The 67,002-nt window shown below is 45.3% G+C and overlaps 3 protein-coding genes across 7 annotated transcripts; 2 read left to right on the top strand and 1 right to left on the bottom strand.

The window, feature by feature from the left end:
• The first annotated feature begins 2,954 nt into the window (after positions 1–2,954).
• LOC6497872 (UDP-glucosyltransferase 2) lies at positions 2,955–6,477 on the top strand. 2 transcript variants are annotated; one of them, XM_001961581.4, is made up of 4 exons: positions 2,955–3,142; positions 4,624–4,876; positions 4,942–5,388; positions 5,451–6,477. In XM_001961581.4, the coding sequence occupies exons 2-4, from the start codon at positions 4,624–4,626 to the stop codon at positions 6,338–6,340; spliced, it is 1,590 nt and encodes a 529-aa protein (XP_001961617.2). In that variant the 5' UTR covers positions 2,955–3,142; the 3' UTR covers positions 6,341–6,477. The 2 variants fall into 2 exon arrangements, with proteins under 2 accessions (XP_001961617.2, XP_044572054.1); XM_044716119.1 differs by having other exon boundaries at positions 4,474–4,876.
• A 3,601-nt stretch (positions 6,478–10,078) lies between these two features.
• Positions 10,079–24,183, top strand: LOC6497873. Its single transcript, XM_001961582.4, has 9 exons — positions 10,079–10,835; positions 19,230–19,810; positions 19,869–20,601; positions 20,669–20,944; positions 21,003–21,220; positions 21,287–22,819; positions 22,878–23,286; positions 23,345–23,498; positions 23,557–24,183. Exons 1-9 carry the CDS (start codon positions 10,798–10,800, stop codon positions 23,794–23,796), a joined length of 4,182 nt encoding a protein of 1,393 aa, XP_001961618.1. The 5' UTR covers positions 10,079–10,797; the 3' UTR covers positions 23,797–24,183.
• Positions 24,184–24,965: 782 nt separating this feature from the next.
• On the bottom strand, positions 24,966–59,327 carry LOC6497659 (dual 3',5'-cyclic-AMP and -GMP phosphodiesterase 11). Of its 4 annotated transcripts, XM_044716400.1 has the most exons (18): positions 50,962–51,573; positions 38,401–38,956; positions 35,034–35,493; positions 33,703–33,849; positions 33,185–33,578; positions 32,734–32,873; positions 31,771–31,921; positions 30,600–30,755; positions 29,688–30,209; positions 29,447–29,623; positions 28,442–28,528; positions 28,217–28,384; positions 28,051–28,160; positions 27,806–27,994; positions 27,528–27,744; positions 27,389–27,472; positions 27,097–27,333; positions 24,966–27,025 (listed from the first exon to the last, which is right to left on the bottom strand). In XM_044716400.1, the coding sequence occupies exons 2-18, from the start codon at positions 38,573–38,575 to the stop codon at positions 27,002–27,004; spliced, it is 3,438 nt and encodes a 1,145-aa protein (XP_044572335.1). In that variant the 5' UTR covers positions 38,576–38,956; positions 50,962–51,573; the 3' UTR covers positions 24,966–27,001. The 4 variants fall into 4 exon arrangements, with proteins under 4 accessions (XP_044572335.1, XP_032307721.1, XP_001961619.3 ...); XM_032451830.2 differs by lacking the exons at positions 38,401–38,956; positions 50,962–51,573 and adding exons at positions 53,686–53,763; positions 58,213–59,327 and having other exon boundaries at positions 24,966–27,333; XM_001961583.4 differs by having other exon boundaries at positions 24,966–27,333; positions 50,962–51,572.
• Between the last annotated feature and the right edge of the window lie 7,675 nt (positions 59,328–67,002).

Below are 67,002 nucleotides of genomic sequence, written 5' to 3'. Positions count from 1 at the left end.
CGAGACGGCGACTACATTTGACTATCTAGGTTAGGCCACACAGCTGTGGCATATGTAAAAATAAACACATAAAACTGCACTCTTACTAATTGCTCCAGGGAAGCACGGAGCCACCACCGAGTCCAAAACGGAGCGCTGCAATCCCAAAAAACATTCCAAATAAAATCGTCGATAAAGCCTCCAGCGATATAGACAAGAGTATTTGATATGGTTTTGTTTGAACAGAAGTTTGAGGACCTTGTATATTAGAAGGAAGTTCATATTTATTTATTATTTAATAAAGACTTTAACTAGTGATACAATTCTTATTCGCCTTACAATGTTACTAAAGGCATAATAATTTTTATAAATTACTTGCTTTTAAAAAAGCATAAACTATATCTAGAGGATTATCTTGAATAGTTCCACTTGAACCTTTTTAAAAAGTCCCTTTTCTCAAAGGTCAAAAGGTCATGTGAATTAGAGAAAGCCACCGGAAAACCATCCATTTCCATGAATATCATATCTCGAACCGATAAGTCCACCCTAGACAGGAGATCCTTTTACGCCTCAACAGTTTTTATAGTTGTTTGCCTATCTCGAACAGAAATGCCTAAAATTCTTACCAGAAATGGGGGAGTGATTCACTTTTAAGGGCGTGTTTGGAGTTCTGGTTTTGTGTTTCTGTCAAGGTAATGAACCTGGAAAATATATGCAAAGACCATGTAATTTGCTCATTAACAAATTGTTCGAGGTTAAGGCGGTTTGAGAGGCAGGCCCTGGGGGTTGGTTGGCTTTTCTGGGCCTCTAGCCACTTGAGATGAGTCTACCACCCCGGGCCCAATTTCGGGCCCATCTCTCGTGTCACATTATAACTCAATTTGAAATTGTGCTGAATTCTGCTTTCGACATATTGAATTAATATTGACACATTGACAGCTGCCAAAACACGATTCTCTCCCCGAAAAGCCTCTGCCATCGTCGGCACTTGGACCACCAGCTGACTGAAACCTATTTCACGATGCGGGTTCTGATCGAACTCTCAAATTCGTCGACTAATCATGCGCAACGTCTCTGCTATTTGGGTGAAATTTTTAATTGCTCCGATGAACGAAGTGGAAACTGTGTACATAGTTCCGTGGAAATCGACAGTGTCATCGTGGGGTTTGGTTCTATTCGGTTGGGTTTCCTTTATCTAAACGCGCCTGGGAAAACGCACGTTGTTCGCCTAATTGATTGATAGATGGGAACTAATGGATCCATGAGATACAAAGGTCTCGCTTCTATGCGTATCCGTTTGATTTAGCCTAATTTGGCTCTTGGGCTGAAGTGCAAAGTAAACATTAAATTGGCGCAATCTAACAAACGGTGTTCTTGTCATTCAATTCCCATTTTTGTTCAGGGAGGGGCTTCTGATCATTGTATTTGCTATATAGGCGTATATGGGCTTTAACTTTATGGGCAATTTGTCGTTTGCACCTCGTAAATGGCAGAGAGTGAATCATTAGAAGAATGGAAAAGGATTTCCGAAACAGATATTTTTGGCTTCTAAAAGAAACCAATATCCAGTTATTATTAAAAGCAAGTATGTTCTAAGACCTGAAAGAGAGACTCTTTAGTTTTATTTTCTTCCGATTAAATGAGCTGTTTCTCTTCGCATTTTTTGTTCCGGGCAATTCATTTTCATTGCCGCATGCCCCCTTTTTTGTCTGTCTTGTCTTTGGCTTATGAATGAACACATTTTTGGTTCCTTGGTGGCCTTTCCTGGCGATCGCTTGCATCAAAAGTGCCGTTCTTGGCCATGTCTGGAGTTGCCTTCAAACCAGCGCCCGGGGCAGGGTCGTCCATCATCGTTCTCGCCCACGCCCTTGGCCGCTGCCTGCCACGCCCTCCTCCCGACTCCCAACTCCCAGTTTCCAGTCCCAGTTCCAGTTTCAGTTTCTGTGGCTTCGCTTCAATGAAGCGTGCCAATTTTCAATGAAATGTTTCGGCGTCTTGTGTTGTGTATGGTTATGCCCTTTTGAGTTCAGTTTCCTCCTTATTCTTTAATTTGTTGCATGTTCATTGATGGTTTTATGACATTTGTGACATATTCTTTTATTCGCTCAACCCCGATCCCCGATCCGAATTAATTGTTATTTAATGCGCCTTTCTTATCAGAACAAGTGAACCTGACCGCTGCCAAGGTGAATGAACAAAGTGAATTAATACTTGTTTTACTCAAATTAAATTCCCCTAAAAATGTCGGGATTACTTTCCGTTTGCCAATGAAACAAGCTTATGCAACTCTCGGGGCATTGTTTGATTTCCAACGAACAAGGAAATTATTTAAATAAATAAAGGTGCTTAGGAAATCCCAAGAAATTTGAAGTGTTCTTGGAGTCGGATCTCTACATCCTGTAAGGTTTTCAAGTGAAAGTGTAAGCTATTGTTAAGATACTGCTTAGAAATTGTTGGTTATTTTTACATGTATGACAAATACTTTATTTAGACACTTTTATTTTTTGTTTACCTGACTTGTTCGATAACAAAACATTCGTATCTTGTTGTTTATTCCGAAATGCGCGTTCTAATTAATGTAGGTATGATCTTTGTTTGGCAAAAGTTCAATGGACAAGCTATTTCGCAGTGGGAATACACCAGTGGAATTCTGATCTATTGGCTAACACGTGAGTGGAGAGGGGTTCTCCAGACTCCAGGGAAAAGTGCCATTGACAGCCAATAATTATTTTGGCAACACATGCAATCATTTGTAACAATATTCCAATTATCGCGGCACACAAACATAAAAAATCAAACAATGAGATTAAGGCAAACAATGAGTGTCTCGGTTCATGCCAGGGCTACCTCAATCCGGCAGATACAGCTAAGCTTTTTGTATCTGTGAGTGCGCGCTTGTGACTGTGTGGCAGCGACGGCGGCAGCGGCCGAGACTTTGCCTCGGCTGAGGCTAATGCTGATTAAGTTGAGGTGTTCGCCGCCTTGCGGCTTGAGTTTAGTGATAACTGCACTTTGGTGCCCGGCGGTCGTGTTGCGCGCTTTATTTGAATTTGGATTTTATTCCGAAATGTGCTAATTTAACACCAGAGCCCAGGAGAAACAATTGTGTAAATAAAAATAAAAACACATTACTGTGAGAAACAAGACAGTAAAGAAAATAAAGGTTAATTATATTATACTTCTCAGCCTTACTAATCAGAAACATGAAGAAAGTGGTTTCAGAAATGGCAAATCGAGAAATGATAATTTTCAATAGTCCTAAGCCTAAAAATACAAGTATTGGGTAACCAATTGGGAAGTGCTTTCACATCCAGCCTAAAACTACTTTTACTTTTGACACAAACAGCTTTGTGCCTCAACCCACAAGCCACAACCTACAATACACAAAATCTTTTCCACACACACTCTGTACACTCCCCAAAGTCATTGTAATAAAATAATTTTAATTTGACCAACTAAACAATTAGTTGGCCTACAAGCTGCGAGGCAATTATGCTCTTACAACTCTGAGTTTCCCAACCAACCTTGGCCGCAGCTCATAAAAGCCATCGTTTGTATTGCACTTTGCCTGAAACTGCATTAGCCAGCAACAGTCGTTAAAAAGATACAACTGCTGGAATTAAAACAGTTAGCTTGTGAGAAAATGTCATTTGAAATGCGAAATGCGAGCTGCGCGGGCAAATTACTTCCACATGCGATTTATCAGCACGTCTCAATGATGACAAGTAGCAGGTTTTATTTATATTTCAGTTAGTTTTACTTTGTGGAGCGTCAACCCAAACAAACGGTAATCAGGAAATAAATCGAATGAAAACAATGCGCAGTTCTCGATACCCTCCACCAAAAGTAAATAATAAATTAATCAAATGAGCCCGAATACATTTTATTGCCATTAGTCGCGGCTTAAAGCCATCAAGCTCAATGCAAATGCAATTCAAATTAAACTCCCAAGTTCAGAGCAACAAAAGAAATCTCTTTACAATTCGAGTGTCTTAGCCTACATAAAAAGGTGATAAGAAAGCGTTCGATAAGAAAGTGTCTAGATAGCCTTGAGGCTAATTCAGTGATAAACTTGGCACTTGTTATGTCCGATAAACAACATAAAGACTGCAAAAGATTATTGCAACCTGGCGTAGGAGATCAGCCGTAGAAGGCGTGTAGATCGACTAGAATGCCGTCCCGTCCACCTGGAACGTACAACTGAAATATTAATTGCTAATTACTAAATGATGAAATTATCTGGCTGCATTTCAATCACATCCAATTGGCAGTCTGGGCCAAAGGTGTGTTTGCCCTGAAATACCTTGGGGATTAAGACACCGAAACAGATCGAAGTAGATACGATTCCTATTTAGTTTAATATTTATTTATGCAGAGCGAACAAAGAACGGAAGAAAAGGCGTCGATTTGCCATATATTATGACTCCACTTCAATCATGTGTAGCCCGAGCCCACCGTCTCATTAATAACAAAATCATTTGCACTGTCCCATAGCACTTTTATGCAAATAACAAATCAAACACCGAACATAAACTAAAGCTAACGTTAATCAAGCGCTAATAACGCGGCTTTTACCCTCGCCGCCCGATAGTCTGACAATTTAATTGACGTTGTTTAATTGTCCATGCTGATTTCTGAAACCAGATGGAGATGCAGCTGCAGTGGAAGTGCTGGCTGATGTTCCTTATTGGACTGTCGAGCTATAGCTCTGCCTATCGGATTCTCTTCATGGGCCCCTTCCCGGCGCCCAGTCACTGGCTCTGGCTGGAGCACTTCCAGAGGGATCTCCTCCGCCAGGGCCACCACGTGACCAGCGTGAACAACCACCCCACCAAGCAGCCCCACGAGAACCTGACGGAAATCATCATCAGTCCCTCCTTTGACATTCCCAAGCATTGTGAGTCGAAAGTAAAGCACTCCTAAGGAGTAGTGGAGTTTATCTGTTATGTTTCATGACTTCAGTTCCCAAGAAGAACATCTTCACCATGCAGTTCGCAAGCGACTTCCAGAACTTGCAGCTCTGGTGGACCATTGGACTGATGACCACCGAGCACGCTTTCAAGGACCCCAAAGTTCAGAAGCTGATTGCCAGCCAGGACGACCATTATGATCTGGTTATCCTGGAGCAGTTTTTCCACGAGGCCTTCCTCATGTTCGGCAAGAAGTTTAATTGTCCCGTGGTGACAATCGGAACAATGGGTTACGCGGACAACATGGACCATGCCATGGGCATCCTCACCCCCTGGTCTGTCATCCCTCATCTGCTGCTCTCCCACACGGATCAAATGACCTTCAGCCAGCGGGCCTACAACGCCTACATATCCTTGTACGATGCAGTGATGCGGCGTTGGTTCTATTTGCCGAAAATGCAGGAGTTGGCGGAAAAGTATTTCCAGGGTGTCATAGCAGGTTAACTCTAAACACCTCCAGCACCTTGCTCACATTGCTATTAAAAATATTGCAACTCCTAGGTCCTCTACCCCACGTCCACGATCTGGAGCGCAACATCTCCCTGATGCTGATCAACAGCCACCGCAGCGTGGACCTGCCGCGACCCAGTATGCCGGGACTCATAGACGTGGGAGGAGCCCACATTCAGCCTGCCAAGCAGTTGCCTGATGACCTACAAGCTTTCCTGGACAAGGCCACACACGGCGTGGTGTACTTCAGCCTGGGCTCCTACATGAAGAGCACTGACATGCCGCCCGAGAAGACCGCCCTGATCCTGAAGGCCTTCGGGCAGCTGAAGCAGCAAGTCATCTGGAAGTATGAGAACGACTCTGTCGGGGAGCTGCCCCCGAACGTCCTGATTCGGAAGTGGATGCCCCAGAACGACATACTGGCCCATCCGAACGTGAAGCTCTTCATCACCCACGGCGGCATTTTCGGCACCCAGGAGGGCATATACTGGGGCGTGCCGATGCTGTGCATTCCCCTGTACGGGGATCAGCACCGGAACACCATTAAGTCGGTGAGGGAGGGCTACGCCCGGTCCCTGGTCTTCTCGAAACTCACCGTCGACGACTTGGTGAGGAACATTGAGACTCTGATCTATGAGCCGCAGTACAAGAAGAGTGCCCTGGAGGTCTCGCAACGCTTCCGCGATAATCCCATGCATCCACTGACGGAAGCCACCTTCTGGATCGAGTACATAATGCGGCATCGAGGGGCCCGGCATCTGAAGTCGCAGGGCGCCTTCCTGCCCCTCTACCAGTACCTTCTGCTCGACATCCTCGGATGTGTTCTTCTGGGCGCTTTTCTCGCCATCTGGTTGCCCTGGAAGATGCTCAAGAGGGCCCACAGGTGGTGGATCAAAGGAGAAGCCAGCTCCAAACTGAATGAGTCCAAGAAGCGTCTGTAGAAGCCCGAACCACCTGTTGATAATGCCAGTTAGTTGTTAAGATTGTGCCGGATGAACTAAATAATGTTAAATAAATTGTGATATAAGTTTAGATCGCAACTTGTTCAGAAATATATATATGTAGATTTTAAAACCAAGATACCAGTTTTGTTTAAAATGGTTGCCTGCTTTTAGGAATTTGTTAAAACAAAATAATGCCAACTCAAATAGTGGCATACTTTTCGGGTGACTACCGAGACTGTCTTTACGTGATTGTGTAGAAAATAATATTTATTTTAAAATTATATTCGCATTTATTCATGTTTTTTTTATCTTATTTAATGAAATAAATGATTAAAAGGAAATAAATAGCTACAAAGCTAAAAAATTCAAAGCAAATATTTGCCAATAAAGTGCTTTGCTGGAAGCCGGCTCCATCAACAATCACGAAGTGTTGGACATTCTTGGCGCTGAGGAAACACCCACACAGAGCACGTTTTTGTTTTCTTAACTGAAATGAAAACAAACTCGAAATAATTCAGTAGTTGAATTAGAGAACAAAGACATCAAAATCGTTAGGATGGAATGCATACTTCATAAAAATAAAATAAACTTCGTAGTATCTTGTATCAGATAGTGTTTTATAGAGATTTGAAATATTTTTATTGCCGATAATGCCGATGAAGTATCTTTCAAGTCCCCACAAGAACACACATAACTTGAAACAAAATTGATTGCTTCAAGACTTTCACTGCGTGGTGTTTTTAATGAGAAAACCTGTTGAACTAAGACTCCCTATGGGTGGGCATCCTCAATTGCCGTCTGGTGTGCTGGCTGGAGTCTTTTGCTCGCCGATTTTAAATTGTAAATTTTAATTTAAACGATACATAAATTACTGATCGACTGATCAACTGGCAGCCACCGACCCTTTCGCCTCATCTCGCTGTCATTGAAATGTGTTTGGCACAACAATGTCCAAATCCAAAGCACTTGAGCGGGTTTTCGGAGGCAGCTCTTTATAATTTTTTCGTATATTATTACTTTTGGATAACGGAATTTGGATTTTTGCTCGAGTTGGAGGGTATATTGTTTTCAAATATCATTAAAACGACATTTATTTATATTTCTGTGCGCGTCTCTTTTACGTAATGCGATAAACCGGACCTCGACTTGGCCCGGCAGATCTTGACGCCATTTGAAGAGCCATAAAGAAATCGATTTGGTGCCAGGCGCACGATATTCTCGAGGCTGAAGACTGGCCAACGGCCGTTGAGAGGCACTTCTGATACCGAGACCCCCAAACAGCCACAAACTGTCAAAAATCCCAGTTCAGAGTTCCTAGTGATCTTTGGCGCCACAAACCGCGTCATAGAACCGGCTCTGAAATTCCCCCCTTAACTTGAAATTATCAAAGCTACAGATTGGGGATCTGTTTGGGGGTCAAGTCCCCAGATCCGCATTGACAATTAGCAAGTGTTTGGCCGAAAAAACTGAAAGTAATATAATATCAAGTATGCACTTACTAATTGTCGTTAACCAAAAACAACGTCCCAGATCACAGGGCTCTAACCAAATGCAAAACAGACAGTTTTGGGGCTTGGTTCCTGTTGCGGCCATACTTCGTGGTATGTGGTAGTCATGGATAGTCACAAAGCCGAAAAAGAAGCTGAAATCAAAATGGAGATTAGCATTAAGCACGTGATGCCATCTTGTGATTGCCATTTATTTTTTCCTATTTCGTTTTTTAGAGAAACATCTCAGTGGCTATTTCAATGGCAATTTGCTGGAGGTTTGATGTTTAAGTTTTTGAGCCCGACTGTGTGTGTGTGTGCTCGGTGGGCACATCTATTGTAATTAAGCGAGCGGCAGCTGAAATGGTCGTTTAAATGTAATTTAAGCTCACTTTTTGTTTTGGTCAACTGAGGTGACAAATTAAGGCCCCCACGCAAGGTCATGTGAGGGGCGTCCATTAGCCATGAAGACCCGGCATTTGCAACAACAAGCCACAAGGAAAACAGCAGCCAGTCGGCAGCAAGACATAAAAAAAAAAAAAAAAAAAAAAAATGACACCGGCTGCAGGTCTCTGTGAGGCTGAAATGTAAAATGTCGTGGCATTTGTGTGCACTCTTCTGCCGTGCGTTGATTGATTGGAAAGTTAAGGCTGCTGTCTATCATCATCATCGAAATGAGGAAAACATAATGTCAGCTAATGTGAGATTATGCAAATCAAAATGCGCATCTCGCAGCTCACAGCTCTCGATAAATACATTGACCTGCATGCCAGCCAGGGGGCATGAGCAAAATCAACACAGAAATCAGAAATGTTGAAAATATTCCGAAATTTAACACAGAAAGGTGGAGACTGAACACGCATGTCAGAATTCACTTTCTACAAAGGAAAGATGTTTTCGAGTTGTTGTCGGAGATGTAAATGGGTTGGGAAGGAGTTATTACTGAAGTTTATAGTATTTATTTTAGGTTTTTTTCACTATATTGTTTTTACAGAACTTTCCAAATCTTATAAAGATTTAAATGCTCCATATCCTTGAATTAACTTGCAAATTTCTTTGCACTGAACACTTTACTCTTAATATCTTTTGGATGACTTCAATTAGCAATTCAAGTGTCTGATACGTGTAGCCGTTTATTTGCTTTCGGGTTTATGGCCTCCAGAGCCTCCTTTTTGATGACATTTCGGTGCCCAATTTGTGGCGGTGAGACATGCGCCACCTGTCTGGGCTGTTGGCTTGGCATTTTAGCACCCGTCCACTAACCGAACTGTTTGGCCAAACAATTAACTTGGCCGAATGAGTTAGGCGGTGTTTCCTTCTTTTTCGGGGATGCCCTATGGCTGATGGATTGCATTCGACTTCGATTTCTAATTTGCTGAGACCTGAGACTTGGGACTGGGAAACGGTGAAAGAGTTGCCCAATGTGGGTGAGGAGGAGACCTTTGCAGCTGGGTCTGAATCTAAATTTGGGACTGGGTCTGGGCATAGGAATGGGAATGGGAATGGGTATGGGTAATGGGGTTTTTGGATGCTTACATCACAGCAGGAGACCAGACTCGACTCGAGACTCGTCTCGTCTCACAATAAGATGAAACTTGTTTCCTCTCGACTCTTGCCTTTGCCAGCAATAAATATTTGCCTCCTCTGACTCTGACTCGGGTTTATTTCTTCTGACTTTTTCGTCTTCTTTTTGGGAATTTTTTGGACTTTTATTTTCTGTTTCTTGTGCAAATTACAAAAATAATAAGAGAGACACAAAGCGCGTGACTCCTTTCACAAGATGCGATTTGAAATCAAAAGTGCAGACAAAAGGTGTTAAAATAAAAAATATCCGAGCCGGAATGAGCGAGTATGTGTGCCAAGTGAAGTTGGCCAAAAAATAAAAATTGCCTCTGACCGCAAACGAAACAAAAGCGTGAATTTTTGGCCTTATTTTTGTTTTTGCCCGGTTTCGGCCCCGTCTTGGCCAGGCCAGGCTAATGCTCACAGGGCTCCAAGCTGCAAGCTCCATGCTGTGTAGTTGATTGTATGCCGCCGAGTCGTATCAGTTTTTTACTTTCTCCCAAACACACACGACTATTGACTTAGACTCCGGGTCCGGACCCGAGCCCGAGCCCAGGCCCAGAGTGAGACTGAGAGGTGTTCCGAGAGCGACAGAGAGAGAGCTTCGGGGAGCGTTTTGTGACCGGTTTTATTTTCGGGGTGAAGCTCGGCTTACAGCAGATCCGTTTTGGTGTTTGTGTGCCTTGCCTTTTAAGCCCGGCCACCGGGGCTGGCAGCTTTCAGATACGTTTTTGCTTCTGCCGCGCTTAGAGCCAGAGTCGTCGGATTTTCACAGTCTGAGGTCTGGGTCTGAGACATAGACATAGATCTTGGATCTTGGTTTCGGTTTCAATTTCGGTTTCGGTTTCGATTTCGTTTGGACAGCGACGCGGCTTCAGTTCGTTGGCGCATTCCTACCGATCGAGTCGTGTTATCGGTCCCCGTCCCCGTCGTTAGAGTTCTGGTGGCCAAGATAGGCTCGTCCTCGCCTCTGTATTCGGTTCAATGCTGTGCTCTGCATTGTCAACGTTATGCTAATTACCGAAAGGATCCAAATCATAGCATACATCATCGGTTACAATCTCTTTGGCAAGACTCCGTCGCACCCCTGGTGACAAATTAATCGCCAAGTGCCTCGCTAAAACCAACCGTTCGATAAAGAGATCAAAGGCCAGGAGTTAATCCCCAAGAAGATATATTTATTTAAGTTGGTTCCAATACCATAATAACACAAGAAAATCAATCAATCGAAAAAGATTTGCAAAACGTGCCAAATATAATTTAAACCTATTTATTTTGTTTAACAAACAGCTAATAAGTCTAGCTATATAAATTAGTAAGTCGTTTAATTTAACAACAAACAAGTTAATCCTCATAAACACAAAGCACCAAGAAGTTGCCGCAGGAGCAGCCATCTGCTTCAGCATGAAGAAGCAACCAATGCTGTTTAGTTTAATTTTATGGTGAGTTTAAAGTTCCTAATTAACAATTAAGGAATAAGCTTTTGTCTTAGTCCTTGACTGCCGACGCAACACACTTACATGTCTTTGTTCTCCCCCCTCCACCAGTTGTTTATTTCAATTTCAAGAATATGTAAATCTTGGCTAAAATATTTGACCTCAGAAACTAGTTTTTTTGGCATATATTTTGAAGGCGGATTTCAAGTTGCATTTATGGCTTTATTTATGCATTAGCTCGGAGCATTATGGCCCAAGTCAGATGGGCAGCAGCCTACTAAGCAACGAGAAAAAAACCCAGATGGCTATTAAAACAAATTATAGTTTGTAAGGCTCGCAAGACAATTCGGCAGCTTTGGCCGGCTGGGGCTCTCAGGCCCGAGCATCATTAATCATGAATTTTCTACTCGACTCGAGTTCAACAAGAAGCGTCAACGGAAGTCAGAGATTGACAGAGTCAGCTTATCATTTGACTTCCCCATTCAAGTCATCCTTGAGGCAGAGGCATTTCATTAACAATAAAAGCGAAAATCGAAAACTGTTTTCAAGAATTGGCATTATGACAAAGATGGACACACTCGCGAGTGGCGACTCATCTGATTATGAAGAGGAATGTATCTGAATATTAATGGGCATGAATATTTATTGATCGAGACAGCGACAGCGGCGTGGTCCGGTGGTCATGTAATATCGATCCGAGTTGGATTTCTTTGCTCAGTGATGAAAAATCAATTTGGAAGCTAAAAAGTTTCACTTTCATTTTTCACTCTCTGGCACTGAAACTGGGACTTTGTCTGAGTCTGAGACTGAGACTGAGACTGGGAATGGGAAGATGCCAAAGCAAATCGAAGAGAAAAAGTTGTCAGCGCCGCTACCAAGCAGCGGCAACAAAAGACTCTTTTCGCTTTTTATGTTTGTGTGTCGTGCCAGGTGGTTTTTGGAACGCTTACATAATCATGACTTTATTTTCGTTTTCAGTCCGCGCTTTTCGCTGTGTTAACCGCATTGACATAATTTCCAGCGTAGGCATCCCAAATAAAAAGATACAAAAAGAAAAGAAATGAAGCCACAGCTAGGCATAAAAACTTTACATAATTTGCAGGCGTATCCGATTTTTAGGCCTGCAATTAATTTGATTTTATTGATGATGGACGGAGGTGGCCTGGCCGGCCGCAGCCTGTGCGAGCCTAGTTTTAATTAACAGATTTTGTGAATCAAATTTTTAACAGCCGGCCGCTAAGTGTAGAAAGTTTTCTCCTATCTGGTATCTGCTATCACTGCTGCTCGCATTAATTTGACGCTTTTGTGTTAATCGGTGTGTGTGTAAGTTATGCAAATTGGAACTCGGAGTGCCGCCGCGTTATGCAAGCCATTAGATAATCCTCCGATCTGATCAGGCCCAGCTAGCTGTGGCTATGGCAGGAGCTAGCATCTCATTTGGAGGCTTTGGCCTTGGTCAGCCAACAGCTTGGATAGAGACTTCTTTGGCTTAGTCATGCGGCGAGGCTCAGAATGCAGCCGAGCAGCTTGATTGCTCAGGCAAATTAAGCACAAGTGCCGTCGACTGCCGACTGCTGATTGCCGATTACCCACTGCCGCTGACATTGTCTATTTGACACACTTAAGTCACTTAAATCCGACTCGGCGTCGTTGTCGCCGCAGAATTCTTGCTAAAAGTTTTCTCGAGTGTTTTACAGCATTAACGCACTTCGGGCAGCAGCAGCAGCATTCGCTAGATAACAGGCATATTTTTAACACTTTTTGGAATTTGTTGTCAAGGCAAGATGTCACCGGACTTGGCCACGAGCAACTATTTATGGATTGTTAAAATTATGATTTTTGCAAGTCAAGTATGTTGTTGCGAATTGGAGCACAGGCGTAGGTTTGCCGGCTGATGAAACGAAAGACTTAGGCAACGAACTTGAATCTTTGAACGAGTAAGTAGGAGTCCAACGCGGATGTAAGTGGCAGTGATGCTACAAAACAGATAAAATAAAATAATTATAGGTGACCGGTTAGGAATATGTGTGCTGTTTTTTGCAACCAATTAATTATTGAGAGCACTATTTATCATAGTTTTTGGAACATGTTCTTGTTGCGGCGAACCTCTTCCTGCATTCTTCGCAAACAACACATCTGCCCCAATCACTGCGATTAATCTATTTCGGACACATCCATTAGCACCAAGCAGAAGTTTAAACTAAAATTTAAATTAACGCCGGCGCCGCCTCCTTATCCTCAGAAATATAGGTATGGGTGTCTGGAATTGGTCGAGATATCGCTTTTATTTTTTGTGTGTTTAGAACTGCTTAAAAATCAATTAGCTTGTGTGTATATGATAAATAAGTAATTAACAGACCAAACAGAACGACGAGTTCAAGGCTGAAACTGAAACCAAATTCTAAATTCTCTTGGTCGAGAATTGGTTGGTTTTTTATGTGTTTTTGTAATTTAATTTGCAAGTTTCGCCCGTCGTTCGGCCGTCCGTCATTTATCATATTTATTTCTATCTTATTTCTGCCAGACCGAGACACGTTTTTTATTTATGCATGATCCTAATATATTGACTAATTAATCATCATTTGTCCGACTAGCAGAGAGGTCGAAACGGACCGAAAGTTGGTCTAGTGAAAAGTTGAATAAACTTCTTGGCAAGTGGGCCGTGGGCCGTGACATGTGGCCTGGTGGGAGAATTCCTTTTCTTCCTCGCCGGTGGTTTCCTGGTGAAAGGCAGTCACTCCTATGCAGATCCGTAGTGGTTGACCCTGAGGAGAGCATGCATAACTCTGTCGTTGGCCAATTCCAAGCTATTCCATAAATCAAGAAGCCGTTGCTCAACTTGTTTTGCCCCGCCGAGAATAATTCGATTCGCACAAATGTTTCTGCGAGTGTCCAACTGTAGCAGTGCCTGTCTGACCACTTCGTGTGTATCTACATACCTGTGCCCCAAAAAACGGGTTACCCCCGAAAACAAAACGAAACTGAATCGAGAGGACATGGCTAAGAAAAAAAAAAGCCAATCAATTGTTTGCCTGCCTCTCTCTAGAAATATATTGCCATAAACACCAGTGCCCATTTTTCAGACTTCTTTATTTTTTGGCTAAAAAGAAAACATGCCTGGAGGGGCCCTCCCTTGAAAGCATAACGGTAAAGAGCATCCATGAATACCCCAAAAAGCTGAAGTACAAAAACTAAAGCAAAACGCCGAGCTGTCGAGAGTGAAATTGTGTTTTTGTGGCCGCTGACGAAGACGTAATCAACTTCAGGATGAAGTGGCCAACAGGCTTGACTGGGCCTCGTTTTTTGTCGGTTTTTTGAGTAATTTTTTCGAACCACGGAACCAAATATTTGTTAATGTGCCTAGCTCTTCATATGAAGTTTTAAAGAGCCTTTTGAGGTTTTTTTTTGACACTTGCTTACGGATAACAGCTGGCGGCTTCCGCCATTTCAAGGTGCTCGAACAGGTTGCATTTATATTTTTACATAAGTCCCGTGAAGATGACACTAAGGATGATTACGAGAAATCATAGTTGGCATCCGTAGAGTCCATAAGCACACCCTCATTTGAATTTTTATATGAATCCCCATACCCTTTTCACTTTCTCACATTTTATGTTAAACGGTCCGTGAAAATTTCACAGATTTCGGTTGCCTACAGGGCAACTTGAAAATTTTCTCCACTCGCAGCTGGGTGTGGAGCCAATTTTCGGGGTTATTAGTCGACTATGAGTGGGTCTTTTGTCGCATTCATATGGTGCTTAGAGAGCCAGAAATTGGCCGATTAGCTGCCGTGGCCTTTGCTGTTTGCCAAATGGGGCGCCGGTTGCCTAACTCTGCCGCTGCGACCTTGGTGGCAGTAACCGACTGGCACTCGCACGTAAACCAAATGAAAATCGCACTCTATCGCCTTCGATTTGCATGCAGCAGGCAACACCCTGTAGAAAACAAAACACAGAAAACAACAAATCAACAAAAACACCACAACACCAAAAGCTGCTCCCCGAATTGTTGACCAATATCGGGTTGTATGCACTTTCGCAATGAAAACGAAAGTTACGCCCGCTTTTCGTACCCAGTCCATGTGTTGAGTGTGTTGGTGTTGTCTTGGGAATGTTTTCTTGTTTTTTTTCGTTGAGTGTATGCTGCTGTGGCGCGTGACTTTGCCAGCGTTTACACTTTCTTGCCATAAAAAGCAACGGCCCCTCTGGGGACACACACTTGCATAGAATTATGATCTTCACGCCTCTTGGACGACGCTCACCTGCAACAGATGCACAAAGAAAAATAAACATTTCAAAGTTTTTAAAAATAAAAGCAAAGAAAATAGAGTTTATTTATTAAAGGTGCCAGTTTGTTGAAGGCAACTGGCATTTCCCAGTGCATCTAACCACATCAGACTTGGCAATGTAACAAATATTTGAAGCCACATCGATGAACGTCACTGGAAAAGAAGCAAACATGAAAATTGCATCATGACTGCCTGCATTCGATGTTGCTGCTGCCACTGCTCTTCGTGGCAATGATCATTATTGTAATGAAATGCACTTGAAAATTTTCTGTTTGCTTATCTAGAGCCATCTTCGTTCGCTATCCGAAAATAAAAAATGGTGGATGGGCCCTTTACTATATTCAATCAGTAGGTAGATATTTCCCTGGCTCTCCTTCCAATTGTGCAACTGGCAGAGCCCAGAAACCGACGTTGCAATGTAGCGCCAAAGAAACCAAAACGATGACTGGGCGATAAACCTAAGTTTGTGGGAGTGTAGGTGGCTGATCACATGACCAGACCAGCTTGTTTTTGGGGGTTTTGACTTCTTTAAGCCTCTGTCTTGACTTATTCTTTGTTTATATTTTGAATGGTTTTGATTTTATGTTCCTTTAAATAGCTCTGCCTTTAAAGTTGCTATTGCCATTTTTAATCTATAGTTCCTTAGAAGAGTATTCAAAAGTCTCACTTCTTGTAAGATACTTTCGCTTTCTTGTTTTGTTTCATACGATTGTGGAAGTGAGTAGTATTGGCGTAGCCACTCTTTTCTGCCGGTGGTGGTGAGTGATGATGATGGTAGGAGGTAGGAAATCATGTGCAAAGTCACATGACGATGACGCTACGTGCCTTTGGAGTAATTGCAGCAAGACATGGGTGCCAATGGGTGTTGCCAGACATACACTGTACACTATACACAAGATATATGAACACGGAGGGAAGCATGTATAAATATACATATGTCTGCATATTTGGCCAGGCTGTGAGGCGGCTGCGAATTGTTGATAATGAAAATGCGACGTCAAACGACCGTTCGTCAGTGGTTTTTAGTGGCGGAATGAGTAATGCGCATGCCAAGCACTCCGCAGTAGCTTCCGCAATTGGGTGTTATTCAGTTTTCGGCTCTATGTTAAGCGGCTTGGGCGCCACAGTAACCCATTTGTGTAGGGGCCTTCTTCGGAGCCATAAATAATTTTCCAACGGTTTCGATCAACTGCTACAACTGCTCTGAACGCCGCTGCATGATTTGGCAATTGAGTCCGCGAGTCAAGTTTGTTGCCTAAGTCTTTTGTTTGCCAGCTGATTGCGCAAACGCGATTGCGGGTGATCGGATGGAAGCCATTCCCGCTCCCGAGGAGATTTCTCATTGCAAAGCCGCTTATGCTCTGTGATCTGTGATCTGTGTGTGGGTAGTGCCTTATCTAAGGCCACTTAACTCATGAATTGCACAGACAATTAATTCGTGACTCTTAACTGCGCACTGCTACCGAACTCTCGGCACTTGCAAATTAAACATAAATCGCTTATCGGCAAGTGGCGAAGTGGCGAGGAATTTATGCAAATCGAATAGCAAAACAGCATAATTGCCTGGCATCCCAGTTATCTGTGCAATATAATTGTCTTTATTGAATAATTCCTATTAGCGATGATAAATTATAGGCTTATGCAAGCAGACTCTTGATTGTCAGACAAAAGTCAACTATTTTAGGATTGGCACGCGTTCATCAGAATCATCGGCGTCTATCGGCTAAATGTTCTTTTCCCCAACTGGTTTGACTTGTTACATGTGCAATTGGTATTTTTGCTATCTTACTCACGTGTTTTGTAATTGCCAGCACAGTGACTAACTAATCAACTAGTGAGTGTGAAGCACAGTAAACAAAATGCAAATTGCCTCTGGTATCTTAACCCCGAAGCTTCTGATTCGACCGATAATGAAGTTTGATTTTTACGGGGAATTTGACTCAATCGAAATTCTTGAAAATTTCAAGACTCTGTTATTACCATACTTGTTGCTGTTTCCGTTTGCCAACCAACCAGTCAGCTGAGTCCAGCCAGTCACATAAATGTCAAGCAAAACAAATAAATTTCGCTAAACAAGTTCAGGCAACCGCCTCACTCATCATCCCAAATCCGAAAAAAAAAAATTCCCCACCCAAATCACGCCAGGCATCTCTTCAAATCTCAGGTCGGACGGCTAGCTCTTGCTTCCGTTTGATAAGTCCAACATCAACTTTCATTTTCAATATTTGATTTATTTAATTTGTTCGCCCATTTGGACTACAACAAACAGCACTTAATATAAAAATAAAAATAAATGCAAACTAGTGATGTCATAATGCTGTTAAATAACGCATACGCCGCGTGTGCCTTGCATTTCTATTTGCGGTTTCTGTTCGGCCGCTGGTGCTGGTTTGTTGCTTTGTATTTGTTTGTTTAATGGGTGCCATCAGCGGCGAAGGCATGACACACATTTTTGCATTTCAGCTTGCCCGGCTGTGACATAAATACCAGGCTCAGACTACCCGCTCCGTGCCGCATAAAGAGTCATAAACAAACAAATGTAAATTGCCAGCACTTGTCCGGGCTTCTGCTTTCGCTTTCAAGCTCAGCTTCGGGCTAGTCTGTTTCTTTATTTTATTTATTTAGTTTTCGAACGACGTGACGGCAGTCAAGTTCTGCAAAAGTACAGCGAAGGGGGCCCGTGCCCGTACCTGGCAATAAATATATTAAGTTTTTTGTGCCAATTGCCGGGCGAGCGAGTGCCTGGATATTGGCGAATGGGTAATCGCATTATGAATTATTTTTGGTAATTGTTACGAGGCATTTCTTTTGAGCAAGAATAGTTGGTTAACAATTGAGTAATGAAGCTTGGCTTGGAGTCTCTGCTATTCATTTATTAGCTAAACATTTCCTGAAATGTTTTTCAAGAATAACTGATTTATGAGGCTCTTTAACATAGTCGTCTATGATCTCTAGAGTGTCGGGAATCTCTAAAGCTGAAACACCTTCGAGCGGCTACTTTATAGTGTCTGGCCAACACATCAAAAGTAGCCTTGAACATATTGTCTAAACACCCCGAACGAAATACCACAAATTACGTTCAACTCTTAAATGAGTGTTGAACGAAATATATATGTATTTATAACTCAATAAAATGAGCCAAAATAAAACTAATTAAACAGAAACCAGAAAAGTGACTCGGTATGAATACATTTGGCAGCGGCCCGTTCTCGAGCTAAAAAATGTATGTAGGGGAAGGTGAGGACGTTTACCCATTAGGCGGGTTCTAAAGCGGATCTTCTACGCCCACATCCACATCCACGTTCTGGCAGATTGCAGATCGTTGCATAATCTTCGCCGGTCTTGACGTCAAGACCATAAATAAATTGCATACTGTGGCTGATGACAAAAGACTTTAATTTTAAAGCCAAAAATAATGTCAATGCGCAACAAAAGAAACTCCGTCACGTGAGCCGCCTCGGCTGGCCGAAATCAATAGAACATAATGACAGGCCGACAAAGTGCGGCTTAATAAGCCACTCAAGCAGTCATTCATTCAGTCAGTTAGGCAGTAAGTCAATCAGTCAGCCAGCCAAAGCCTTTTTGGGGCAGTTGAACACTGCCTGCCTTCAGACAGACGCCGTCATTGTTCATAATTCGAAATTGATTAGTTCGACAGACGTTTCTCATATCCGGTTAGCCAGAAAAGCTTACGCCTCCTCCGCGCTCACGTCTATTCATATTTGTGATTACCATGCATTCAAAGTTTTCAGTTTGCAGTCTGAGTTTTCCCTGCCTCGTTTAATTAACGGTGTGAGCAAACAACGGCGGTGTGAAAAAACTTGTAATTAAATGCCGGAAAATGCAACGAGAGCCGATGAATGAACGAAACTGAGACGACTCCGTGCAAATTAATGACACGTGGTCATTGGGCTTTGGGGGTAAACCTGATAATGATACGAAAATATGAGGAAAACCCGCCAGAAAGTCTTCGGGCAATGCCAGTGGACAGCGGGAATGACTAATAGTTTGTGGAACTGGACATGGCTTCCGTGTTATACTATTGTATTCTCTATCTTCCTTGTTAGAAATCTATTCTTTACTAACCTAAGACCTATCCTTGTTATTTCCAGGTGCCTCTGTGCTCCCAGTCTGACCCTTCGCATTCCCGAGGACCTGGAAAATGCCGCCATCAACGCCCTGCGGTCCGAGCGTGCCCGCTCGCTGACCCAATGCGGCACTTCCGCTGACGGCGAGGGCCGTGTGACTGACGAGTACGACGTCTGCCCGCCGAGCAAGTACCGCCAGCCGACCGCCGAGTGCAACAATGTGTCCCACCGCAAGTGGGGCGCCCGCGGCGACATCTTCCAGCGCCTGCTGCAGGCCGACTACGCCGACGGAGTGAGCCAGCCCAGGAGCTCCAAGGGCACCCACGCCCTGCCCGACGCCGAGCTGGTGATTGAGCAGCTGCAACGCCATGTGGAGGGCGAGCTGCGGCACCAGCACATCACTGCCATGCTGCCCGCCTGGGGCCAGCTTCTGGCCAACGACCTGGTCGAGGTGGCCCAGCTCCCGATCTCCGGAAGGTGCTGTGAGCGCGAATCGGCCGTCAAGGATCCCAGCGAGCTGCAGCAGTGCTTTGTCCGCGCCGGACCTGACTGCAAGGAGTACAAGCGCTCCGCTCCCGGATTCGATGCTGAGGCTTGTCAAAAACGTGAGTATTTCAGAGCGGTTTGCCATAATCTTTACTAACCTTTACTTTCCTTTTGTAGACACTCGGGAGCAGATGAACGTCGCTTCCGCCTTCATCGATGGCTCCGGACTCTATGGATCAACCCGTCATGAATTCGACCAACTGCGCACCTACATCAGCGGTGGCGTCAAGGTGGAGTCCTGCAAGTACTGCCAGGTGGCCGGAGCCACGGGCGCCCTGCATCGCGCTCTGCTCCAACAGCACAACAACATTGGCGAGCGCCTGGCGCACATCAATCCCGATTGGTCCGAGGAGGACGTGTTCCTGGAGGCCCGACGCATCATCACGGCCACCATCCAGCACATCACCTACAACGAGTTCTTGCCCCTGGTCCTGGGCCAGGAAACCACTGCTAAGGAGGGTCTCCGGCTGACCGCCGAAAAGCATTCAAGCAACTACTCCAGCTCTGTGCGAGGAGGAATCTACAACGAGTTTGCCACCGCCGCCATGCCCGCCTTCTGGAGCATGTACCCACCCGAGATGTTGGCCAAGAAAATGTCCGCCCACGAGCTACTCTCAATCGCCGCCCTGCAAAAGTCCCTGGTGCCCAGCCAGACCAACGCCGAGGGCTGGTCCGAGTTGGCACTGGCCGTCCACCGGGGTCGCGATCATGGCGTGGCCTCCTATGTACATGCCCTCGATCTTTGCGACCGTCGATTCCCCGAACAGGCCGTCAATGTTACCTTCGACACCATAGCGCAGGTGACCAACATCCCCGAGGAGTTCATCACCAATCTGCGTGAAATTTACCAGTGAGTATCCGCATATCTTCCAAAAAAGTTAGGGGATAATTTTAATAAAAATCACGTTCTATTTCAGAAATGCCGAAGACATTGACCTTCTGGTGGGTGCCCTGCTGGAAGAGCCCGCTGTCGGTGCCCTGTTTGGGCCCACCATCAGTTGCCTTCTAACTCTGCAGTTCGAGCAACTCAAGCAAACCGACCGCTTCTGGTACGAAAACGAGATTCCGCCTTCTTCCTTCACTCTGGAGCAGCTGAAGAGCATCCGCCAGACATCGCTGTCAGGCTTGCTATGCGGCTCCCATCAAGTGAGCACTGCCCAGTCCAAGGCCTTCATTCTGGAGGACAACTACCTGTAAGTTACCATTAATATCCTCTCTGAAATTGAAACCTGATGAAGAATTTTTAAATAGGAACTCTGTTTTGGACTGCGCCCAACTGCCGCAATTCGACTTGAAGCCCTGGCAGGTGAATCCCGAGGATGAGGTCCATGTTGAACACGTGGAGGTGGAACCAGACACCAAGGAGGCTATCGCAGAGCTGAGTCCCGAGCTTATTGAGGCGGCGGTTGAGCGTGCCAAGCAGGAGCTGGAAGAACGCAAGCGATTCGAATACGAAGTGTGGCGGACACGTAAGTTGAAAACTAATTAAAGAAATGTTTAAATAAATAATCTTTACATATCTTTCGTTGCTTTAGAGGGTGGCATCAGCGCCAAATCGCCCGATGGCACCGCCGCCTCCTTCAGCAAGGCCAACATGGCCGCCTTGAACTTGGCCAACTCCTCGCTCATCTTCGAGCTGACTTCCAACGAAATTGTCAAGACCCTGAACCACATCTCCAGGCGCAAGCGTCAGATCTTCAATCCCAACCAGAACGCCTTCAACCGCAACGAGCTGACTGAAACCCTGCAAACAGTGGACATCAGCGGACTGCTGGGTGGCGCCCAAAAGCACATCGATGAATGCCCGGAGCCCCAGACGGCATGTGATGCCAATACCCCATTCCGAACACTGTCGGGAAGGTGCAATAATCTGCGCAACCCCAACTGGGGCAAGTCCCTCACCACTTTCTCCCGCCTGTTGCCGGCTCAGTATGAGGATGGAATCTCGGCACCCAGGATCACTGGAGTGTCAGGAACTCCACTGCCAAATCCCAGAACTATTTCCACTACGATTCACCCGGACATTTCCAACCTGCACACCCGCTACTCCCTAATGGTGATGCAGTTTGCCCAATTCGTGGATCACGATCTGACTCTCACGCCAATTCACAAAGGCTTCCACGAGTCGATTCCCAGCTGCCGGTCCTGCAACTCCCGCCAGACAGTTCATCCCGAGTGCAACCCCTTCCCGGTGCCAGCCGGAGACTTCTATTACCCCGAGGTGAATGTAACGAGTGGCGAGCGCTTCTGCTTCCCCTCTATGAGGTCGCTGCCGGGCCAGCAGTCCCTGGGTCCTCGTGACCAGATCAACCAGAACACCCACTTCCTTGACGCCTCAATGGTGTACGGAGAGACCAACTGCTTGGCCAACAAGCTGCGAGGATTCTCTGGTCGGATGAACAGCACCCAGCTGAGGGGTAAGGAGCTCCTGCCCTTGGGCCCTCATCCGGAGTGCAAGTCCCGCAACGGCCTCTGCTTCCTGGGCGGTGATGACCGCGCCTCCGAGCAGCCAGGTCTGACCGCCATCCACACCGCCTTCTTGCGCGAACACAACCGAATTGTCGAGGGCCTGCGCGGAGTAAACCCCCACTGGAACGGCGAGCAGTTGTACCATCACGCCCGTCGGATTGTCAGCGCCCAGGTGCAGCACATCGTGTTCAACGAGTTCCTGCCCCGTATCCTCAGCTGGAACGCAGTGAACCTATACGGATTGAAGTTACTGCCTCAGGGCTACTACAAGGATTACAACCCATCCTGTTCTCCAATTGTCTTCAATGAGTTTGCCGCCGCTGCCTTCCGAATTGGTCATTCCCTGCTGCGTCCCCATATTCCGCGTTTAAGTGTCCAGCACCAGCCTGTGGAGCCACCACTATTGCTTCGTGACGGATTCTTCCGCATGGACGCTCTACTGCAGCCCGGAATCATTGATGAAATCCTGCGTGGATTAGTGGCTACCCCCATGGAAACCCTCGACCAGTTCATTACCGGTGAGGTGACCAACCATCTGTTCGAGGACCGCAAGATTCCCTTCTCCGGCATCGATTTGATTGCCCTTAACATCCAGAGAGGTGAGTCTGTTTATTTATAATTCTTGATATTGTAAACTTAATGTCCTTCTTCCCTTAGCTCGTGATCATGGTGTTCCTTCTTACAACAACTATCGCGCCCTTTGCAATCTGAAACGCGCCACCAACTGGAACGATCTAAGCCGTGAAATCCCCACCGAGGTCATTAACCGCTTCCAAAAGGTCTACGCCAGTGTGGATGATATTGATCTATTCCCTGGAGCCATGACGGAGCGTCCTCTGCAAGGTGGTCTAGTCGGCCCCACCCTGGCCTGTATCATTGGCATCCAGTTCAGGCAGCTGCGCAAGTGCGATCGCTTCTGGTACGAAAATCAAAACCCGGAGGTGAAGTTTACGGAAGCTCAGCTGGCTGAGATCCGCAAGGTGACTCTGGCCAAGATCGTGTGTGAAAATCTGGAGGTTACCGGAGACATGCAGCGTGCTGCCTTTGACTTACCAAGCAATTTCTTGTAAGATTTTTGAGAGTGCTTGTTTATCATCTTTTAACAATTTAATCCATTGTTTTAGGAATCCGCGAGTGCCTTGTGCTTCAATGCCCCAAATCGATCTTAACGCCTGGCGCGAAAACGTTCAGGGCTGCCAAATTGGTAACCGCAACGTGCGTGTTGGAGAGTCCGCCTTCCCATCGCCCTGCACCAGTTGCGTGTGCTCAGCGGAGGGGGTAAGAAAATATATTTGAACTAAAGGAATAAAATCTACAATAACTATTTCCACTTTAGGCTCAGTGCGCCTCCCTGCGAATCACCGACTGCGGCCAGCTGATCCGCCAGTGGCCCAAGGATGCCATTCTGCGTGATGAGGTGTGTAACTCTCAGTGCGGAATTTATCTGACCGGCCAGCAGGCTAGTGGATTCAACGCCCAGCAGCGTCAGGGTCAGGCTCAGCCCAGAGTAACCCGTTCCCGCAACCAAAACCTCTTCAAGTTTCCCGATCTGACCCCCTTCATTGCCTCCCTTTAAACGGACCAAATGGACCATGAACTTATCGGCGGAGCACACAAAACCATTATTATTAACGCATTTTGTAAAAACGTAGTGCGTTTGTACATAAGTTTCTTTAATGTTTTGCTTACCTAAAGACTTTTCGACTGCCCAAACAGAATGTGAGAAACTGTCGCGGAAACACAAACACTCGGCTTCATCATGAAGTGGTTACCACCGGTAATTGCTGTCTAGTTAAATTCTTATTTAGGTTTTCAAGTTACTTTTGTAAATCGTAAATTAAGCAAGCCAGAAAACTAATTCACGAGCATGTCTACGATGCTATATTATAACTAAACATATCAATGCATATCGATTTATGTAAGGCTAATAAACAAAACTGTAAAAAAAGTATATGTATACAAATTGATTTACTATATTTACTAAATTGATTATCAGGATAGAAGGATACTGATGTCCTGAATCCAAAATGGTATTCCGTTCGTAAATCGGTTAAGAAATGGCTTAGTTATTTGCTATCAAATGTATGAATATTTAGGCCAAAACCAAATTGGCCAACATACAGTTTTCCCATCTTGTTAACTTGGCCAAGATTTTGCTTCAAAAATATCAACCATTAAACATGTCGTTCAAAGGATCTTGGCAAAACAACATCGCAAATGGCGCAAGTGAACTTCATGTTTTCACCGTAGGCGTTATAATTCCCAACCCGTTCAAGCGCGGAAAAGTATAAATAGAGGGCTGCTGCAGGAATTTTTTCTTTTAAATCTCTTAATACTCGGCCATTTACCGTCCGATTTCGATGAGGAATGTTTTAAACGACTCGTGCGAACCGACTTAAGCGATCTTTGCAAAAAAAATTTGTAAAAATCATACAAAAATTTTTTTTTGAAGAATTTCAAAATTTTTTTTTCAAAGATCGATTAAGTTGGTTCACACGAGTCGTTTAAAACATCCCTCATCGAAATCGGACGGTAAATGGCCGAGTATTAATGCATTTTAAGGAAAAAATTCCTGTAGAAGCCCTCTATTTATACTTTTACGCGCTTGACCCGGTTGGGAATTATAAAACCGACGGCGACAAGACTTCGTTCGAAATTCAGATTTTTTCAACGGCGGTGATAGAAATCCCAGAAAAATCTTAAAAATTCAGTAAAATCGTGGAAATTTAGTAGAAATAAGGAAAATTCGATTTCCCAAAGAGAGACATTTTCTTGCTTTATTTAGTTTTGCCTTTTTGGATAGGTTTCATTATAACGCTGACAATAAATAACAAAACTCACAAAGTACATTTTAATTTAATAAAGGATTATATGTATTGCATATAGATGCATCTGCTGAATATGTACGAGCAGTTAGCCCAAGCTAGACACAGAACGTTTAACGTGCTGATAATAGGCCCAGGATGCGCAGGATGCTCAGGGTTTTGCTTAGTTTGCCAGCCCAGTGGGCCATCGAGAACGTACACAGATACAAATATATATATATTCATTATTATCGCATAACATTACAATTATTTAAATTCGAATAGAGCGCAGAGTGGAACAAGTCAAAGCGCTTAGTGTTTGTTTTCTTTTCGGGTGTTTATAAGGATGGTTATGGTTATATATGTACTCTTATCTAGGTTCGCGTTTCGGTTCGTTTTATCGTTACTCGACAGCTAACATCATCACTAAGCGGTTGGTTTATGTTTATGCTACTAAAGTTAGACTTTTGGTACCCATAGAGATAATTCAACTAACGATTACAAGTTATACAGTGTTATCGTATTCATATATGTATGTGTCTCGGGGATATTACAATACTTTCATTTGATGTATTTTTAATTTTTAATTTAAGCCATTTTTGGTAAAATTTTAAGTTACTTCTTGCTTTCATGCATGGTGCTTAAACATCTAGAGAATTTGACTTCTTTGCTTTATCATTAATCATTTAACTAACGCTGACGGTAAGAACTAAACTCGAAGTTACAAATAAACAGACACGCACAGATCAAAATCTACACATACATAAGTATATATACGATTTACATAGTTTTATAGGAATCTTTTCTAAATAGTTTTAGTTTGTGGGCTATTGCGGTGCCACAGTTTACTTATGGTATGTTTTGCTCCACACAATCAGTGTTTACTGGACTGCGATACTGCTTCTCGAAATATAGTAGATGCTATGTACAATATGAGAGTTTTGTGGTTGTGTGGTTTCGATGAAGGTTATAGAACTATGTACATATTGAAGATAAGCTTATGTGGTCCTGAAAGGTTTTTGTGGTTGTGACATAGTGTCTAAATCACTGGAATTTGTAAGACAATGCTCTTGCGGTATTCTGTATGCTTTTGCCAATCATCTCGATGCATAAATGCATACACTTTGACCTTTAAACTAAAGTCTTCAAACCGCAAACGAGTTCAAATTCTAGTTGCTCCTTCCTTCTTGCTTTTGGACGCACAACAGATTGGTATGCATTTACTTTTCGGCTGCCACTGCAGTGGCCCCGTTGCTGTTTGTCTCAGAATGACGACGTGTCAGCAGGTGATGGTGATGATGATGAATCTGATGCTGATGCTGATAGGTGCCGAAGGGCAGCCCATGGCCGTTTTGGGCACTTCCAATGCCGTTGGCGAACGGCAGACCGTCGAGATTTCCGATTTTACCCACAATTTTTGGTATCCTATCACTTTCCGTCGCAGCTAGCAGCGGTGTGGCCAGGCTAATTAGCCCACTGCCTCCGATGCTGGCACTGCCAATCCCGACCCCGTGCTGCCCGTGGGTGTGATGCGAGTGATGATGATGATGGTGGTGGTGGTGATTGTGATGACTATGACTCTGGTGATGGATCACCGGTGTGCTTTTGCAGAGAGCAGCAGCGGTGTCATTCCTGGCCTTGCTGTCCAGACCGTCCATTTCCAGGGCTCCGCGCAGGGAACTCGTCTTTCTCACCTGAAGTCCGCTGCGGGATTGATCGCAGCTCTTGCAGCGCTGCTTCTGGGCTGCCTGCCCAACGGATGTCTGCCGCTGGAGAGCGTTCACCACCAATTTGGCCTGCAACGTTTTTGAGGGCGACACGGGAGTGCTGTCATCCTCGCCGGTTGGCGGGGGCGTGGAGAGGCGACTCGATGCGGTGGATGAGCTGCAGCTACTGTTGGACAGGTGACACTCCACTTCCGAATCCTCGTGCCCGTTCCGTTGCTCCGGCTGCTGCTGCTGCTTCGCATCATCATCATCACTGGGCTGCTGGGTGCTGGTGCTGGTGGGACGAGAAGCGACGGCAATGTTGTTATTAGTGGTGCAGCTGTTGGCTACGTTGAGGCCATTTACGCTTATTTGCTCGGCCGGTTCCGGTTCCACTGCCACATCATCATCACTCATTGCCCTGCAGTCCCCGTTCGATATCACATTTTGCTGATCCTGTATCCGCTCCTCGGCCTGATCCTGTGGCTCTTGATCCTGACTAGTTTTGGTTTTTACAACGTCGGCCAGATCGATCCAATGGCCCCGGTTGTCTCGCACACCCTCGACAAGAGGCTCTAGCTTGTCGGAGAGAGTGGCAAAGGCCTGGAAACAGGGATTGTGAAGTATTAAGATCGCACCATAAACCAATCGCACATACCTCATAGATGGGCAAGCAAATGGAATCGATAAAGTTCACTTGCATCATGGGCAGCTCATCCTCCTTCTCTCGATTCATTATGTCCTGAAAGAAGTAGAGTTAGTGCATATGCCTTCTCCTGCTTAAAGGAAAATCTCACAATGGGAGTAATGTTGAGCTCCTGCTTCTCCATGTCGCCCTGCTCGAAGAACTCCGAGCTAACCAGGTCGGCCACCCGTTTCTCGATCTCCCAGGGCTTTGTGATGGCCGACAAATCACAGACAGTCATGCTCATGGCCCGCAGAAGAGCTCGTGGCTCCTCGGCCACCCAGTGGCTCAGCGGTTGCTGCACACTCTCCAGGAACGGACCTCGTTTTCTGATCATTTCCAAGTGCAAAATGGTTAAAAGATTCGACACGGAAAGTAGTTTAAACTTACTTGAAATAGACCGCCAAATCTGTGGACAAAATGGCATCTTCCAGCACCCTGATCACCCGGCAGTAGTCGTCGGAGGAGAGGTTGGCCAGAATCTGGTTGCCGGGACTGTTCAAGATCATCAGGCATTGATCGAAGTGATGGTGCTCCATGGTGGAGGTTGAGTACAGTTGGGCCAGCGGCGAAGAGGCTCTGAGAGAGACAAATGTCAGTTTTTCCATCCATCTTATCTTATTTTCTCAACTTACTTTATCTGGAAGGAGTTGTTGGTTCCGCGGTGATCGAGATCATGGCACAGGCAGCCAATAATCAGAGCCAAGCACTCTATTTCGCCAAAGATCTTCCACCATTGTGTGGTCTACAGGGGCCACAAATATTAGCAATAAAACTCTGATATTCTTCCGACCTGCTTACCGTAAGAATGGCAAACATCATCTGGGCCACATTGAAGGCATGCCGCCAGTTGTGGTAGGTAACATTGCGGTAGTTCTTTTTGACGCTCAGCAGCCAGCGGCACAACACTTCGTAGTCGATGTGGAAGCGTTCCACAAAGTCGAGATCCAGGAACATGCGGAGGCAGGCCTAAGGTGGGTAAAGGACATTATTTTGTATATTTTCTAAGAAGAACATAACTCTTACCTTCAATGTATCGTCGTCCTCAAAGTGAATATCATCGAACTTGAAGTCGTGCAATCGAAAATGAACAGCCGAGGGTACTCGCAGACGCTGCAAATAATTTAAGATTTCGTTTAACATTATTTATTATTTAATTAGGAAGTGAATCCTAAAAGAAGGTGCACGTGTTGGGTCTCAAGATGCTGCCCAGTAATGAAAAGCTCTTAGTCACCCGCCAGACCTTCATCTGCTGGCTGTCAGTGACTGGAAATGGCGCAATATCAGCCACCAAAGCCGAGAAGTTTATCAAAATTTTTGACACTTTCCGCCATTGCACCCACAAAGGATGCCTGTCCGGAAAAAGGGTTTGCTTCGTCCCGGGTGAAACAAAGCCTAGTGTGGCATAATTTTAATTAAAATTAATAACCCGACATCTTTGTCTGGCTGACAACTCGACAGGCGGTCATAATTTTCCCAGCATAATTACAGAGTGTCCGGCGGAGAGACTCACGCTTCTGCATCCCCCACTCACAGTCTCAGTCTCAGTCTCAGTCCCAGCTTCAGGTTCAGCACAACGCACAGCGAAGAGCCAACAGTGAGGAGAAAAGTTTCTTTTTGTCATACTTGTGCGAACAAACTAATTACAACTGTCAACACGCTGGAACAGCCCGAGGGGGCGTCGCAAGGGGCGCCGCTAAAAGCGACAGCTTGTTGCTGCTGTTTCTGTCACACAGAAATAATAGAGGAATAAAAGGCATGAGGGCCCGGGACAAGCGACAATGCAACCCGCTCCAGGTCCAGTTCCAGCTCCAGGACCCATTAATTTATGGCTGCGCATAAAAATTAACACAGAGAGAGAGCACGAGCAGTGGACGACCTCTTGGTCTGCAAATTAAGTGAGCGCAAATAAAATTAGGCATTACAGTTGGCCCCCAAAACAACGACACCCGCGAGGGCAATTTAACTGGCAACCTGGAAGTAGTGGGACTCTGGGAAGTGGCCTGCAAGCCGGCAGTGGCATTAACTTACCCGCAGCCGGTGGGCCTCGTCCATGGTGGCGGAGGCGTGATAGCTGAGCACCTCCAGGGTGACACTCTGCTTGGCCATGGCCACGATGGCCTTCTCGTACATGTGGGTGTTGTGGATGCCCATGCCACAGAAGATGGCGAACGCCTCCACAAAGTTCTCGTCGTTCTTGGTAAAGTCCTGCAGGGAAACAGGGACACGGTGTTTAAAATAAGGGACATTAGGGTATTAAAGGATAACTTACCAACTCATTGAACTTGTTGATCAGCTGGATGACGCCGATAATCTGGCCCAGGGAGTTCTTGATGGCCATGCACAGGATGGAGCGGTGCTTGAAGCACGAGTTCTCGTCCACACTGGCGTCGAATCGGTCGTCCTCGTAGGCATTTGGAACGTTCACCGTCTCCCCGGTGGTGGCCACGTGTCCGGTGATGCCGATGTTGATGGGGAACCGCGACTCGTAGGGGCTGGTGCGCGATGTGGCCTCCTCCTCGCTCAGATCGTTCGCCTCGAAGTCAAAGACCCGCGAGAAGCTGCCCTTGTCCGCCTCGTGGACGAGCAGGATCTGGACGCGCTGGCACTGGATGAGACTCTGCATGTGGGTGAGGATGCGGAAGACCATGTGCTCGATGGTGCTCTGCTCCTCGAAGATCATCCGGGCCAGGTCGAGGAGCACCTGGTTCCGCTTTATTTCCAGTTGAGATTTCTCGTACAGCTGGGCATTCCGCAGCCCGATGCCGCAGAACTGCAGGTACGAGGCAAAGACCTGCCGGGGATAACGCAAAGCCGAAAGGATTAAGAACATTACTCAACCATAACGGCAAAAAGGCAGCACAATGGCAGGAAGCCAGAAATAGAGGTTGAAAAATTTCATAAAATTATGAGAGAGTCGCTCGAGCAGGCACGCACACACATGGATTTGTGTGTCAGGAGGGGATAATCCCTGATGGCATTTTGTCTGACATTCTGCTAAGCTTTCTTAACAAGTTTTCCCCTTTGTTGAATAATGAATGCAATTTGCCCGTCGAGGGGGGTGCAGCTCTTATGCGGCTTTCAGAACATTCAGAACAAAAGAACCCATCGGACTGCCCCGTCATGCGATCTCCACATGGCCCCAATTCCACCCACTTCCGTATGGCCCTCCCCATCCACTCACCTTTTCATCGATTTCGGAGAAGCACTCGCCATTCATTTTGTTGATGACCTGCGCCACGCCAATCACATCCCCGGATGAATCCTTGATGGGCATGCAGAGCAGGGCCTTCGTCCGGTAGCCGGTCAGCGAATCAATTTCACAATTGAATCGTTCATCCTGTTGGAGCAAGTCGGTTGGAATCGGATTAATTTGTTTTTCAAATTAGTGGAGGGGGACTAACATAGGTTTCTAGCTTATAACTCTTACTGTTACTACTATAGAGTCTACTTTCCCACTTCCTACTACAAGAAGTTCTATTTTAGTCTCGCTGGTCTGTGGGCCTTTAGAGCCCAACCCATTTTTGGGTTGTCCGCGTCTGTCTCCGACTTGTTTGGCCAGCTACTTAGGCGAGTCAAAAGTCCAATCGCACTGGGACCTGGCCAAAAGATCTGCACTCGAGCGTGACTCTTGCCGTCTAACCACAATGCGACTCATTCGCACCGCAAATCGCAAACCGGGCCGAGATGGGGCTGGCCGGGGCCCGACTTATCTGTTGGTCGCGCTGTCTGGTACCGGCAAGTGTCAAATTTTTGGCCGCCTTGATTAATTGTGCCAACAATCAGGAGATCTACACACGGGGAAGAGCGATCTGCCGCTGTGCGTCACTTATTTGCGGTGTTTAGCTCTGTTTTTTTGGGCAGCCGTATTATCTACAAGCCCCTTGGCTTAATATGACTTGGGAAAACATGTCGGGTGGCCGCAATTGTTATCGTTAGCCAGCCAGCTTAAAGCCATAACAGAGAGCAGCCGGCAGAGACCTTTGGACTCCATATCTTGGTGATATAACATGCTGCCCCCTAACACGGCCTTGTCTTCTGGCGTAAGATTAATTACGCTCCAATTGGCAGACAGGCAGAAGAAAAACTGCCGAAAAAGAAGCCCAGGGAGTGGGGAGGAAAATGTGAAAAGTCTCTACTGCTACTGCTACTGGCTGCTGGCTGCTGGTGCCGGGTTCACTGAGCAATATTGAAAACTTAAAGAGCAGCTAAGGCAAAGGCACACATCGCCATAAATCCTGAAATCGAATGAATTCCATCTCTCCTCCAACTGAGGTTGATTTATGGCCATGTTGGCATTCAAATTTGTCAATTTTGTGGCAGTAGATCGCACTGGCACTGGCACTTGTACTGACCTGGTAAGCATCTGGTATGTTGACGGGCTCTCCGCTCTCGGCCACATGCCCCGCGATTCCGGTGCCCCATGCCACGCGCACCTCTTCCTGCTGCTCCATTTCCTCCACCGTGCTCCGGGGGCACACGTCGAACAGCTTCGAGACGAGGCATCTGCAATTGGAGAGGGGATGGGTGAGAAGAGACGGGAATGAGAATCCAAAGTTGCAGAATTATAAATTGTGTTGCAGGCGACGGCGTCTATTGTCACTGGGCACAATGGAAAGTTTTTGCTTCGCACTGAGAGGCAGGATGGTGGGAAGATTGCTCTTGAATTTATAAATTTTTAAAGCTTAGGAGCCAAAGGACAATGCAGGAAGATATCTGAACAATGGCAACAGCTCATTTAATCCTGAGCTATTGAATACTTTCGACAATTGTCCTGTTTTGCCAAATATTTATGGCCCAGTGTCCTGATACTCTTCCTATATTCCCCGCTGGCTTCTGAAACTTTTTAGCCAGAAGTATGCATTTGGCAAGCGCGTGCAGACAATTGCAATTAGCGTTGGCAGCAGAATGGCGTCATACGATGCATACAAAATGGCAGCCAGTGCCCTCTCCCCTTTCCTCGGGTTATGGCATTTATGTCAGAGTAGCAAGAGCGGGAGCAGGAGCAGGAGCAGGAGCAGAAGCTGGAGATGGGGAAGTCGCATCTACGCACTGCTCTCATAAAATGCCAAAAATAAACGCCATAAAAATGTTGCCAAGACAAAGTTGAAGCTGAGCTCCTGCTCCTCCTCCTGCTCCTGATCCCTTTGTGGCACAAGCACATCCACATTGTCCGCAGAAATGCTGCGGCTAAATGAAGTCATCAACAAATTGCTGAAAATAGTGCATGACCTTTCGGGGCAACATGATTGCAAAATTCGTGAAAGCAGGACTTTAAAGAGATAAAGATTAATCTTATCCTTTATCCATAAACTTACTTCTTTAAGCCATCGGGTCCATTGCAGCGTCCCTGCACCAGGAACAGCGATCCACGATCCGCATTCAGCAAGATGGACACGTTCTGGAGTATTTTGTGGCACAGAGTGCGCACCTCGAGCTCGTTGCAGATGTCCTTTACCTGGAGGGGCGAGAGCAGTTCAATTGTAGTTAGCACCTGATAGCCTGATAGATTGTTAAACAATTGCAGTTTTCGCAACTTAGTTGGTGACGTCTGTGGCGTGTTTGCCGACAACCACGTCAATGGGCGGAACAACAGAGCCAAACAAACATCGACTGTTTACCGAACTCTATCAACACGACGATCGAGATTCGCGGAAACAATCTATTTGATATCTAATGGGTTGGGTTTTCAGTCTTGAATGGCTTGTAGAGTCCACTTATAAGGAATATCACTTCCTGGGAATAATGGTTCGTCCCAACTCCACTCACCAGCTCGAATATCAACTCCTTCTCGTCGAGCTGCTTGAGCTCGTTGCGGGACAGTCGCTGTGGTCTCTGGTGGCAATGGTAGTACTGATACTGGTGGCCGTTCCCGCTGCCACTGCTGCCACCCACTCCCGGGGCGCCTCCCATTCCGCCACTGCCGGCGCTGCTGCTGCCCGCGGCTCCGCCCGCCAAATAGTGGCTGTTGTGGTTGTGGTGGTGCTGCTGGTGGTGATACTGATACTGGCCCACGCCGACGGTCTGCAGGTTGCCGCAGCTGCCCCCCACGCCGCCGTTGTCCATCGGGGGCGCGATGCTGAGGAAGGTGGGCGTGCCGTCGATGGTGTTCACAATCGGCTTCAGCAGGCCGCCGCGCTCGAACTCGTGAGCGGAGATTTTTCTGTTGGCGGGAATAGAGAGTCTAAATTAAGAGTCTAACATGATCTGGCAATTCGCAAGCCAACACAAGACGCTGTTTGGCAACAGAACGTGTGTAATTAGCAGTAGTAGCCTCCCAAACTTACCGCACTGGCGTGGTTGCTCCGGAACCGCCCCGCGAGGAGCTGGTCTGGCCATTGGGATGCGTGGGGGAGGTGCTGCTGACCACGTCGTTGCCGGCCGAGGTGGCGTGTGAGACCAGCCAGGCGTCCACCGTTTGGCGCGTGGCTTTCCTGCGGGCGATATAAAGGGGGTAGAAGGGGAATCAGTTTAGGGGGTAAACACATTAAAATCTGATTAAAAATCGCAAATGAATCGCCGCAGAGACTCTCTATATGCATGTGTCGCATAAAATTGTGTCGAATAAAGCGCCAAACTCATAAATATTCAGGCGGCGAGCCACACCCACTTCAGAGTCCACCCACAGCCACTCCCACAGCATGTGGTGTCCTTATGGGCACGCGTTTTTGGCATAAAATCCTGACCGAAAAACCCCAAACATGGGGCAACGGCAATCACAGCAGACAACTCTTTTTGGAGTTTAGATTTGGGGAGGAATTCTTCCTCGGAAGGAAAGAGATCTGTGGATACTCTTTAATCTATCATGTGCCAGATATTAGTCCTTTTTTAATATTTGCGATGAAAGAGAGTTAAAAGGACACACTATATCCCTACAGATTCTAATAAAAATATTCAATTGGAAAACGAAATGCCCTCTGCAAGGGCATAAAATGAGGCCTGCCAAGTGATGGGGGAGGGAAGTGGTTTAAGGACATGCGACAGGCATATTCTTATGCAAAGTACACAGCCTCCAAAGCACACACACACACTCAGACACAAGCCTTTCCAGCCCCGTTTAATGACCGCCCCCCAGGGCCCAGGGCTGGCCAGAGACAAGGCATGACAAGAGCCCAGCAGAGCACCAGGATGGAATGCGGACGTTGGCCTGCTCGACCATGAAAATAAAGCCCAATTTATGCTTTTAGTTGTTAGTGATTTTTATTATGTGTCATAGACAACTGCCGCAGACGTCCCTTGGACCCTTGCCGTCTGCCTGGCGGTGATGTCCTGCTGTGGCAAAGGCAATTTCCGGTTTATAGCGGAAACGAGCTACCCCAGCCATGGCCCCTGCCCATCGCCCATAAATATGACAGGGTCAACTGACAATGCAGTTTCGAATTTAAGAATTTATCAGGACACGATGGGGCGAATAGATTACTCGGTCGATGGGTTCATCGCAGGCCTGCCGGCAGTTGCAATATATTGCTCTATAGAGAGCAATATATCCTTCTCTAATCGATTGGGGGGCTCATGGGTGGGTCTTTTGTGTGCTGGTTCTGGCCGAGAAGTGAGCCTTCTGACCTTGAAAAGTGCCTGAAAAGAAAGAGTTTCTGGCCAAAGGATGTCTGGCACTCACCTTATAAAATAATCCTGTACAAATTCCTGATTCTCGTCCAGCCACGCCTCCATCCGCGCATGTTCCGGGTCGTAGGGCCGGCTGTGGTGCGGCGATGTGGGCTGGTGGTGATAGTGGTGCTGGTACTGGTACTGGTACGGGTGGTGCGGCTGCTGTAACGCGTACTGCTGCTGTTGGGGCGGCAGCGGATAGACCGACTGGTGGTGCTGCTGCTGCTGGGAGCAGGAGGAGGGTCCGTTGGCGGAGGTGGAGGGCGGAGCAGGCTGATAGTGGGCGGGGAGTGGCTGCTGCTGGGCGAGGGGCAGGGGGACACCGGCGTGGCGTGTGGCAATGAGCAGCGAGTGCTCGCTGGTCCCGTAGCCCCCGTACCCCCCCGTGCCCCCCTGCTCCGCGCTCATCCTGCCCGCCGCCAACTGGAGCGGCGTCGACGCAGGCTCCTCGATGCTCCGCAAATGCAGGCCTGCAAAGGACACCAAGAAACAGGAACATGAATACTTGATCCTTGTTTGAATTTTTTTGCTATTTTCTCCCCTTCAATCGCGAAAATTATACACGGAAACTCAAATACTTATAATGTATTGTGCGAATAATATTTTCCAAATATTATATGTATAATAAAATAATTCATTTAAATTTAAAAGAGATATCTATATCCCTATTATATAGGGTCTATAATCTTCCATATATAATATGTATAATCTATGTATGTGCTCTACAAACATACAGAACCAAGACTTCCCATTGATATATCTTTGACAATTTTTATCCGATTCTTGACAGGAATATCTTAATCTATTCCTACATTAATTCCCCATCAATCTGCATTGAAACCCTGAAGTCGAAATATTTCTAAATTTTTTGTTCATTTTCCTGAGGAGACTCCTTTGAAAATGGGGGAATGTAAGGGTAGCACTCATTTGGCCCACAGCAATGTCTATATCTTTGCCAGTGTTCATCCGATCCTTGAGCGGAATACCTCGAACGATTTCTAAATAAATTCTCCACCAATTTCTATAAAAATCTGGGAATTAATTTTTTGATAATTTTTTTGTCAAAACTTTCTGATGGACTCCCGTGGAAAAATGCTGTATTGCCCTATAAGGTCCACAGACGTGAACACAATTCCGCTTGTACTTAACCGGTCCTAAAGCGGAAAACCTTTTATAAATCGTAGTTTAATTATCTTTTAATCTAAATCTATAAATATTAATTTCTGTAGATTTTTTAAACATTTTTCGGATGAAGCCAAGACCAATTCTTGGCCAACCTATTTCCAAAGAAAGAGCGAAATATTTTGCTCCCCAATATGCGTCATAATCAGTATCAACCCCTAATAAAATTTTGTTGCAGTGCATAATTTGCCAGCTGCATGTGTCGACAGTTTTATGAGCCCTTTGTTCGTCCTGCCTCGTACCCTTTCCGCCTGCCGCTTGCCGCCTTCTGCCGTCCCTCTCGCTTGACGCAACATTTGCATTGCAAATGGGACATATCCTTTGGGGGAAAGTCACACTTGGCACGTGACTGCGGCCACGCCTCTATGATCCGCCCTTTGGCTCTTGGTTCTATTAGAAGCTTTTCCGCTGTTTTCCTTTTCAATTTCCAAAAAATTTCGGTTTGCGAGGCAAATCACATAAATTTGTTCAATTGCTTTTTCAGCTCATCAATTTTGCGCCAACCGCCGCCCCTGCCGCTCTGTCCTCTGTCCTTTGCCAACCTTGAGCAATTAAGTGTCAAGGAGCGACTTAAAGGGAAGGCTCCGGCACACACATGCCACTCTGGCGCTGGCTCGCGCTGTGTCTCTGGCACGGAGCGAGTGTACGTGGCGTATACGTAACGTCGCCATGAATAACATTGACAGTTGGGGCTCCCAAAGTGTTTCAGTTAACATTAACCGGAAATATTGGCAATTTCCTTGAAATATTGACTCTGGGGGTGTGCTTGAGTGTCTGTGTGAGAGTGTGTGTGTCTGGAGTCTGTAATGGCAGCATTGAGGGCCTGATTAAGTGCTAAAAATAGATATAAATACGACAACCAGTAACCCACTGATGAATGTCTCGGGAATGCCAAGGAAGTCCTTTACCCTTTCAGCACTCGCCCTTCCTGCCTCGTTGTTTATTTATTGTATAGAAAATATGATTTATGTGCTACTTTTCGACTCGCAGACAAACAAAGGTAGAACAGACCACTTGCTCTGCTCCTGACTTGACAATTTGGCTTTCGGGTTGAGCTCGAAACTCAAGGGTATTTGCTGCTAAAATATGTAGAAACCGTCTATTTTCGGAATACTTTGCAGGGGGAATATTTTCAGCTTGAATTCCAGCTAGAAATTTTCAGTAAATACTTGCTCTGATAGAGTTAAATAAGCAAAGATAGCAAGTCTAGTTGTACTTCTGATATCCTGTCGTGTACTCCCTTTGGCATCAAGAACATCTATTCCCTAAACCATCTCCTCGGAAGGCATAAATTTCCATGTGGCCGATTGTAGTTCTGGTCCCTTCTAAGGTCTCCAATACGTTGCAACTTGCAGGCTACTTAGTGTGATTCACTGAACATGCCACATGCTACACAGTCATCCCATTCGGGGGCTGGGAATTTAATCTTTTAAGCTGCACTTGCCTCGCACCATCACCCGCAACATGCAACATGCTTAAGCTGCTGCAAAACATTTGGCACAGAGCGCAGGGCACACATGCCACACGGCACATGGCACTTCCCCCGGCGCCACCCGGCTCCTGAATTCCTTTGGCCATTTCCTGTACTCGAAGTCAAATGACGAGTCGACAGTGTCGGAGGTGTTTTGTGGGACGGGAAGCCCACACTTTGGTGTGGTTTGATGCGTCAACTTTATGTAAGACATTCCTAGACCAGCCCGCTGCTGCCCGCCCGGGTCTGGCAAATGGCAAAATTTTTATACAACACTTGCAATGGAATTTTGCTTTTAGGGGGTAACCACTGGCAGCAGTGGAAGCTGAATAGCGAGCACCCTTTTTGGGCCAATAGTGAAATTTCCCTGCTGACTTTCTGGCAGTTGTAGTGTTATGGAGATTCTATAAATGCAATTGCTGGAATTATGGAATATCTATAGTTCGAGAGGGTATCCAGATGTCTGTAGTACTGTCCGTGGAGTGTCAGGACTCACATATGCCCTGGCATGGGATGATGTTCGTTGCGAGTGCAGTCAAATGCAAATTGAAAGTTTCCAAAGAGAACCATTTTTCCAGCGTCAGAAGAAGAAAGAATAAAAAGAAGGGGGAGCTCTATAAGCTCTTTGGGGGAAGCAACCGCACTGTTGTTCTTTCCCAAGTTATGTGACAAAATATTTATGCAAATTCGAAGCATGACCGAGTAGTACTCTCGCCCCTCTCACCTGTTGTGGCTGGGATTATCTCAGAATGATGCTGAAACTGGGGACTATGGGTAGGTGTTTCATTCTGTTGCTGTTGTTGCTGCTGCTGTTGCTGTTGCTGATGTTGTTTGTTGCTCTTGTTCTTGTTTTTGTAGCGACAACCACGAAATCGACACATACTTGCCGCTTGGCCCATGGGGCCCGCCAGCAATGCGAATGTTAAACCCTCCGTCTTAATGAATTGAATTTTGTCAAACTTGAGCAATCCAGCCGCGTAACGTAAACTGTATTTCTTGGTCGAGGAGGCTGTTGTCGAGGCTGCTGGGCACTTGGAGTTGTGTTTTGAATCAATTTTGTTGGCTTGGCTGCCGCCGATTGGCCGCAGAACGCTGCTATCGGATGCAAATTGTCGAATTTTCGCGTAATTTGTTGACTTTTTTCACTGTTTTGCTTCTGATCACTGTTCTTCGGCGTACTTTTGTTTTTCTTGGCAACTTTGGGGCTCTCGTTTACACTCTGTTTCACTCGCATAATCATAATAGCTGGCAGGCAAAGTTTCTCGCGACCTGTTGGAGTTCTGTTTCGGAATAAACACAACACATAACTTTCCAGACTTTCCCGACAGATGCTAAAAGTTTTCCCTCAACTATTTCGCAGAGTTTCCCTGACTGGTATGTATTTTTTAAAGCCCAGTGCTGCTGCCAAGAGAGAGGGGCTATTCAATTAACGCTTTCGGGGTCGCCAGCAGTCAACTGGCCGAGACATCTGGCCCAGGCGGGGGGTGGGCCCACAGACAGGCCGCCAATTGATAAACAAACAAGAGTCCGGGGGAGGGCGCTGTGACAGACACGGCCGCACACGTAGGCCATACTAAAATGGCAGTTAAGTAAAATAAACACGGCCACAGGGCCTCACTGGAACGTCAACAATGCTCCAAAAGCCAACGGCAAACAATGGAGGACAGCAGGGAGCGGGTAGCGGGTGGCCATCCAGGGACAATGGATGGGGATCCTCTGAAAGGATTGATGTGGTTTGCGGTCGAACGGAGTTTAATTGAAAATACAAAGTGCGTCGATGATATTGAAAAGCTCGTTAAGTAAACTGTTTGCACAGAGCGCCTGTCAACAGAGTGCCTCCGAATGCGAATTATTTTTCAAATAAATAAGATGTGGCTCTAAAAGACCATTGCTAGAGGAGGCATGACAGCGGAAATGATTTAATTTCCGTTCTCCAACAATGCCATTGCGTTTGGCAGGCTGAAGTTGCAACTGCAACTGTTTTTTTTTCGCCTTTGTGGCACGTTTGAATGGACAATGAGTGGCACGTGTGAGTGAATGGCTGTCGGGCTGCCACAAGGGCTTTAAAAGCTACAGTTTAACAAACACTACTCATACGCAGTGGTGTCCGGGCATCAACACCCATACGCATCGTGGGCCCCTGGGCGCGGGTATCCTTTCTGAAATTCTATCTTTGAACACCTAGCAACTGGTGGCACAAAAAATAGAGAGAACGAACTATTTTTACGCCGGAAAGCGGATGAGGATGAGGCAGATATCGGTGGCTTACATTATGTCAATAGCAGAGGGGGGCTGCAGGGTGGCCAGTCTGGATAAGCAAACGATGTTCATTAATGGCGCACGCCATGCACTGACAAAAAAATATGACTAGGTCTTGAAGACTATTCCTAAAAGGCTCATGAAAGCTGAAGACTAAGCCATTCTTGTTTAGATTTAAATAATTTCTTCTATAATTTATCTCTAACTCATATCAATTTTCTCTCAGTGCTTTATTGTGCTCTACTCGATTCGTTTTGGCTGACACCGTTGATAGTGGCACAAAAGGCGGGCCAGATAACAGATAACAAAGCCATATACCTTATACGTATGTATTGGCCCCGAGTATATACATATCTACGCGATATCTGTATCTGTATCTGTGGCTAGTCCGAGCATTTGCCGCAAAGGCAAACAAGAATGGGGCAAGATGGCGTAAGCCAGGAGCGCAAAATCGGGATAAAATGGGTGGAAAGCCGTCATTAGGCGGCGGCGATGGCGTCGATTAGTGGAGGGGCAGGAGCCACTAGCCACTAGCCAGTAGCCAGTAGCCAGGAGCTAGCCAGGAGTGCTATTTGCATTCTGGGAATGTTGAAATTGTCGCCTTGGATCAATAACCTGTAGCTGGTGACTGTGACAAGTCACTTTCTGGGAATAGTGCTGTTAAAAAGAGTGTATGTAGAGCTATATTGTAGTTCCATGAAGTCACTATCGCAAGGGGCTTACGTATTTAGTTATAAGCCAGAATGAGACCAAGTAGCAGCTACCCGATGGACTCTATCGAACAGAGATACTGCATGGGAACATGCGCCCATTATTGCTCACTTTTATTATTGGCAGTCAATATTTTAATATATCCCAGCACACACACACACTGTATGCATATTGTAACTACGCGTACTCGTGCATGGGGGCCCCAAGGTCGCCGAGAGGAAAAAGTTATCCAAATGGCAGCCATAAACGATTCTCATTTGTCCGAGGGACGGAAAAAGGCGAGCTCTGAGGGCGAATATGGCATGGCAGAGCATTAATATTATACAACTACTGCGCCGCAGCGAAATATTAATAGTTATCGTTGAAGAAGACATCGGGGATAACTATTTTAGAGAAAAACACGACCGAAGATATAGGCATCATGGCCTGCAAACATCTTAAATTTTCAGAGAGACTATCTAAGTGTCTAATTGCATGTTGTTCCCGCGAATGGCTTTAATTAAAGTCAACTTTTATGATCCGAGAGTGCGAGTGCGAGTGCAAGTGTTATTTATTTCCCTCCTCGCACTTTATGGCTAAGCGAAACATTAAAGACCACGCGGCGTATGAGCAACTTTCTATTCTCTCGTGACGGCAACGAGCTCCACTCCCCGAGCCTTTTGCCACAGTGGCTCAGGCTCACTCGGCTGCGTATCGCATTTCCAATTTAAACGCATCCGCAGACTCGAAAAAAGAGCCTGTCAGCTACTTGAGTAAGATTTTCAATTTGCGCGCTTTCCCGCGCGCCTTGGCCTTCTGGCCGAGTTGGATGAAGAAATATTGAAATTGTAGGCGACGCCGCCAGTTACTTTCTCATCATAAATCTGCTTTGCGGCCAACTGACTACCCGAGTGGGTGCTGCGGATTGTGTAACAATTTTTGTAATAAAGCGAATCATAACCGACTCCCGTATGACAATCTGTTTTAACCAGCCAGCCATCCAGTCAGCCACTTCAAAGCAACTTTTCCAGGAATTTAATTCAATTTTTCATCTGGAGGAGAGCCCAAGGAGTCCTCCTCTCTGGCACTCTGCTTTTATCAATTACATGAAGCGAACTACGTGAGCCGCTGAATAAACACTGCCGTGGCAGGGGCGGAGGTCAAGACTTTTGGCCTAAAAATAAATTATAAACAAACATTGGCCTTTTTGCATCAGAGCGCGGCATCAGAGCCATGCGAGTGCTCCCCCGCCCCGTCTCTTTGAGTTATCATTATGACATGCTCGAAATTACCAATGACGAACGTGCCAGGACTTCCCAAGCGACCACATCCTTGCTGGAGAGCCCACACTGCGAGAAAACATTGCCGGCAAGTCCTTGGAATAACAAAATTCAAATAATGTGCTTCACTGATTCTTTTTGGAACCAGAATCCCAATGTACTCATCCCACTGAAGGCCAAATATTTGGAGACTGCCGCCGAATGCCTAGTTCGCTGATTGCGCTTGTCGCCGGATTGTTCGCCCAGGAGTCCTCCTCCGTCCAGCCCAACATGGTGCAGCATGACTAAGCGAAATTAGTTTGTTTGTTTGTCTATCGGAAGGGGAGGAGGTCCTGCGAGGTCACAAAAGGGAGGTCTGCGTGCCAGGAAGTCACAGCTTTGCCAGGAATTTAAATGCTTCATTCGGGATTTTGATTAAACTATTTCCTCCCGACAAGCCATTACAGCGTGAATCATGTGTCCACCTCGAGTAGCACTCGAAAGTGGGCTTCCTTATGGCAGCCCACCACTATCGGAAAGCACTCGAAGCCCCTATCAACTACCTGCTGGCAACGCACTCGAAGAACAAATATTTAAAGAACCGTTTCCCCATTAGGCAGGGAAGGAGCCATTAATTAAATTACCTGACAATAAAGAACCGAATGGAAAATAAAGATTGCCAGATATCAGATGCCAGAAGGTCCACGCAAATTATGAATGGGGGCCGACCACCCACGCCCCACGAATCATGACAAGTCAAGTGGACGGAAGGGTATGACGTGCGTTTCCTGTCGGGGGTGGTGGCGGTGGTGGTGGACCTTCCTCCAGGACCGGAGACGGTTAATTAGTCAACTCGAGAGCTAAGCAAACAATTTTCGGGCTTTTTTTTTGGCTATTTCGGGCAATGGCGGCGGAAAAGTACCAGCTAGCCACGACGAGGAAACAAAGCGGGTTCAATGCTTCTGTTTGTCGTCTAAAATTAGACGGACGACAATAGTTGACCGCAAGGAAATCTGCTTTCCAACTGGTATCTGCCACTTGCTGTTGCAGTTGCATGACGTCAAAGGGAAAACTCACAGAAGAGGCAAGCAGCAAGGAGCAAGGCGTTGCTATCTCGAATTAAGACAAAATAGTTTTCAGAAAGCCAAGGCCAAGAGTTAAAGTGTTGGCTGCTCTTCTGGGCTTCGCAGCATGGACTCTTGCACACGATGTGCCCCGAAAGTGGATGCACCTGAAGTGACGGCTTGAGTTGCCGGCTTGGCCGAGCAACCGAGTGGGCTTAAATAAAGCCGCCTTTAAGCCGAAACTTTTGCCAGCAATTAGGCCCAGGTAACAGCAACCGCAAATGCAACACAAAGGTGACAGATTGAAAAACATTTGTGGCAGAATGGAGAGGAGCAGAGTTTGAGTTATCAGAAATTGTGATTAAAGAGCCGCAGTTTGAAAACAAAGCCACTAGAGGAGGTGGCAACGTAATTACTCGAAAGTAGCAAGCTCCAGAGAGTTCGACTGCAACGCCAACAGCTGCGATTAAAGGCGAGTGGCTGCCATGCACATGCATTAGATTTTCCAGTAATCCGAGTAAGTCCATCCAGTAAAAATCAACAAAACAGTCAATGAACCCCTCGCGCGTCAATGGGACAGAAACGGAGACGGAGACGGAGCCGGAGACACCCCTGCACCGAGCCACTAAACGTGAAAGAGTGGAAACAAAAGCCAGAGACTGGCAACTACTGGCAGGAGTTGGCGTTTCTGTTTGCGTTGATTATCGTGTCATTTGGTTCGACTTTTCTCAAATACTCATTCATTCAGTCGCTCACTCTTACAGTCGTTCAGTCATTCATTCATTGGGTGTCGTGCTGCAAGCCCCGAGACAATAACAAGAAAATAATATGGCATGTTGTTGCACTTATAATTGCCAGGCAGGAACAACAAAGCGACGCGATGCCAGCCAAGCCAGCAAAAGCAAAAGCTAAAGCAATTTCTGTGAATGACTCTCGGACTTGGACCCGCCTTCGAGGCAGTCGAGTCGCCAGCGAGGAGCCATCCCCAGAGTACCCTGATTCGGGGTATCATGGTTTCGAGAGAAATGCAACTCATAACTGATGACATATCAAGTTATAAACATTTATTGACATTTGTAGACATCTCTAAAGTATTCTTCGAAACTTCTAGTATCTTGTAGCTCGAAGAGTACTTCCATCTTCGGTTCTAGTCGGTTTCTAGTGCCATGCCCCTCCCCAACTGCATTTGCCTGCGAGGAGTGTGTGTGGCAGCCTGGCTGGGTGCAGTTCAATTAACCGGCTGATTGCACACACACTCCGACACACTCCGACTCCCACTCCCACTCTCACTCCGACTCCGCCGCACGCACTCACCCACGATGACCCCTCCGGGGCGCAGAGCAATCAACTCCCCCGCCGTGCAGCACCATTTTTAATTAATCTGTCAAATTAATTGCTAATTTTTGTCAATGTGTGTGCGTGTCTCTAATGAAGTAGTGATGTTTAAACATATTCGCCAGTTCTGTCATTTAAAAATGTCATAAATTGGCAAAACAATTTATAAGAAAATCAATCGCGCGCCAATAAATTCTCATAATTACGAGCATGGCTTTAATAAAACATAATCCAAACGGGCCATAAAGTGTTGGCCGTCAAATTAGCAAAAAATATGGCATGAATATTACGTATACGCCTGGTGTACTCTTTTCCCCAAGGGGAGAATTAATTTTATTGTCATTTTTCGAGGAACATGCATTTTAATTAATTTTAATTCAATGTATTCATATTTGTCTATTTTTTATGCGCCAGTTTAAATTTTCAGAAGTACGTGTATGTGCCCCGGGGGCGTATACGTAATATTGATTCCACCTAGAATGGTGAGCCTTGCTGGCCTTTTAAGGGCAAGTTCCTGCACTTTCGATTCCCAGAAACCGAAGCCCATTAGAAGCCATTTTCTGAGGAAAATTTCTATGATTTTTCTTGACCGCTGAGCTGGCCTGGCCTTGCCCAGTGCGCTTCCTGGCCATCAGTCCGTGCAATCAACTCAAGCACAACCGAGAACACGTCAGGAGCCATCAGGCAGTTAGAGTAAAAGGTTGAAGGCTTCCCCGAACCGAGAACAGAGAGCTGTCAATAGAATCTGTCAACGGAAAACGGAACACGGCAAACCGAAAACCAAAAACTAAACATACTAATTATAGCAGGAAGCCGAGGCTTTTTTCAGAGAAATTATTCAGAACTGATTTCCCCTACAAGTCTGACAAACGCTGTTCTGCTTTAAGGAATCTCTCGGGAACAGTTCAGTAAGTTCGAGTGACGCATGCTCGGAGGCAATCTTCGAGCCTCTGATTCGAGCCTCGGCCAATAAAATTGACGTCAATATCAATATTAAAAGCCCATCAGTTTCGGGCAGCATACATCTCAGCAATTAGCGAGATGCGAACGAATGCGAGCAGCACTTGCCCGCCAAAGTGTGAAAATCTAATCAACTCGCACACGATCGTCTCCCACCTCTAGCTCTGGTGGCTCTGGAACTTGAGCTTCAAAGTGCCACAATGTATTATAATTAAAAACCTAAAACCTCCTCAGTTAAGGCATTCTATCTGGTGCTAAGTAATTCATTTTTGAATGGAAATTCGGTGGCGTTTTTTGAACGCTTGCCAGCTGGCGAGCGGATGGAAAACAGAAGCCAAGCGGCCAAGTGCCGAGTGGGGAAGGTAAGTTCTGGGCCAAGTGATAATTTGTCCGAGAGTGCCCTCGGAATCGGGTCAGTTCTACGCAGATACTACGCAGTGCAGTAGTCCAGTCATAATCACTTGGCACTAATTACATGACCAGCCAAGTCACAACCTAGGCCAAGAGACCCCTCCTTTATTTTTAATCTTTAAAAAGGGAGAGAAAAAAGTACCCCAGCGTATGTCATCCGTCCAATTGTGTTAATCAAGTGTTAATTATCCCCCGATCAGACATTACGTAGTGTCTGCGACAATATTTGTCTGCTCGATTTAGCGCTGACTTTGATCTGCCCAGATGCCTTTACAAATATTATTCATAAATGGAAACTTTTTTACACACGAATTTCGAAATTGTCACCGGCGTCTAATTCGAGGAAATGACCCAAGCAAATAAATAATGGGCCAGCAATGGGTTAACCATGAATCCCAATCCAAACAAATAAATATAATGCCCATTTGATATGTTATTTGTTAGAGTTCTCTGTCTGGGGTTTCCGGTACTGGAAAAGTTTCAGAAAATAATATTTTTCACTCGAGTCTTGCACTTTGTTTGTTTGTATTTTTGGGTGGATCAGTTCGGCGTAAATAACTTTCGAGTTAAGATCAATATCGGGTTCTTGTCTCTCTGGCGTGTGGGTATTAATTTCAACTCCATCCTGAGTTGGTTATTCCCCCATCAGCAGTATAAATTGTAAGATGATGCCTGGCCCTTGTACTCGGCCTGCCGTGGGCGGTCAGACCAGAGAACATAAATCGTATACAATAATCAAAATATTGCAAGACATTGCACATTAATAAGTAAACAGAAACAGAAACAGAAACAGGAACACAAATTGGCAACTCGGCTCAACTTTTAGGCGAGTTCTTGGAACTCGGGAGGGCTCTTTGGAGGGTAATTTGAAACTCTGTTCGATGTAAGCTTTTTACAAACTGACTGAACATTAAAACTTCTGCAGGGGCAAAGGTTGAGAGGAGGCGGATGCACAGTCTTTTTGAAGTTTTTAGCCCCCGAAACAACTGGCAAGGCAACTGAATTGTCCTGACCTGGCCGCCCTCCTGATAAGGGTAATGAGCAGGCAAATGAAATCATAAATAAATGAAAGCAGCTCTTGTCCTTTGTTTCAAAATGTGATGGCTTTGGGATTCCCGCTTTCCCCCGAACACTATCCAATTAGGTAATCCCAGCTAGTGAGCTCTGGTCCATTTCAGATCGTGTAATTTCTATGATTCCCAACAGGTTCCAAGGGCTGCCCCCGTGCCAGTCAACTGTCAATTGCCGCTTTAGTTAATTAGAAAAAAAAAATACTCAAGATGGGGGTAGAGGGTGTGAGGTGTAGGGTGGAAGGTGCAGTGGAACGACAGAACCGTTTAAGCAGGCGCCAGGTCTACCAGGGCCACCCCCCTCCTAGTGGGTTTCCCACTCGCGGTTTTAGAATCAATTTTAATTCCATACACTTATGGGGCGGAGCGTTTGGAAAATTTTCCACCAGCCCAGCCCGGCCAGGCAGTGAGCACGCGAACACGAAAACAAAAGGGGCAAACAAAAACATAAACAAACAGCAGAGAGAGATAGAGAGAGAGAACAGCTCCAAGCTGATATAAATTAATTAAATCTGTTTGATTTGTATAAACAAAATGAAGATTAATTGCAGCCAAGAGGAGTAGTGATAGTGGGTAGTGGGGTAGGGTAAGGGGGGTGGGTGTTATTAAAGCATATTAATTAAATGGCTCTTCTTCTTGCGCCATTGCGAAGCCAAAAGAACAAAAATGGCGAAGAGAGAGGGAGCGCGCGAGAGAGAGAGGAAGCTGATAAGGTGCGCGAGTCACTTTGCGGCGAATTGGCAAGAGAGAGAGAGAGGCGAGTGGATAAATGCACTAAGAAAAAAGACTATCTAAATAGTAATTAGTTATATAAATTAGTAAGAAAAACTATTCTTAAGAAGCACTATTTTCTGTCAGTGCACTGCCCATGTAACCGCGTGTGGGCAGCTGCCCTGTTTCCTTTGAATCGCACTACCCGCCCATAAACATCTCAAAAAAAGTATATTCGAATCTGAAATCGCACAATTGGCACACATTTTCTTTTGTCCATCGGTCTGTGACGCAAGCACCACCCCCTCCGATCGAGATGTCGAGGAAATGCCTGGGAAGTGACTCAGTTCCAAATGGGTTTCCCGAAATAATAATACCCGTAGTAGCCTATTTTTCATGGAAATTATAAAGGAGAAGCCAATGAGACTCACATTAATTGGAAAAGCGAATGTCAAAAGTGAAAAATCTGCTCAGCATTATGCTTACAGATGTTCTGCGGTGGTCTCTAGCCTTGAGGCATCGAACTGTGAATGGGCTATATAGTGGGGATGGGGGGCTCTATATGTTTATACAGAGGTACGAGAGACAAAAGTCGGGTAATATTTTCGACGTTTTACGAGTGGCAGTTTCGGGGGCATTGTGTAAGATTAAGTGGCACAGAGTCTGCTCAGCATCATATGATTTTTTATCAGAAGAGAGAAAAGCGCTAGAGGAAATTTCCGCACGGCAGCTGGATTAAAAAATGACTTTTAATAAATTCTTTCCCAAAATTTATTCCCAATGATAATGCACTTCTCTGGTAAGCCAAAACAAATGATTTAATTTTTGCATCGAATGACAAAAATTTCGCCATCAAAAATCAAAGACATTCGAATATTTAAATAATTAATTTGGAAATACTGCACATGATTTAAATTTGGAGAGTTTCAAACGAGTTTGGCAAGCAAAGCACCCAGGCCAGAAGCACCCAACCCCTCGACCATAAACGAGATGCAAATTAAATAAATCAACAGCCACACGAAGCGAATAAAGGAACAAAAAGTTATATATCGCACAATACACGCAAGATCAACACTAAGAGATACTTCTATCTGGAATCCATATCCATCCGGCAGACACGTGCCGCCAAACAGATTCGAGCCACGGCCTAGAATGGCTCACAAACAGCTGTTTGGCATTCCCCAATAAAAAGCAATAACATCAATAAAAATTAAACAAAACAAAAAGTCAGAGCCGAGCCGAGTCGAGACAGAAGCAACACCAACACCAATCGCACACAACAAAGGTGCCAACAATAAGCGAGCCACCAGCCAGGGAAGGTTCAAAGACTCGGAGGAGAAGCGATAAATAAACATAAAATGTCCATAAAGAACTCCTCCGGCGAACATATTGGTTCGTATATCAATAATTGAAGGCATTATCTTTCAGATACAAGCTAATGATGCATTCATAAAGAGTACTGCCGACTGCCGTGTGGGAGGCACAATATTCCGGCTCTTTTGTTGGCAGCAAGACTCTGTCGGAATTCCTCGAAGAACTCTTAACCCACATTGGAGAAGGCCTCCAGCCAGTCAGCCAGCCAGCCAGCTGCTCAGGCTATGGGCCCAAATGTGGGCAGCAGGAAGCCAGTCACTACAGCCAGCAGCCACCAGTTAGCCAACCGACCACCTTCTGCATTTGGCCATAATAATCCGGGCGTAATTACCATATATGTGTGTAACTTTTGCCATTGCAATCAACTTGAAATCTTTTATACTCTACAGCGAGTATATTGGGTCAATTTCACCCGCTCGCTCACCCGCTGTGGAAGTGGTCCATATATGGCAGGGATAGGCACGGAAAACCCATTCGGACAACATGGCGGCTACTTGATATGGCTGAGGAACACTCTGTAATAACACGGCTAACTGGTGTTGGTAGCAAGTGCGTCAAGCCAAACGCCACTAAAAACTGGATATCCACAGAAACCCTACAAATCTTTAAAGAATGGTTTCTTCAGAAATGATTATTATTATTATATTATTTTCGACTTCTTTATGAGGGGCCATTATCTGTTGGATGCTCAGTGTTGGAAGATTATTAAAATTTCAGGGGAATCACATAGAGAGTTCTCAATACCAACTGGTTTTAAATGGAAGAAGATATGGTTATTAATTCCAAGACATAAATCTTGAAATAGGGAGCGTTGATAGGAGCAAGCTATCAGAATATTACGTCTTTAAATCTCCTTAATCTGAAGAACGGAAACTTTCGATAGGAGACCTCACACTTTCCATCACCCTACAGTCTTTGAGAGTCCAGGAAATTCCCCTCCTCGGCGGTCAACAACAATGACCGTCAATGATTATTTTGGCCAAGTGACGGCATCGTTTCAACGTGACTGATAGGCCCAGTGTAGCACTGGAGCGGTGGAGCTCTAACGGTAACAGCCAGCTAGCTAGCAGGTAAGCCAACTGGAAGCGTATTATCAGCATCAAGAGCACGAGCGGCGCCCACTGATAAGCGCGTGAGTGAGTAATGACTAGATTTAGCTGGATAACAATGGTAATTCCTTCTGATAATGACAATCATAAACAAGCAGGTCGTGGGGGGGCTGCAGAGGGGCTGCTCTATTCGCTCAACGCTGTGTGTGAGCTGCTGGTTAGCGTTCTGTGGAAATTATATATTGGCAGCGGAGCTGTGCTTCTGCCTCAGATACTTCAAAAAGGACAGTATCTTGAGAATATTGGCTAATAAAGCTTCCTTTATTTTTTGCAGCCACTTCCGTTCAAGCAAGAACCCATAACCACAGTACTAAGCGTGTGTGCTGTGCTGGTTCTCTTGACAAAAAAAAAAAAAAAATAAATAATAATGACAACAAAAGCGAATCGAACCCAATGAACGCACCTGTCTGCCGGTGCGGGGCAAGCTCAGGGGCGCGGGGGCGGCAAAGGGCTGCCCAGACAGCTTATCGCCGTTCAGTTGCGCACTCCGCACAGCCCCCACTTGCCCCCTGGGCCCTCTCGCCGCCCAGCCTTTATCTAAAAACCTAGGAAACCCACAGTTTCCGCCAAAAAAAAATCATATAATCCGAGTGACCAGCACAAAATGAGAGCTCCGAGGAGCGGAAATAATAGAGCCCGAAAAATGGTTTAAATTTCGGTTTGGGGAGCGTTTAATTTTTTTTGCACGCTTGGACGCTCCGCAAATTCGCCGCAACAATATCAAATAATAAACAACAAAATGGGAAAAAGCGAAAAAAAAAGCCAGCACTGGCACAGGCACAGCAGAGTCACCAAGAGATAAGCTCGATGGGGGGAAGAAAAAATAAAGTCAGGCTGGCAACGCCGTGCCGATCGAGATGAGAGGGCGCAGGCAGCACTGAGAGCGAAAGAGACACAGACCTGATCAGCTGCAAGTGACAGAAAGTATCTCAAGAATACGACTTGGCCCCAACGAAATGCACTTTTCTGCCCACTCTCAGGGATACTCTGCGAAATGCGAAAACTTTAGCTCACTGTTTCGATTATATTGGAATTGGGTTTACTTTTTCACTTAGCGGTCGATCTTCAAAATTAAACTCAAACTCGAATCGCTGCTGTGCTTCATTTTACGCCTTTTATTTGAATTATTTGGATTATGTTAATTGTGGCAGAGCTATTATGCAGCCCAGCAGCGAACCAATGTACCTATACATTGGTATGTGCCGTGTGTAGATACTTTTTGCTACGCGTAAGATATTTTCACACCTTGGGGACACACACACAACCGCACTCGAACTGGCACTGCCACTCCGGGGGCGAGGGCGAGGGCGCGGGCGAGAAGAAGAATTGAGCACGCGACCGTTGATCGCACATAAAACGTTTCATTGCCTCATCTCGAGTATTCGTTTCACTCCGATTTCAAATTTCAAATTTCAGATTCAGATTTTTGATTTCCGATTTTTCGTATTTTAAATTTTGAATTTTCTGGCTCACACGCGCACAAAACTCTGCCCGATTTAATTCGTTTTTAGATTATATATTTTCTGGGTTGCATGCGTTTTCAATTGTAATTTATTTTCGGGCCGCTTTTGTCTCGCGCTCACCGGACCAACTGTATCTGAACAGTATGCGAATAGTATCTGAGCGATACTGAGGCGAGCGACGAGCGCTGAACGCAGAACGCCGAACGAGCAGATACGCGGCGAATTCGCCTAAAATAAACAAAGCCAAATCACTCGAAAAGTATGCGAGTGTGTGTGTTTTGAGTGCGAAGTGCTGAACGGCGAATGGCGAATGGCTCTGAAAGATATGCGGCGAATTCGCCCCAAAATAAACAAAGCGAAAGCACTCACTGAGTATCTGAGTGAAGCGAGCGGACTAGCTGAAAGATACGCGGCGAATTCGCATCTGAGTTTTTTTCCAGCTCGTTTTAATTCGCTTTTTATTTACATTTGCCGTTTTTAGTTTATCGCGAGCGACTAATGAACTTTTGCGTGCCAGCTCTCTAGGTCTATCTCTCCCCGTTTATTGCCTTCGCCACTTCATAGTATTAGTTTTCTTTCTGTTCTCTGCAGTTCGCGTTTTCCTCACTCATTTCACATTTCCCGAGCATTCGCGTTCAACTTGTTGATAGCGCAATTTTCCCCCTTTGTCAGATTTCTTATCAGGAAAAAAAAAACACACTAGAATAGTGACCTGGGAAATGTTCGAGTTCTTTACATTTTTTACGTTTGATTGTCAGCGTTTTATTTATTTTTTTTTCCTCAGCGGTTAGCGCCAACGTGACCATGGCCGTAATTGATTGCCGTTGCCTGGAGATAGCCTAATGAATTGATGGGACAGTCCCCGGAATGCCGAACAAGCTACTGGAGGAAGCTGAACAATGCTTTAATAAATACTCTCTAACTATACCATTTCAGTTATTATTTTATCAAACTCCAAACTTCAACTCCAAACAAAGACAACAGCTGTTTCCAAAAAACAGGCAGGAGGTGACTCAAAGCCGATCCAAAAGGGGTATGGTTTTTGGTGTCATATCCGAAAATGCACCGTTAGTTGGCTGAAAGTCGGGACAAGGAGAATAACAAAACATATGTGGCCCCCCAACACACACACACACACTCAGGCACACACTCGATTATCAGTCGGATATTGGCATCTGTGGCCACTCAGTACTCAGTCAGTTGGCCAAAAGAACCGGCTTTGAGCAAACCAGAAGCAGCCCAAGCCGAGAAAGCCAAAAGCGCTCAAAGTTCGCTTTCGACTGCACCAGCTCAGCAGCTGTTGGAGATAAACTTTCGATAAAACTTTCCTGGAGCTTCGACTCCGGCAGTTGGAGACAAAAGCTTCTCAGCGCTTCTCACTCAAATCTTACGATATTCGAGCGGTTTGAGCTTCAAACTGAACTTTGGCTCAATGCCATTTAGCCGGCTTTTCGGGCCAAGAAACATGAGTAATCAAAACAAACTAAACTGAGACTAGGCTGATTTTTAGTAGAAGCTACTCTTCATTTTTCTTATAAATAGGATCTACTAACTATTCTTTATATATTTTATTCATATTCCACTTGGCTCTCTTGACTTTTGTTTGTCAGAGTTTTTTTGTCAAAAGCGGAAACGGAAATGATGGCACACAAGTGTTTCAGTTGCGATTGTGTTGGTGTTTGTGTGAGCCAAGTCGCCATGCCATGCCGTGCCATACCGTACCACACCATAAACCACATGGAGCGTGACACCGACGACATCAGCGACATTGGCTTCCTGCAAAGTGTTGACAAAGCGTGCAGAGTAGTCTCCTCCATTGGCATTCCAGTGGAGGTGCCACCACCGCTCCTCATTGCTTCTTGTTACCATTACAAAGACAAACAGAGTCCGTTAGTCTAGCTGTGGCCAGAAGGAGGCGTGAGAGCCACGCGACTACGGCCATAAATTGTAAAAAGTTCCCTAGTCCTCATCCTCGGTGGCTGTGCTGGGTGGTTCTGTTTGTTTGCCCAGCCCGCTGTTTGTTTGGCCGTTTGTTTGAAATTAATTAAAACTTTATGTGATTGTTTTCAGCCGGGCCAGAAGTTCGGGTTAGTTGTGCCCCCTTCTCTGGCCACTTGACCCCAAATAACTCATCCTTTTGGCTTAATTACACGGCCACTATAAATGCAAATCGGATTTAAAGTGAAGATATGCCGGAGATGCTTTCAAATTCATAAGTTGAGCTAACAGCCCCTCTGACTGTCTTGTTTGATGGCCCAAATGGCAGACCATCACCCACAACCTTCGATAAACCTTAAAACTTACCAATTTTCCGTCTCGCCCGCCAGAGAACAGGCGGCGCCGCATTGTTTGGTGAAGATGCCATTGCGATTCCAATTAGATCTGCAATTGAAAAAGAAACTAATGAGTAATGGGGGCTTTGAGAGGGTTTACCTGGAAATACATTAATAATATCCTACATCGTTTAATTGCCTGATTGATGGCGAATAATGGTGGCGGATGGCGCTTTGGTGGAAAAACCCTCGAGAAACGAATCCGGCAAAAACGCACAAAAAAATAAGGCGAAACCAGCCGAAAGATAACATTGTACTGGCAGATACAAGATACATCCGCCAGCGAAAAAACAGTGAATGAATGAATGCTTGGCCGAATGGGTGAATGACTGAGTGACAAGCCCTGATTAATGGAGCCAGCAGCGGTCGGAGCAACATCATTAGACTATTTATGAGTGTTTACGCCAAAATATGCAAAAACAGTCCGAGAAATTCATAAGTTTGTCTGGCAAAGTTTTTCGTCATAACTCATTGAATGTGACATGTTCCACCGGAGGAAGCAAAACAACTGCTGGTGGGGGAAGTGTCCTCCTCAAGGAACGCATCAGAGTGCCATGTAAGAGGTATTTCCCAACTAGGTTCGACATAAATTAGCCGAGAATATTGACCAATTTTAAACAATGACCTCTAGAATTTGCATAAATTATTGAAATCTGCCTATCTGGACGCACCCCGACAATGGTATAAATTAAAGAGGTATTCATGAGGTCAACAAAAGGCTTTTAAGATCGGAGAACCAAGAACCGAGAGCTGAAAGCTGAAAGCTATTGCCAAACAAAGAACCCGCTCTGGGCCAAATCTGGAGTTGATCAATCAAAAGCACCGAGTCATATTCAAAATATTTTTTGTTGAATGAAGAACCTATGGAATTTTTTCCATCCTGTGTTTGATTTTTCAGTGTTTTTTTTTATGGCTTTTCTCTGCGCAGTGTTTGGCTTTTCTTATCAGGTACCAGGGCACATGGCCGCCTTCGCCTTATCAGCCGAGGGCAGAGCGGAGCGGGCCGACCTTGACTTTATATCTCACAATTAGTAACGCGCTTTTCAATCTCCGCCCCTCAGGCCAGAAGCAAAAATGTCAATGAACCGAGTGGAACTGAGCAGAGCGGAGCGGAGCGGAGAGTGATTGCTTCTGTGGAAGGTTTCTTCAATCGATTCTATATTCCCCAGATTTTTAATAAATTTTACAGCAATTCAATAAAACTCATCAGCTCTCAGTGGCCTGATAAGCCAGAGTCTATGAAATGAACAGAGAAAAATTAGTAACTAGTAGTAAGTGGTTTGTATCAGAGAAATATGCTCTAAATCGATATAAATCGATAGTTTCGATAGATAGATTTTCCAGAAAAGAAAGAATATTATCTGTAAAACCTGTTCTCCACAAGTTCATTCCATTTAGTCTTTTAGTTGCTAGTAGTTACTGACTATTGTCTTAATCGATATAAATCGATAGTTTCGACAGAGAGATTTCCCATAAATGAGTTATTAAAACCTTTTCGTTAAATGCGATTCATTAAGTCTTTTAGTTTCTATTAGTTACTGACTTATATTCAAGATATTCCCACCGTTTAGTTTCTAGTAGTTACTGATTTATATTAAAGAAATATAGTCCTAATCAATTTAAATCGGTTGTTCCGATAGACAGATTTCCCAGAAGCCTTTCCGATTCAAACCTTTTCTTCACGTGCATTTCTTTGAGTCTACTTTATTTATTAGCCCGTCAATTTAATGCCATGAAATTCCATTGTCAGTTGGCGCCTACTTGTCGATCAGCATGTCGCAGATTAGGCGGCAGGGGCGGCGCAGATAGGCCGTGCCGGGCCGGGTTGAGACGGGCGGGAGCCCCCTACTCTCTGATTATAACTGCGCACAATTTATTTGCAATGAGTTTGGTTGCAAAACACAAAAAATAAATACAACTCTGCCGAGACAATGGCGAAATGAAACGAAAGGCAAACAGTTAGAACGGCACGGAAGAAAGTCATTAGAAAACCCGCCCATAGAGGGAGGAGCAGGCGGCCGCCAGCATTATAATTAGGTAACGGCTTTATTACAATAGTTTTCGCCATTTCGGCTTACAAAGTTGGCCGATTATACAGTAGACTCGAAAGTTTAAGCACTATCTATGGATGGTTTATGTTTCAAAACTCCACCCGATGGTTTACAGCCGAAATGCCCCTGAAACCGTCATTGGACTACTTTTAAAAGCTTGCCCAACTAATTTCGCAACAATAACCCGAAAAAAATGAGCCGAAAAAATACCCAAATTTCGAGCAAGTCCAAGGAATAATAATTCATAATTAATACGGAACGCATATCACGAAAGTTGACCGTTTTGCGGCCATAAAGTGTATAATCATCCAAACAATAATAATAACAATCCACGTACGCGGGGCCACCATAAACCGCAAACAGAAACAGAAATTATTGTTGCAAATCAAACAGCAGCTGACGATGGGTAAACACCAGAAAGCGGCTAGCTAGGGGGGCGGCTATAGAGGGCGCTGTAGGGGGCGCTATATAGGGGGCTATGGAGGGCCAGAGAGCCGGGTAAACAATAAAACACGAGCGGAGCAACTCGGCAAACAAACTGAGGCGGCCTGAGGAGGCCTGGAGGAAATCGCACGAAATGGGAAAGGAGAGCGTTGCGAGTCCGAGTGAGATCTTCGACGCATACCGCGTACACCCACGCCGCCGCCCCAGTATTCGAGCCACAGTGTGTGGGTGGAGTGGAGTGGAGCGGCCGAGGCGATGGGCCACAAATCAATCAGCCGAAAAGTAAAAAATTGCATATAAACAAGAGCTGAGACCTGATTGGCATTTTTAATATTTCTCCCCAGGCTGGGAGATGGGGGTATAGATTTTAACTTTAAAACAAATCCATAAAACAAGCCACTATCCTACAGATTCTATCTCATGTAAGATCTTAATCTTAAAGCCTCTATGTAAATCAAACCAGTTGCGAACTAGGCCCGCTTTTGAGAAATGGGTTTTCTGTTTATTCGACCTTATAAGGGGGGAACCATAAAAAAAAGGTGTTAAGTTTGTAGGAAAGCCTATAAGGCGGACTTGATGAACTTCCTGGGTGGGTCTTTTTGGGGATTCTTTTGGAAGCAACCCATCTCCTAGAGAGCCAGCTAATGCGTCTTCTAAAGGCCTGCATGTCATGTCCAGCGATAAGATAGCTTATATACCCAGGTATATAGTGAGTGTGTGTGCTTGGCACATATTTGTGTTTAAGCAGATCTGTTGGCGTTGATAAAAGTGCAGATATCACAATGGCAGGAAAGCCGTCACAATGCTAAAAGCCACGCGTATTTCGAATTAACATCATCGTGCTGATTAAGCGAGTCAATTCCGTTCGCGGCCAGCACCTATCGACACTCAGTCCCAGTTTTCAGCCCAGTCGGGCTGACAGGGCTAATATGGCTTAGAGGAACTCCCGATTTGTTGCCAGCTGGTGGAAAACTGCACTGATTCACCTTCAGGGGCCAGACCAGCCCGGTCTTTTTTTTTTGTTTCCAACCAGTTCATTAACAATTTCATGCAAAAATCGAAATCTTTCCATGCCCCATGCCCGGTTTTATGACGTGCATCTCAAGCTCTGACGTCTTTGGCTTGAAAGCGGGTTTACTCGTATTCTGGTCACGAGGAAGAAGTGTCTGTTTGGCCCTCACACCTAATACTACTACTCCCATTATTCGCGTAATCATTCGCTTTGCATTTGATAAGCAAATATTCGGGCAGGTGTGGGGCAGGTGGGGAATATTCCGCTTATCTGATTCACGTGGGTGACTGGGCCTGCTCTAGTTTCTGACAGCCGGACAAATGCTGGTTCTCACCTGGTTCATTGTCGTTCTGAGCTATGGCCCACACACGCTCGCAATGATCATCATCTTTGGCAGTCGTATACCTGCGTATCTCTATCTCCCACCTGGGGTAATTACTTCAGTGAGTGTGCGAGTGTGTGGCGAGTGTGTGGAGAACAATAACGAAACATCGATAATGGGTCAGTTAGAATGCGAAACACGTTGGGGCTGGCTAGGCTAGGAAAATGTCAGAGACAGAACCAGAGACCTTAACGATGTGATTGATATGGAACAGGAAGAGCTGTGCTGGGAAGTCATTGCACGATTTATTATTTGTTCAGGGTGTGCGCGCACTTCTGCCAGCCACTGTACTTTCTAGACCATTAATTAGGCGACAGGGCAGCGGCGTTTGACATTCAAGATGAGGCTCGGGTGATGCTCCAGAGGGGGCTGGATCAAGAGCTGTCTGAAGTGCCTTATCTCATGACCATGTACCAGGTAGAGCTCTCTTTCTCGGTCCATCTTTATTCATTTTTTATTTCAGCTTTTTTTTCGGACAGTCTCAAGCAGACACTTGACAGAGCAAGTGAAATGGCCAAGTAAGCATAAAATGCAATCAAGAGAAAGAAATTAGAGCACCTCAGAGCTAAGCAGAACTAGTTTGGGAAGGAACTTTGGGATGTCACTTACGCTGTTCGAGGGTCTTCCGAAGAGGGTCTGGTCTCCCAGTTAATCCAGTCTGTATATCTTTTTGAAACAATTAATTTGCTTTTATTGAAACGATTTTTAATTCATCACGTACACAACTACACAGAAACAGACACAGATACTCGATGTGCGTGTGTATATTCCATTAATTCACTCAACCCGACCCGGTTCGACTTTCGTTCAAGACATTCGCACATTCGCGTGTTTATATTTTGTATTTTGTATTTTTGTATTTTTTATTTTTGTATTTTTATTTGGATTTTTGTGTTTCGATTTTTGTGTTTTCTGTTTTCCCTTTGTTTCTCGCCCAGTCTCTCAGTCTCCCCCTCAGCGATCTTGGCGAAGAAATGGAAAAAGAAACTGTCACTGGCGCGTATAATAAATTTCAAGACGTATGGAGCTCCGACAGCTGCTTGTTTTTTGGCATTTATCATTAAAATATGATTGCGAAGAGGCTCTTAGGCTCTTAGCACATATTAGGTTGGGATTATGGCGGGTTTGTTTTAGACCTGGCCAAAATCACAAAAAAAAGGCACAAAACACGCAGACTATCAGACCAGCAGCTATAAATCAGACTCTGCTTCTGCTTCTGCTTCTATCTCTGCCTTGGCTTCTTTTTTCGGCTGATGCTTCTTTTATTTCGTTTCCGCTCTTTCCGCTACGCTCTCAAGTTCCTCCACCAACAATACACTTCACTGTAGCTCCCAGGTCCAAAATGACTTTGGAGGCTTTGGAGGAAAAGGCCATCTATTCACTCCGTTAACCCGACTCACAAACTACACTGTACGCCGTACGATTCTGATTACGATTCTCGATTCACTGCCCTCGCCGCTGTTCCAAGCTGTTCCAAGCTCCAGACACACGGGTTACACGCTCACCCCGATCGGATCATCACTATCTTGATCCCAAGAATATAGTCCCCGATCCCGTTCCCGTTCCCGTCCAGGCTAATCCACTTTGTATATATTTGCCTTCTTTCTGGCCTCCACTTTCGGCGAGAAGTCACTCTGGGGAGCAACTGAGCGCGGCGAGCTGCGAGTGTGAATTGAACGGCCCACGAACCCGACGAGCGCTGAACGCCGTACTGCCAGCCCAGCGATCGTGGAGCAGAGCAGCTGGCGCTGGCGTCGACGTCAGCGTCGTGGGATCATCGCTGGGGCTTTTTCTTGGCGCTCACCAGTGCTGCCCTTCTGGCTGGGGCTAGTGCTTAGAAAATAGCTCTTCTGCCCCTCTCTTTGAAGAGATCAGGTTTCTAAACATATTTTATTAAATATTTAAATCACTTTTTTTTTAATTTTTATGTTTAATTATTTTTAAATCTTCGTCTAATTATTTTAATTTATATATTTCTTCAGCTGCCATCACTAGCGCTCTGCTTATCTGGGCAGAGAATGAGAGCACTGCCGCTTCGAGTCGGAGAGCGGGAGCTGGAGCGTTTGGATCACACGTTGTAATGTGTTCTTTTTTTCGGTTTGGGGCTCCCCCTCTCTCCCGCCCTTCGCCCCAGCCTCCCATTTTGGCAGCTAACGGGTCCAAAGTCCAAGTCCAAGAGCGAGTGCATCCGAAAGGTACGCCGGCATCCAGTTTGCAGTTTTCAGTTTTCAGTTTTCAGTTTGCCGCTGTTTGCCTTCACACTTTCCACCTGGCCCCCGGCTCCCAGCTCCCGACTCCCGAGTATAGCCCCATACCATACCTCCCATAAGGCCCTGTTTGGCAAGTTTGCTCCGATCGGCGCTACTAACTATAACTAATTTTCGCGCCGCGCTTTCTGCTTGCTCTCCAACTATACCTACTATATGGGGGGAGGGTATAAGCAAATGCCACGTGATGGGGCCTCTTAAAGGATTACCAAATAAAAATAAATATAGTTTCCACGACAGATTCTGTAGGTTGTAGTTAGCTATATATTCTAATTGCTTTCTTGATAAAAAATATTTATCAGACTAGCCTCTCAAGTAGAAAAAGTAAGTAGTCTCTGACTCCATTCTACTCTTTTCTTGGAGCTATTAACCTTTGTAATTTGTGCTGTGTCGACATCCCTGCTTTCTGGGTTAAGAAACCACCAAACCGAGCTGAAGCAAATTGCAGAAATTGCAAAATACACCGAAAATATATTAGTGCCTTTCGAAAAGCAAAACAAAGCTGAAACCGCAACGAGACTCTACAAGTGCTCGCGTGATTCGATTTGCCGGAATCGGATCTGTACTAGCCACAACATATGGGCCGCTAGGAGGTATTAGTGGATACTACCAATTAGCAGCCTCACAGTCTCGCTGGGCGGGGGCGATTAGTCACAGGCTATTTGGCAATCGAAGGTGCCGATTTGCTAAATAGCTGGCTCTGTTTGCATTCTGCAAGAGGAACGGAAGACACCCCCGAAAGTGAACTATGAGGCGGGACGGTTCAGCCGTTGCCATGTGATGTTGGCACACACTTGTACCTGTTTGCTCAGGGTGGTCTATATTAGAGCCAAAATAAAGGCAGGCGGCAGCACATGTGTTGGCCGCCAGACTCCCAGACATACACAATTGTCTCTGAAAGAAACAGAACAAATCAAGAGCAAATAGCTGAAATTTCAACTAAATCAGGCAGTAGACTCGTGTTCCGAAGCCAGAAGTTGGAATTACTGCCACAACTCTCTGGATGCAATGATAAATTGGAGCTATAAGTCTTGGCTATGACAGGTCTCCAAAGGTATACTTAAACTGTTGTATCACTTGTGATATATTGAAATATACCTAAATAGTACATTTCAGACAATTGTTTCAACAAAAGTACTCACATATATGCTCTGTAAATAGAACTGTAATCTACCTCCGCCAATAAAAGCAAAAAAACACTAAAATCAAATAGAAACATTGAGAACGTATTGTGCCAAAAACACTGCCAGTTCCACATCATTAAACTTTCCTCCCCCAAACTTGTGTTCATCAGATGCCCCCACAGACGTTGCATCACATTCGGTGTGGCAGCCGCCCCCACAATCATCCGCCAATCATCACTGGAAGCATCAGCTCTGGACCATTAATAGTACACTCCACATCGCACAACAAAACACACGCTACACACCACACAACGTGCGCCAATTGTCGGAAATGCAAAAGAATTGTGCAAATTTCCACTGAACAGCGGGAAATCAAAATGAAACTGGCAATGGGAATCAGAATGGGAATGTGAGCAGGAAGGAGCGTTCGCTTGATTGCTCCTCCAGGCTACCTTTTTGTTCTTCCCCGAGCACTGGGAATGGAAGCTCTAGATCACGGTGGGATGTTTCTTTTCGAAAGCGTCATCGGACATTGTAAAAATGTTTATTTGCATTTGCATTTCCATTTGCTGACAAACAGCCGCTATACAACGGCAATAGAAAATCTCTCATCGCTGTCAATAACGGTCACGTTTCGCATTTCCAGCCAAACAAAACTGCATTGTGATGGCGAGTACTATCTAAGTGTTGTATCAACAATGGGCCAACAATTGCCTCAACAGGCCGAGAGACAGGCTCGTAGGAAGCCACAAATTAAAGCCAAGATAATCAAGATTGAAAAAACAGCTGAAAACAGTAGACAAACTCAAAATACAACGTTAAATAGAGCCCGAGACAGAGTCGACTGACTTTTGTGATGCAAATTCTCCACAAAGAGCAGAAATTATTCAATAAAGAAGCAAACGACTCGAGGTGTTAATCGAATGCACTCGCAGCAGCGTAGAAAGCCAAACAGGGGTGGCACGATCATGCAAAACAGTCGCTGTCTAAGCCCTCAAATCGTGATTATAACTTAGAGGTAGAGGAGAAAATGTTATGCCCTGCGAAGAAAGAATAACATCGGCAACCTTCTAGGGCTCCAAGGGTTCATCGATCGGAAAGCCCGTGAACTGCAGCTGGGGGTGCACCCCTGGCACATGCAAATTTCTAAAGCAAAGAAAAACGAGGCAGCAGCGACTTAATTGAGCCATAAATGACGGAAATCATTTAAGACGTAAAAGCCAGCCAACGACTGCCGCCAGTGCTGACAAGTGTACAAGCAAAACTCATTAAAATAACTCCGCGACAAATGTGGTAGCATGGCATGGAGGAATTATGCTGTTCGGGAATGCAACTTTTGAGTAATTGTTTGCCGTTCAGGAAATTCTCGAAATGCCCACCACTCACATGCAAAAAGTGATTCATTCGAATACTTGTTAACCGGTATATTTTTATTGGGTTTACTTAATTTCCTTAAACTCGACGCTAATTCCCCTTTTATTTGCATTACTCATACGCACTGTTAACATCACTCATTCGCCCCGTGTGACGTCACGGATATTATTTCCCACTCGGTGGGTGTCTTACGTAGTTGTGTCTAGGCTTAGCGAGGACACCAACCAGCCAGGCATGGAAATAGCGTAAGTCTAGGAGAGCTTTTACGTAAGATGGACTCCGTAGAGGGAGGATGCTATTATATCCTATATTTATATATTTTTTCAACTTTTTTATTAAATTTCGAGTGTATAAGAGAAGTTCTAGACCCCCCGTCATGTTTACAAATTTGATTCATTTGGCAACATTTCATCGCCGCACAAGCACTTTTTATGGCCCAGATATGTGTCCTTTATGTTTGCATTTATGCAAATCCCGTCCTTCACACACTTGGCCAGCGCACCAGAGTCATTCAACTTCCAGTCAGTAAACCCCGTCTAAACGTGGCTTTCACTACGTGACCATAAAGCCAAGAGTGACCCCGTCGGACGACCGAGTGCAGCAGCAAGCACTGCCCAGTTTTCCACCTGTGGGTGGGCCTCCTGGCGGGCATCCCGCAACGTCCACAGTCAAGAGCCCTAATAATGGCCGTAAAAGAGCAACAAAACGGCCAACACAATAACAGGAACATAAACCTTAAATGTTTACCAAATGTTTATTGTCTCGTTTCGGTGCTGGGAGGCTCTGCGAGAGATTCAATTTCAAATTTTTTGATCTCCTTGCTCCTTGTAAAATGCTAAATGGCCAATTATTTTGCACCTTCAACGAGGCCCTCGAAAATAACGCCCAGCCACTGGCATTTGCCACAAAGGACCGCCAGCCAAGGACCCATTGAGAGGCCATTGAACTGCCGTCGCTTCGATGGATGCCGCAACTTGTTGCAGACACTCCCAAGGCTCTCCTCCAGCGGGCTCATCCTCCTGGGGAGCGTCTCCCCAGATCCAACATCAAACGCCGGCCCAAGGACGAGTTGCGTAAAAACTTTGTCAAACAACTAATTAATATGCATATTATATGGGCGATGAAAAACGAGCAGAGGCAATTTTTAATGGCCCGCAATTAACATAAACAAACATGAGAAGGGGACCGATTTAAAAATATAATTTATAGGCGAAAAGGCAAGAAGACCCTCTGAAAAGGACCTGAATTCTTTAATTCCTTGTTGGTAGGATTCTATGAGGAGGAGCTCTGGCAGAAAAAGAATAATCTAAAGCGAAAATCACAATCGTTTTTTGGCAACTCTCTTTGTGGTCCAGAGCACTTTGGCATTCTTCCTGCCCCACAAACTTGTCCGAAACAAAAGCACTTTAAGCTGCTTTTGTTGTATTTCTAATTCTTTGCTGCTCGGCCAGTCCAACTTTTTTCGCAACTTATCAGCACAACCAACACCCTGGCCTGGCCTGTCCTGGTCAACAGCTGCAGTAGAGTCCTGGGCCAGAAAAATTCAATAAAGCCCAGTTGACCAAAACAAACACACATTGTAACACGACAGGAAGGCGTGGCTAGGCCATATTAATTCTATCAGCAAGTTGCCAAGACAGGGAACTGGTTTGGGAGAAGGACGAAAGGCCACACATGGGGAATAATTTCAATTAGGCCAGGCCAACTCGGAATCTTGGCCTTGGCTAATGGAGCGACTTCAAAATCAGGCGACTGCCTGATAGCTGAAGGAACTTCATTAGTTAAGAAAGTGCTAATTGTGAGGAATTCGCTGCTTGTTTGATTTCGATTACCGAAGCGCCTATGCCGGCCATCGAGTTATGCCTAGTTGGGAGCAGAACGTGCCTGCCCGCATAAGTAGGCTATGGAAAGTAAGAGGAGCCAGTGATATTAAGTGGTATTATCAGAGCTTTTCAAGGCTACTGGTTAGACTGAAGGGGTTCTCGCTCTCTGCACTATTTAAATAAGGATACAAGAAACGTTTCCCAGAAAGACTCAAACGTATGGAAAATTTCATTCTCACATTCTGACGAACCAAAAATCAACAAGATGGTAGACTGTATCTCATTTTCAATCGATTGAGGGTGAAATGTCAGAATTCCAGGAATTCAGATTTCAATTTCCGAATATTAAATATGAAAACGTTGCTGTATCACCGTCGTGGCAATATCAAGCATCTCCCATTTCTGCATGGCTACCTCCGGCGAGAGCCCGACCGAACCCTGCCAACAGCTTGCTATCGTTCACCCACACTCGTGACCTTCACATGAGCAAGTCCCCTCCCTCAATGCGGCCATAAAAATAAATAGAAGGGGCCCAGATAAGGGGCCACCCTGCCGCACAAGCTTAATGCGCTATTAACCAACTTTATTCGGACCATGTTGTTAGCCAGCTCTGGCAGGCAGCTCTGGAAGCAGCCCCACTGCGGTTGTTTGTTGGGCTACAAATTAGCCTGGTCAATTAGCGAGGAGCTGATTCAATTCCAGCCAGGACCTCCTTGGACTGCGAACTTTGCTTTTATGGCCCGGACTTTTAATTTCATTTTCACAATGTATAGTATGTGTATGGATTATGGGAAGACATAACACTATGCAGTGCCCGCAAGCCGAAAGCCACTAACTGAATTTCATAAATTGAAATTTTATCAAAGAATATCCCGCTGAAAGGGTTTCGTAATTTCATTGTGTCCTTTGCCGGGGCTGAATATAAATTTAATCCGGATGGTAAGCGAAAGCTTTTTGCATTGTTTCCACCGCAGATTTTGTTTGCGAATAAATGTTGTTGATTTTTAATTGAATTTTAATTCGATTACTTGAATAAATGGTGGAAAAAAAGCATTTTCCACATGTCCTTTGGAGCGAAAGGCATTTAATATTTGAACTGGAAAATTAATAATTCAAATGCAGGATTTCAGTTTCATTTAAATCGAATATAAATCCAATCTTTGTTATATACAGTCTGCATCCTCTTAAGAGTACCAATTATTCATCGAAAAATACTGATAAAAAATCATAAATTCTCATTAAAAGTTGCAACATCATTGTCGTCCCATCTAGAATCAGATTTTTTGGCTGCTTGACAACAGCGGACATGGAACATGGAAAAACTTTTATGGCCCAGCTGGCAGAGAGCTCATAGAGCTGGCTGTAACCCAGGACAACAGACGAGGACAAATGACAGGACATTCGATAGCCCGGCAGTCTGAAAAGTCTCTGCCGGCGGGAGCATAAATCACAGCGGAAAGCCATCGGAAAACTTGTGAGCGGGATCTGCAATACGTTGGCCGAAAAACAGAAAATAAAATTGCATAATTCCAGGATTATCGGAAAGGACACATGGCTGAGGGCGAACAACAAGTATATGAGGAATAATAAGCTCAATAAAATCACAAAACTTTTCCCAAGTTCGGCGACCGTTGAATTGCCAAATCAAATGAGTCATCGGAGAAAGTTTTCTTTTGAAAATATCAGGAAATAGGGAAGAGGTCGATGGACTCAGAGTGGCTGTGAAATATCTATTAATATCCTTGGGGACTCTTGTTTGAAATTAATTTAAAGTATGATTCAATCCATTTATTATCCATTTTAGAAAAGCAATTAATCAAGGATACTTTTTACGACTGTCTACTGGCAAAGTGAATTGTCCGAGAAACATGCAAAAACATTTTCAATCGAGTTCGGTTCAATTAAGCCATCGAGTGCACAATTTATGGTTTTGAGGAATGGATCCATTTAATTCCACAAGCGGGCTGGCCGGCATGCAAATGACAGGCGTCCAATAACTCAACTCGAAAGCCTTGACCAATAGACCCGTGTTTTCCTTCCAGTCGGCTGGCCAGGACCTCCCCATCGCGCCTCACGCCACGAAGCTCTCGAATTAATTGATCAGCCGAGCAACTCAATAAACAAATTGCCGCACAAATTCGGGAGAAGGATGTTCATAAATTGTAAAGCCAATGGGCGCCCTTCTTCCACTTGTTTTTGGCCAACTTGAAAGTGCCCAGGTCCCTGTTGCATTCGATTTTCTCATTCGATTCGGTATTCGGCAATCGAAACTTCCACTCAATTTATCCCGCAGCCAACTTGTTCTTTTGTGGTTTCAAGTAGCCACTGGAAAATTGGCGAGGACCTCCCTTTGCGAGAGGGTGGCACGACGAGGGAAAACTTTTTATGTTCAAATTGAATTAAGATGCTCGAGGGCGGAAGACGGGGCAGCGATTACCCTGATGGAATATTGAGCAGACATTGAGGTCCTTCTGGGCGAACTTTCATTCTCGTAATAAAATAAATTCTAATACTCAACTTTTGACCACTTTTTGACTTTTATTTGAATATCCATTACCCAGATGGACTAATCAACGCAACCCGAGCTCTATTATCCAATTAACCGGCAAAGAAAGCGAGCCTTGGCCCAGAACCTGACCCAGAACTGACATGGAAAATCACTTACCAGCGCGGGTTTTCCGGAAAAACAACAAGCCTCCTGGCTGGGGCTAATTTATTGATGGCAGCTAGGATGCTGGGGAGGGATTCTTTATGACCCACCGCCTCGAAGCCTATAAATCTGCGGTGAGCAACAAATCATCTTCATTATCA

The sequence above is a fragment of the Drosophila ananassae genome, chromosome 3R (assembly GCF_017639315.1).
Source record: "Drosophila ananassae strain 14024-0371.13 chromosome 3R, ASM1763931v2, whole genome shotgun sequence".
NCBI classification, from domain to species: domain Eukaryota; kingdom Metazoa; phylum Arthropoda; class Insecta; order Diptera; family Drosophilidae; genus Drosophila; species Drosophila ananassae.
The sequence above is the reverse complement of the archived record's forward strand: the minus strand, read 5'-3'. Positions and strand labels throughout refer to the sequence as shown.

Excerpts from the sequence above, each read along its gene's own strand:
- LOC6497872 (XM_001961581.4), top strand. The coding sequence starts at position 4,624 with ATGGAGATGCAGCTGCAGTGGAAGTGCTGGCTGATGTTCCTTATTGGA. Across the intron at positions 4,877-4,941 it reads CTTTGACATTCCCAAGCATT|TTCCCAAGAAGAACATCTTC; the intron begins GTGAGTCGAAAG and ends TCATGACTTCAG. Across the intron at positions 5,389-5,450 it reads TTTCCAGGGTGTCATAGCAG|GTCCTCTACCCCACGTCCAC; the intron begins GTTAACTCTAAA and ends TGCAACTCCTAG.
- LOC6497873 (XM_001961582.4), top strand. The coding sequence starts at position 10,798 with ATGAAGAAGCAACCAATGCTGTTTAGTTTAATTTTATG. Across the intron at positions 10,836-19,229 it reads CTGTTTAGTTTAATTTTATG|GTGCCTCTGTGCTCCCAGTC; the intron begins GTGAGTTTAAAG and ends TGTTATTTCCAG. Across the intron at positions 20,602-20,668 it reads AATCTGCGTGAAATTTACCA|AAATGCCGAAGACATTGACC; the intron begins GTGAGTATCCGC and ends GTTCTATTTCAG.
- LOC6497659 (XM_001961583.4), bottom strand. The coding sequence starts at position 38,575 with ATGGGCCAAGCGGCAAGTATGTGTCGATTTCGTGGTTGTCGCTACAAA. Across the intron at positions 29,624-29,687 it reads TCAACAAGTTCAATGAGTTG|GACTTTACCAAGAACGACGA; the intron begins GTAAGTTATCCT and ends GTTTCCCTGCAG. Across the intron at positions 28,529-29,446 it reads ACGAGGCCCACCGGCTGCGG|CGTCTGCGAGTACCCTCGGC; the intron begins GTAAGTTAATGC and ends AATTATTTGCAG.